This window comes from Epinephelus lanceolatus, chromosome 8 (genome assembly GCF_041903045.1).
Source record: "Epinephelus lanceolatus isolate andai-2023 chromosome 8, ASM4190304v1, whole genome shotgun sequence".
In the NCBI taxonomy this organism is placed as follows: Eukaryota; Metazoa; Chordata; class Actinopteri; order Perciformes; family Serranidae; genus Epinephelus; species Epinephelus lanceolatus.
In genome coordinates this window covers 43060616-43132704 of record NC_135741.1, presented here as the reverse complement: position 1 = coordinate 43132704, position 72089 = coordinate 43060616, and the positions used below count along the sequence as shown (strand labels likewise).

At 41.1% G+C, this 72089-nt stretch overlaps 1 protein-coding gene and 1 long non-coding RNA gene across 8 annotated transcripts; both read left to right on the top strand.

Annotated features, from left to right (window-relative positions):
- The first annotated feature begins 9301 nt into the window (after nucleotides 1-9301).
- On the top strand, nucleotides 9302-9753 carry LOC117257685 (uncharacterized). Its single transcript, XR_004501720.2, has 2 exons — nucleotides 9302-9419; nucleotides 9500-9753. It is a non-coding gene; the product is annotated as an uncharacterized LOC117257685 (long non-coding RNA).
- A 27868-nt stretch (nucleotides 9754-37621) lies between these two features.
- On the top strand, nucleotides 37622-70164 carry LOC117257669 (mitochondrial carrier homolog 1-like). Of its 7 annotated transcripts, none has more exons than XM_033627928.2 (12): nucleotides 37622-37854; nucleotides 47935-48019; nucleotides 48103-48209; nucleotides 57236-57298; nucleotides 58843-58900; nucleotides 61011-61062; nucleotides 63299-63358; nucleotides 63465-63558; nucleotides 66863-66910; nucleotides 66994-67061; nucleotides 67368-67443; nucleotides 69949-70164. In XM_033627928.2, exons 1-12 carry the CDS (start codon nucleotides 37702-37704, stop codon nucleotides 70021-70023), a joined length of 939 nt encoding a protein of 312 aa, XP_033483819.1. In that variant the 5' UTR covers nucleotides 37622-37701; the 3' UTR covers nucleotides 70024-70164. The 7 variants fall into 7 exon arrangements, with proteins under 7 accessions (XP_033483819.1, XP_033483816.1, XP_033483821.1 ...); XM_033627925.2 differs by having other exon boundaries at nucleotides 63447-63558; XM_033627930.2 differs by lacking the exon at nucleotides 57236-57298 and having other exon boundaries at nucleotides 63447-63558.
- The last annotated feature ends 1925 nt before the right edge of the window (nucleotides 70165-72089 follow it).

Genomic DNA, 72089 nt, shown 5'->3' with positions numbered 1-72089 from the left:
CTCATTTAAAACAAACCTCACGGACTGCATTTTTTCATCTGCATAATATTGCGAAAATTAGGCCTATCCTGACCCGAAAAGATGCAGAAAAATTGGTCCACGCCTTTGTTACCCCAAGGTTGGATTACTGTAACTCTCTGTTATCAGGTAGCTCTAGTAAGTCCTTAAAAACTCTCCAGCTAATTCAGAATGCAGCAGCACGTGTACTAACAGGAAATAAGAAACAAGATCATATTTCTCCTGTTTTAGCTTCTCTGCACTAGCTCCCTGTAAAATCCAGAATTGAATTTAAAATCCTACTGTTAACTTATAAAGCTCTAAATGGGCAAGCTCATAGTGCCTTATTATCCCACCAGAACACTGCGCTCTGAGAATGCAGGGTTACTCGCGGTCCCTAAAGTCTCCAAAAGTAGATTAGGAGCCAGAGCCTTCAGCTATCAGGCTCCTCTCCTGTGGAATCATCTTCCTGTTACGGTCCGGGAGGCAGACACCGTCTCCAAATTTAAGACTAGACTTAAGACTTTCCTCTTTGATAAAGCTTATAGTAAGGGCTGGCTCAGGCTTGCCCTGTACCAGCCCCTAGTTAGGCTGACTTAGGCCTAGTCTGCCAGAGGACCCCCTATAATACACCGGGCACCTTCTCTCCTTCTCTCTCTCTCTCTCTCTCTCTCTCTCTCTCGTATCCCATTACTGCATCTTGCTAACTCGGCCATTCTGGATGTCACTAACTCAGCTTCTTCTCCGGAGCCTTTGTGCTCCACTGTCTCTCAGGTTAACTCATTTCGCAGCGGTGCCTGGATAGTGTGATGTGTGTGGTTGTGCTGCTGCCGTGGTCCTGCCAGATGCCTCCTGCTGCTGCTGCCATCATTAGTTATTAGTCATACTTCTACTGTTATTATACACATATGATTATTGTCAAACATGTATACTGCCAGATATTAATATATACTTTCAACATATTGTACCACAGTAGCCAGAATTATAACTATAATATTATTACTTTCATTAATGTTGCTGTAAGCTACTGTCATTACCGTCTGTCCTGCATCTCTCTCTCTCTCTCTCTGTCTCTGTCTCTCTTTCTGTCTCATTGTGTCATTCGGATTACTGTTAATTTATTATGCTGATCTGCTCTGTACAACATCTATTGCACGTCTGTCCATCCTGGAAGAGGGATCCCTCCTCAGTTGCCCTTCCTGAGGTTTCTACCGTTTTTTTCGTCATTATATAGTAAGATATACAGCTCAGAGTTAGCCGTGTCACGCTAAGGAGTGCTGCTGTGAACTGTTTTGCTATAAGCTGTCTGCCGATTGTGGTAGAAATCTATTCCTCTGCCTGCTGTGGTTGAATTACTGGATGTTTTTATTTGTATGCCACCCAGTTGGGTTGCAATCAGATCTACTGCACAAATCTCCAGGCCTGGATTCGGCTTTTGGTCTACCGTCGGGTGACGAAGACTACTACAGCAATTTACTGGAGGACAGCAAAAGCAGCACTAAAAATACATGGAAGATAATTAATGAAATCATCAAAAATGGGGATGTGAAGGCAGGATACCCCAGCCACTTCCTGACCAAAAGTAATACATGGGTTAATGACATGGCCTTAGTAGCCCAGGAATTTAATATGTTTTTTTGTCAGTGTTGGTCCTGGTCTGGCCAGGGATACTGCAGAGACAGGCAATGGAAACTGTGTAGAAAGTAAATGTATACATGTTAAAGAATCACTGTACTTAAGGCAAACAGATGCAAAAGAAATCATTGACACGGTAAAAAAAAAAAGTAAGAAGTCCACAGACTGCAATGGAATTGACATGTTTACAGTTAAAAACAGCATTGAACCAGTGGCAGCTGCTGGTCTTTCAAGGAGGGGAAGCTCATTTTCGGCCTACATCATAAAATGTGTCCGTTCATACGTAAATTCTACCCTCTGGGACTGCTGCATGAGGCTAGTGCCCAGCTAGCAGGGAATGTTCCCACAACAATGGCTAACATTCCGTATAGGTTCTGTTAATGTTTTAAAGAAAATATTTTCATCTAATGTTCACAGAACATTGTACTTATGTTTCTTATTTCAAATAATGTTCCTGTATTGTTAAATGTTAACAAAGATAGAATGTTTTAGATGCAACATTCTAAGAATGTTTTTGGGATGTTAGAGAGGCAAGCGATTGTGACCGCCTGTGAGTGCTTTGGGACGGTGGAGGGGCTCACAGCAGCACCCGCTGCTCGTTGGGGACAGTAACTGCAGAGCGACAGAAAACAGAGTCTCCAAACATGAGTACAGTCTCCAATAACACCAGAAAAAGGTGCTAGATTTGTTGCTAGTCGTTTTTAACAAAGAAAAAGTCACTAAGAGGATTGGAAAAGTCTCCAGTTCAACTCGGAACAACAGAATGAAACTTGAAAAATTCTCCGGTGGTGGTTTATATTTCAAGATCGCTGATTCACTCATTTCGCTGTCAATCAAAAAGGGATTCAGCCTCAGACAGATCATCCAATCATCATGAAGAAGCCCAGCGTCCAGGCCGGCCGAGGCCAGCCCACTGCCCCATAGACCCCCAGAGACACTGAGCATCCAATGGGCGGGACAAAACCGAGCATTTATCCAATGACTGTCTAGTTTCGCTGCAGTGGAACAACCCACTCTATGCTTCCCCATTGAAGTCCTTGGACGCTGAGCTTCCACTGTTTAATGCACTGTGACGCTACGGGAATGAATGAGAAGAAAGTCGCGTCAGTGACCTGTGATAAGTAGCTGATTCTGAACAAAAGTTGAACGCATATTTAGTCAATGAAATGTAAACACAACAGTACATATTTGACCATTTATTTTTTGACATTTTAGGGGAAGCTGAGCTTCCCTTGCAGTCTTAGAGCAGTTGCCACTGCATTGAACATATCGCAAGCCCTTGATCCACATCTGTAACCAACCTTTAAAAACCGGTATATTTCCAACAAAAATGAAAATAGCCAAAGTAATACCAATATATAAAGCTGGAGAAAAAATACATTTTCAAACTATAGACCTGTTTCTCTACTTTTACAATTCTTAAAAATATTGGAAAAAATATTAAATAAAAGACCTGACTATAAAAGACCTGATGAATTCATCACGAAACACAAAATACTGTATGATCAACAATATGGATTTAGAAAAAATAGGACTACCTCACTTACATATTGGTTTAAACACAGCCTGAGAGAGATTAAAACAGGACATTCACATCTGACACCAGAAACCATCTGGCGTTCAACCATACAATCTCTTAAAATCACAACTATGTCAACTATTCAACCAGAAAAGATGAGCAAGCATGACTTATAACCCTGTATACAATTGCTTCAGAATTTGGCTTCGTCTAAACCTGTGTACAACCCCGTTTATCTCCCATTGGATGAAATCCATACAGCACCAATCCATCCAAACCCTGCATGACCACCAGCTAATAAAACTCACAGGCTGTGCATGTATATCAAAGAGCAGGAAAATGATGTCCAAGGGATCAATAAAAGATGGAAAGAGAAGAAGCTTTTAATTAAACTCCAGCCAGGGAAATTTTTACCTGACCCAGCTCTGCTGATATAAATGAGCAAAAGACACTCCATCATTTAAATTTATGATGAATTGATGGACACAGAGACTTAATTTAAACTTATATCAAACACGACAGAAGATAAATGCAAATTTACACATCTGTTTACTCACCCTCATAATGGGATTTACCAAGCCTATTAAATATGACTTACAATCCGGTCAAAGGTGATTCGCCTCATCAACAGCCTACTACAATCAACAACGATAAAAACAGACAGTCAACGTTTAACAGATGTCATAAGACAGATGCTTTTTTCTTTGTGTGACTGTAGACACTCAGAGTCCTATTTTAATAGGCCAAGCACAATAAGCAGTACAATGTGAAAGGTACATGGACTGTGTGGGTGTCTCTATGCACTCATGATATATTTAGCTCATGGAGGTGCAGCAGCACCATGTGTAAAAGAGCTGGGTGAAGTGAGATGTAGATGAGAGGATGTCAATCAATCAATTTTCTTTATAAAGCCCAATATCACAAATCACAATTTGCCTCACAGGGCTTTACAGCATACGACATCCCTCTGTCCTTTGGATCCTCACAGCGGATAAGGAAAAACTCCCCCAAAAAACCCCTTTAACAGGGAGAAAAAAATGGTAGAAACCTCAGGAAGAGCAACTGAGGAGGGATCCCTCTTCCAGGACGGACAGACGTGCTATAGATGTCGTACAGAACAGATCAACATGATAAATTAACAGTAATCCGTATGACACAATGAGACAGAAAGAGAGAGAGACAGAGACAGAGACAGAGAGAGATGCAGGACATGGGTGACAGCTACAGTGGCATGCAAAAGCTTGGGCACCCCTGGTCAAAATTGCTTTTACTGTGAATAGTTGAGTAAGTAGAAGATAAACTGATCACCAAAAGGCATGGAGTAAAAGATGAAACATGATTTTCAACATTTTAAGCAAGATCAGTGTATTAATTTTGTTTTGCTCAGTTGCTCTTCCTGAGGTTTCAACTATTTTTTCCCCCGTTAAAGGCTTTTTTGGGGGAGTTTTTCCTTATCTACTGTGAAGGTCCTAAGGACAGAGGGATGTCGTATGCTGTAAAGCCCTCTGAGGCAACTTGTGATTTGTGATATTGGGCTTTATAAATAAAATTGATTGATTGATTTTACACAACTTTAGAGTGAAACACAGAGAGGTGCACCATGCAAAATGTTTGGCACCCCAAGACATTGGAGCTCTCAGACAACCTTTAGCAGGGTCTCAGACCATAATTAGCTTGTTAGGGCTATGGCCAGGTGATGCAAATTTCAAAGCTTTATAAATATTCGGACTCCTGAAACCTTGTCCCAAAAATCAGCAGCCATTGGCTCCTCTAAATAGCTGCCTAGCACTCTGAAAACCAAAATAACCAATGCCCACAAAGAAGGAGGAGACTATAAGAAGACAGCAAAGTGTTTTCAGGTACCTGTTTCTTCAGTTCATAATGTAATTGAGAAATGGCAGTTAACAGGACTGTGGAGGTCAAGTTGAGGTCTGAAAGACCAAGAAACCTTTCCAAAAGAGTTACTCGTAGGATTGTTAACAGGCAAATCAAAACCCCATTTTGAATGCAAAAGACCTGCAGGAAGATTCTGCAGACTCTGGAGTGGTGGTGCACTGTTCTACTGTGCAGCGACACCTGCACAAATATGACCTTCATGGAAGAGTCATCAGAAGAAAATCTTCCCTGTGTCCACACCACATAATTCAGCATCAGACGTTTGCAAAGGAACATCTAAACAAGCCTGACGCTTTTTGAAAACAAGTCCTGTGACTGTGAAGGCACAGGGAACATTTCACGGGTAGAGGGAAGAATGGATTCACTTAAATTCCAGCAAATTCTGGAAGCAAAAATCACACCATCTGTAAAAAAAGCTGAAGATGAAGACAGCATGGTTTCTACAACAGGACAATGATTCTAAACACACCTCAAAATCCACAATGGACTACCTCAAGAGGCGCACGCTGAAGGTTTTGCCATGGCCCTCACAGTCCCCTGACCTAAACATCATTAAAAATCTGTGGATAGACCTCAAAAGAGCAGTGCATGTAAGATGGCCCAGGACTCTCACAGAGCTAGAAGCCTTCTGCAGGAAGAATGGGTGAAAATCCCCCAAACAAGAACTGAAAGACCCTTAGCTGGCTACAAAAAGTATTTAGAAACTATACTTATGGGGGCTACTAAGGGGGTGCTACTAAGTACTGAACATGCAGGGTGCCCAAACTTTTGCTTCAGGCCCTTTTACTTTTTTGTTATTTTGAAATCGTAAAAGATTGAAATTAAAAAGTCATCTGACTTAAAAAATCAAAATAAGAAATGTGTCATCCTTATCATTTTCCCTTTTGAAATCAGGTCATTTTTTACTTGCTTAGCTATTCACAGTAAACGAAATTTTGACCAGGGGTGCCCAAACTTCTGCATGCCACTGTATGCTTACGGTAACAGTCAGGTCAGTTGAAGGCCTAAAAGAGGCCTCAAGGTCAGGCTACTTGACCTTTGTTATGAATGCACTCCATCCTTGGTCTCCCAGTTCTAGTGGAGAGAATACAGCTGTCTAGATAATAGTGCCTAGCTGGTTCCATCGCCATAGCTCCCAAGGTTAAGAAGAAGGGTGATTGCCCTGTGCCCCAGGCTTACACAACAAGAGTCACTTTTTAGATATGTGCATTTTGTAAGAGACAGTCCAGGGATTTAGAGTGAGCTAGGTGAGCATGCTTGTTGTTCAAAGTCAGTAACCAGTAGAAACTTCACAAAGCCACAGATCGGTACAGAATAACCTTTTTTGGGAGCGTGGAGTGACTCGCAAGGAAATACTGTTTGGGTTAAATACACTGAGAAACACACTAAAAACACTGAGCAAGGACACCCTCAGAATCTCTAGATACACACACTGTGTTACAAGTGAAACAAGTCACTTTGTAGGGGTTGTGACTCTCATAAAATTTTGATAAAACTTGCTAGGGTGTTTGCCTGTGCATACAGTTTACAACATTGTCTATATAGGTAATCATCTTCCATTTGATCAGTTAGAGGATGACCAAGGTATTTAATTTTCCTACAGACCTCAAGATTATTATTGGAAAGCTTAAAAGCTGGAAATTTGAGCCATTTGTCCCACTTAGTTCTACAGATTAAGACAGCACTTTTGCTGGCATATATTTCATATCATATTGCACACCATAAAGTGAACATATGTAGCTGCTGCAAGCCAGCACTACTTGGGCTAAGGATCATCGGCATACATAAGATGGTTTACCACCATTTCACCAATCATACACCCAGTTTTACAGGCTCTGAATCATACAGACAGTTCATCAACATATAAACTGAACAAGACAGGGGACAGGATTCCTCCCTGTCTAACACCATTGGACACTCCAGAAGGGGCTGATATACTACCTCCCCATTTAATCTGCATTATCTTTTTGATTCAGTTGACAATTATTTTGGTTTTGTGAAGTGTACTGTGCTCCCCTCCAGAGGTTTATATCATCCTGTGCTGCTCTACAGGTGTCATGGCAAACTCGCACATGTGTTACAGAGCTGAACCAGATGAGTGACTGTACCCATAGTGACAGTGACAGACAGTTGTCAGGTGTATAGGTCTCATTTGAGCTTCAAAAAGCAGTTGAAAAGGGGTACCAAATAGTGCACATTGATGAAGTGTGGCATTTTCCCAACAAGACAGATGTTTGTGTAAGGATAATGTCAACACATTTCTCAAATGCAAGCAAGAGGTTTCCTGCTACCCCACTCATGTCAAAACACCTGAGGAGCAGAGGAAATACCTACAAGATTATTTCGAAAAGGAAGGTATTGCATTAGAATCTGATAAAATCTATGTCAACAAGGCTGTCAGTGGTATAAGCTCCTCCTAAACTCCTTGTGGGATAGATTCAGCAAGAGATGTAACATGCCATCATGTGAGTTGATAACAAAACCAGCCGGGTTCACACAGCTGATGTTCAGTGACCACTATGATGTGCAGCAGTTCTGTTTCATCACATTCACTTTGAAGCCAGGTGGGTGGAGCCCACCCTTGGGTCAGTACCTGGGTGATTTAACCTATGAGATTTATGATGGTAACATACAGTATTGGGAACGTTACTTTAAAAAAGTAATTATTTACAGTTACTCATTACTTTCCCCAAAAAGTAACTGAGTTAGTAACTGAGTTACTGCACTATAAAAGTAACTAATTAAGTGGAAAAGTAACTATAGCGTTATTTATTTGTGAAATGCTCAAATATGTCAAATTGCTTGGACATACCCCTTAAAGGAGTCATCACCTGGTGTTTTAACATATCCTGTCTCTCTTTAATTGTCCTAAAAAAATTTTTTTAAATTAATTTGCCAAAAAAATCAAACATTGAGCTTGTTTTGCCCCCCTGCCATATGCGACTTTCTCTCGCAAGAGTAGATGCGAGATTTTGACTGGTCCGGATGCTCATTGGATTAATGATAATGAGGCGTGCGCTGATTGGCTGCAGGAAGGACAGGGCCGGGATGGGGGCTGGCCCAATACATCCACAAGTTGGCCGACTCCAAAACAACAACAATCTCTTCGTCATGGCGCAGGCACCAAATGAACAACCTGACCGGGCAGCTGTTTATGGAATTCGCTCTTTTATGTTTGAACCGGAGTCGGAACCAGAACCAGAGAGTGACGATGCTGAGGTGGTGGAAGAAACGCGTGTACAACAAGATGTCTCTGAGTGGTAAAGTTATTTTCATTTTGAGTGAGAATGAGAAGTTAGATATGTACCTCAATCCGGTTTTCGCTAACGAGGCATGTAGTGTCCCAGTTTTACGTGTTGTGTCAAAACATAAAAAGTAATGCAAATGTACTTAGTTTTATATCCATGGTCATAGTGAAGTTATGAAAATGTCTAACTTGAACATATCTTGTTACATAACATGCAGTTTTCATAGCATGCAGTTTATAGCATCATCCCAGGTAATAATGCAGTAATAGTATTGTGATGATTTTGGTTCCTGTGGTATGTTTTTGTGTTTGTTCTCTCTCTCCCTCCCCCTTTCTTCTGTTCTGCAGTGCATGTGTGTGTCAGGGGGCGTGGCTGGCTTCTCCTGCAGCAGCAGATGAGGCACACCTGTCTTCAATCACCTCATCTTCCTGTCTACAAGAGCCTGGTCTTCACTCCACTACGCTGCCAGATAATTCCGTCATGTTCGGTAGAGCTCTGTGTTCTTACATTTTGTATCTTGTGCTCAACTTGCTGCATAGCCGTATTTTGCTGCCTATTCTTCTAGTGTTGCTAGAGGTTTTTGTACTTACCTGTGGTTTTTTCCCTGTTGTACTCAGGTCGTCCTTTGTGCCTCACCGTGTGCCTGAGTTTTTTTCAATCCATCCTTTGGTGAATATTCTACGAGCCAGCCAGCTCCCTGCCTCCACCGCCTGCTCTTGTTTTTTCTTATTGTTAATAAACCTTTTTTGTGACTGACCTGCATCAGTATCTGCTTTGGGGTCCAAACAAAACCTGTACCTAACAAGTATAGCTTGAATATAAGTTGGTATGTCCCATACCATGTACTATTTTGGCCAAATGCCTGGTGTAGTCGCCATGTTATTGCTAATAAGATAATAGGCAAAAAGTCAATACCTAATGTAAATATGGTGTCACTATATCGCTTAATACTCAAACACAGCATCTTCCAGTCATCTTTTATACACCTGCACCAGCATTACCTACCTTCTTTTTCCTAAAGTAGTTCTAATTCTCCTTTCTTTCCCCTGAAAAGGTGCACATGTGGGAATTGTGCCACAATGCCCACTGAAAGAGAAAACGTTTGTTGCAGGGAGACCCCAAAAGTAGGTATCATACACAATGAGTATTCCTCGTCCAGTGTGCTTATGAAAAAAACACACATTTGCCTCTTTTCATTGCACAGGTACTCAGAAGGATGAACCAGCTCCAAAATCCCCCCATGTGCATGACAGAACATCCTGGCTTGGAACCTGTCTGCTTAAATGTCTTCTCATTACAGAATGCAAGAAACATTTATATGCAGGATTATGCCCATTTACCAGTTCAAGGCAATGAGAAGTATGTTTCTGTTCTGCATCCAAACATTTAGAATTTTTAAAAAAATGAATTGCCAATGAGATAACTGCATGTCAATGTGATAATAAAAATTAAAATACATTTGTGTTCTAGTTATTGTGTAAAAGTATTAGAAATAGCAAGTTCACCACATTCAGTTTGGACAAATGCATATGAAAAAAACTGAGGTGTAGCTAGAGAATACACTATAATCCCACATACTGTACCATTTAAATGTTTCTACATTGTTACTTTCATATGTAAAATGTGAAGGAAACAACAAAGCTTCAATACAAAAGTGTCTTTATTAAGAATACAAAAAAGCACAACAACACTGCAAATCTACTATTTCTAAATCAAACAAGATAAATAAATCTAATTGCATTTTTGTGCACTCTCTCTCCAGTGAATACAGGCACCTTGCATACAGGTCCTTTGTGAGCTGGTGCTGGGGTCATCTTGGCCATAGAATACGCATAGTAATACCGGCATGTGTGGTGCTGCGGATCCGGCAAGATCTGATGAAACTCAACACTGAATATGTTAAATGAATGTAATTGACACTTAATAGAATAACTCATTATTATTAAACATCGTACACTTATCTACACTACACTGCATTGTTGTGTGGGACAACGTAACAGACAAATTCAGTAAGTGGAACACTAGAACACAATAGATGGCTTAGAACTTGTGACATTTATTACACAGGCCAAAACTGGCCAAAAAATGTCGAAAATAAAGCAATACTTCTCAAGCAATTTACAAATAATAATAATAATAATATTAATAATAATAATAATAATAATCTTTGTAGTGTAAATTAAAAATATCAAACTGTCGCTCAGCTTCACAAACGGTAGACATGCTGTAGCCTACTTCAAGTATTTTCTTTATCACAAAAGTAAACAGTTTAACCATATGATTTGCTCTCAATAAACCAATGAAAAATGTAATGAATAAATAAATAAATAGCCTGTTGAAAATATACACTCCTCCATTAATCGTGCAATTTAAATGTGAAAAGTCTCACTGACTGACCGTCACCTGTGTGTGTGCGGAGAAGGAGAGGGGCGGAGGGAGCGGAGCTGTGGAAACATCCTGCAGTCCGACATACTATCATGCGTTTAAATAACTTATTGGACAGATATATATAGAGAAAGGCAAGCCCAAATAAGCAACTCTATTTGTACTCTATTTCTATTTGTAAACGACTTTACCATAAAACAAGCCCACACAGCAACCCTGCTTGTGTGCTTGTGAATACCTGCCCTACTCTGCCTCTGACTGGTTTATGATGAAACATTCCTCTCCCTAAGCCAATCATCATCACTTACGTGGTTGTCTCTCCCTCCCTTCCCCCTCACCTGCCCTCACCAAAGGAAAAAAGACTCCGCTGAGAAGGAGCTTGCTTGGGTGAAAGCCGCTTCAGTGAACACAAGTAAAGCCGAGTAACGGCGCATTTTATTGTGAGTAACGGTAACGGCGTTATAACGGCGGAGACAGTAACTTTTTTGATTACTCCTTACTGAAAAAAGTAGCGCCGTTAGTAACGCCGTTTGTTTATAACGGCGTTATTCCCATCACTGGTAACATGTGAGGGCAGTGCCTATCACACTGCAGGTCAAATGCAAAGGAGTGACATTAAATTCTAAAAACTCTGCTGTGGTCTTCCACGAGTCAGTGGCAGATTTGGTTCACTCATCTGTGGTCAATCAGAATACAAATAACCACAGTGTGGCTGTATCAGAAACCATCAGAAGAGAAAAGAATCTCAAAAACCACACAGTTACAAAGAAAATACAGGTTGTGTATAACAAGGCAGAGTACTGACTGATTATACAACACTCCCCCTATGAATACTAGATCGGACTAGGGATTTGACAGACTTCAGCATCCTTTTAGTTTGCTGGTGAGTGGCCCTTCAAATTGTGGGAAGACCGATACCTCCTTACAGATCATAAATCCAAGACTCCTGATCATTTGAGACTCAGAGCAGCTTTGCTGTCAGATCATCCGGTTGTATACATCCCTAAAAAAAGCAGAGGGGGTGACAATGTCTTCATGCATGCAGAGGAACTTGGCCCTGTTGGAGATGTTATATAAATCAACACCATGTGTGCAAAGGGTTATTGTGGGTAATGCAAGTGCAGACTTTATTAACGCACTATGTGAAATAGCTCTTCATGTGTTGAGAGGTAACATACCATTGACCAACGAACAGTACCAACAGCTTCAGAAGAAGAAAGCAATCATCATGACTAATAAAAAACTAAAACTTTTAAAAAAGAAAGAATCCATAAATCAGACCAGCAATGGGTTTTTGCTACTGTAGTGTATTATCATTTGCTCTGAAGGTTTGGAACAGATGACCAGTAAGGGGCCTAGGGTCAAAAAACATATATGGTCAGGGTCAAACAGATATTTATGGCCCAGGGTTAAAGTTTGGTGAAGTCCATCTAGGGAGACCCTCTATTATCTGTTTGACTTTGTCTCACATTTCACAGAAACAGTGAGTCTATATAATGGGAGTTATTTGGGGCTGTTTTTCAGAGCAGTTCACATTGGCTTCGAACCTCTCCAAGCATCCTAGATGTTTGATAGATGCTGTACTTCTTGTAATAAACCTTTTCTTATGCAAGCAAGACGGTGTCATTCGGAGACTTCTTCATCACCTTCACATCATCGCTATTTAAGAAACAACACTACCCCTATTAGAGTAGCTATTCCTTTTATAACTAGTCTTTTAAACAGAGGGTGAAATGGAGTACACTCAAAAAATGTTCCTGGTTCCTTAACAGCAACTGGAATCATAAAGACGTCAGCAGCAAGAGCAAAACAGTGGATCCATATGGCAAAATGTGCAAAATGAACTGGATAGAGCCATGATTGATGTGCTGAATGAAACAGACATATGAGAAAGCTAAAAAATATGTAGGTATTTTACAGCATTACCTGCCATTGGTGAGGCAGGGCGAGCGTGAAAAAAATGTTGTCTCTATCATTGCCAGAAAGTGTGAGCAGTGATATAACTGACACGAGCCACAATGGGTGCGGTTACATGATAGCTTCTCATTCAGACTGAAATAAATCTGAATAAATCATTCGGAATTAAAGTTTTTCCAGGTAGTTTACATGGAAAATATTCATCCGAATGAGGGTTTACATTACCCTGGAAATCCAGAGTTCTCGCGAGAGCACAATTTGAATTTGCTCAGCAAGTCACTCTGGCAATCAGTAATGATGCTCATTACCTATGCCCATGAAACTGAGCTGCACCAATCACATTGGTGTATCTGATATAGGCGGGCCAGAGGTGAGCTAAACAGATGACGACAACACTGCGACAACGAAGTCCGGAATCAGTCAGTAAACATTGCAAGATGGCTACGGATGAACACCAGTTGTTTGAAATGGCTTTGGCCGCTACAGTGAACGAGTTAGACTTGGCTTTTTCTCTAAAAGAGGAACAGAAGACAGCGCTCGAGTCTTTCCTTTGCAAGAAGGACGTTTTTGCTGTTTTGCCGACCGGATATGGCAAGAGTCTAATCTACCAGTTAGCTCCGCTGGTAGCTCTCTGGATACGTCACCCCGTGTATTGTTCTGATTGGTCGTAGTGTTATCCAATTGCATGCAGTGATATTTACAAATGCATGCTTGGTGCCGCCCCTCGAGTTGGGCCATTTTCATTACTCATGGCCAGACCCTAAATCTTTCTAGATTTGGGTCTAAATTTCCAGGCTAGGTTTACATGGGAGATCAGTTTAATCGCCTTTTAATCACCTTTATTCGGGTCCACGCAAGGTTTCGGGCAGGGAAGGTTTCTGATTGGCTAGGGGGCGGGGCGGATGTTACGTGTTTACATTTACCGGAAGAAAACACTGTAGTCCTCGTTCCAGATAACAAGATGCTTGACAAAACCATTCTTAGTGCCTTTTTCTGGCTTGTTTTGCTTATATTCTTGAAGCAGCAGTACAACAACAACCTTGTTCTGCTAATGCTTCATCTGTTGAGGAGGAGAAGAGAGGTAGAAAGTCGAAGAAGGGAGATAGAAGACCACTCGGGACTAGCTGGCGTCTTGTTGCGCACCCGTTACATACATTATCACACCAGAAGGGCAAGGAAACGAGCATGGGCAGAAAGACCGGAATGAACTGAGTGGATACAAGTGTGAGAAATTCTTTCATTCGGAATTAGAAACGTAATATTCCAGCCCCTTACATCGGAATGAATTTTCAATGGCATTGGCCATTTAAAAAAGGCACGTAACTGCCATCCACTAGTGGATAATCGACAATGTCAATATAAACAAATGTGTTGTATATCTTCACGTTTACGTCTGCCTAATATGGTGCCTCATACATTACAGCCTCATCAATTTATGTGGTATCTTCATAAATATCAAAGGATTTTTAGCATTCTTTGACTTCTTAAAAATAGGGGTGCTGCTGATGCTCTCAGTTTGATAATCTAGAATGTGTTTTTTGGGAGTTTCAAAGTATACCCCTGATTTAAATCCCAACATCTGAGCAAATTTTCCATGAAATGTTCAAACAGTGTTTCTTATTGGTAAAATAGAAACACTTTGTTCTAAAATTGGTCTTGTGTTGTTAGGGTAAAATTTTGCAGAAGAGTTGCTTGGCATGTAACAACAAATCCTTCGTCGTCCATTTTGCCCCAACTGATATCCCTTCTTGGTATGAAATGCACCTGATAACGCTACGGTAGATGATTGAGTTGTTTTTCGGAAAGCCAGGAATTAAATTTCTCAGGCCAACCAAACCATTTTACAAGGACCATTTTTTTATGCCCTGATTTTTTTCTGGCCAATATTTTCTCTATTTTCAAAATTTTGTTTTTATCAGCGATTACTAATTGCAGCTCTGGCTCGTAAAATGTACCTTTCAGTGGCTCGCCCACACAGTCTGACAGTTTATATACAGGAGGATCTCTGGCAATGCACTTTGCTATTGTTAAAAACTTGTCTGTGTACGTCTGTTCGTAACCTTTTCTAAACACACCATGCACTTTTGATATTCTCACCTTATTACCCACATTAACTTTCAAAGTTACCTTTTCCCTGCAGATTCATTTTGTACAAGATGGTAAAGACAGTTTTCTCATTATCTTTATTTACTTTAGCAGGAGCCATCTTTATAGAGCTGTTTTATAGGCAGGCATATCCTGGACCACGTCAGCATATCTACATGAATTAACAGATGTTAAATACCTCCACATACGGGTCTTGAAAGTTCTGTTAAAACGCTCCACCACACTTGCCTTAAGGCCAGTTCACATTACACGATATTCACCCTGATTTTGCGTCGCGGAGACTATCGTAATCTTTTGAGTGTTCAAAGCTGGCGACGTGTGTTTCTGTCAGCGGGAGTCTCGCCAACTGCGTTACGACCTGTGTGTGCACACCACAAGATTTCTCCATTGAGCCCTCGCCGACAGAGCCCCAGATAATGTGGTGATGTCACCAAACTACGTTTTTTAACTTGGAGACGACACATCGTAAAGGTATGGATATTCTTCCCAGTGTTGAATCAGATCTGCCTCCAGGGCCTGGGTCCAAACACAACGCACTCCCCATGGTCCTGTGGACGCCGCCATTGTTGTTGTTGCTTGCCAGCTTGTCAGTGTTGCCAGGGCCCTATTTCAGAGAGCAGGATTAGTGAAAACTCTGAGTATATTGAGCCTGAGATGAGGGAAACTCTGAGTTTTCCGTTTCAGAAAGCCAGCTCAGTGAAACCCTGAGTCAGTTACTATGGCAACATACTCTGTGAAGCAAACCTGCTGACTCGTAGGTTTGCTTTATTTAAGCCTGAGGCTGATTGCTCGCTGAGTGTGTAGCAGGAAGGAGAAACATGGCGTGTCCTTTGGCGAATGAAGTCGTGGATGTTGAGGCACAGTTTATTCAGAGGCTGTTGTGTAAGGAGAAGGTGATTAGAGCCTGTTTGGATGTGTCCCTGGAGGAGTATCTCTATGAAAGATATAATTTCACCTCAAAGTCTATCATTTATCTAACAATCTGTTCCACACACATATATCAAATATTACACATTGTGGATTTACATTATCATAGGAGCAAATTTTATGCATTGCACTTTGATTCTTTTGCAGCGGCAGTTTTCTTCATAACATCAGACATCAGGGACACTGAAGACATCAGCAAGACAGCGGATTGTCGGGCCGTAAGAAAAGTGACTCTGGCTCTGAAAAGACACTGGAGCAATGGAGCATCGGTGGCTTAGTGGATGGAGCAGACGCCCAGTGATCAGATGCCTAGTGCCTGATGCAGTGGCTGTGGGTTCAAATCCAGCCTGCAGCCTCTCGCTGCGCGTCGTTCCCTCTCCCCCTCAACATTACGCTGTTTTGCCATTAGAGGCAACAAAAGCCCCGAAAATAGGCTAATTTTAAAAAGAAGAGGAATTCCACAGAGCTGCAGGTTTGTCAGTGTTAATCAGAGATTAATCTGCGTTACATGATGCAATGATTCATGAATACTTTTCATATATTCAAAGATTCCTCTGTGTAATTGGCTCATTTATGGGACTCAACACCCCATAATAGCTCCATCTACAAATAAAGGAGATTACGTGAATCAGAAGTCATTTCACAGCAATTCAATTAACCTCAGCCTAATATTGACAGAATGAAGTAAGTATAAGCAAAACTGCTCACCAGTCTGTTAAATATCTTTGTGTTTGGCATTGAGTTTGTGCCCAGTGTGTTTGGGCTCCATCAGATTACAGCTGAATAAGAGGATACAGCAGATTATATTTAAATATATGAACACTGTTAAGATATAAAAATGTTTCTATATTTTCTGTACATTAGATGCATTAACGCATCACATTACAAACGTCACTTCACATTATCTTTTAACATGCTCTGCAATCCTTTTTCACCACACCTCATGCTGTTTAGCTGCAGCTGACGTGTTAGTTTGGGTTTTTTTTTTTTTTCATTTCTTCATTCGCCGTTGTTAAAATCTCTGACTCAGCTGGGATGAAACAAGAGGCTTTCTGCTTTCGGCCACTGAATATCACGTTATCTGCACTCCACTGATGATGTCTTTTGGTGCTCGCCGTGAACGTGCCTCTCTCAGGCTGAACATAGTCAGAGGTGACTGAACTAATGCTAATCAGCTGTTCTGGAACCGAAAACTCAAGTTTCTCAGCTCAGGCTCAGTCAACCCAGAGATCGGGATTAGGCTCAGAGTTTGTTGAACCTGCTTCCTGAAATAGGGCCCAGATCTGGGAGAGAAACAAGCAACCAGGGCTATGGAAACAAGCCCAAAAGAAGCAACTATCATACGTTTAAATAACTTATTAGACAGATATATATAGAGAAAGGTGATGTTTAGAGAGCAAACCCAAATAAGGAGCTCCACTTTAGAAACAAGCCCAAAGTCACGGCTAATAAGTGGACCTTGCAAGTGGCAACCCTGCAGCTTGTCCTCCTCACATTTCTTCCGTCCTCCTGTGTGCTGACGTGGGAAGTATCATCTCATTGGCTGATGCTCTTTGTCAGTCGTGTTACACTCCTCCAGTTTTCTAGCATGCCAGGTATCCAGTCCCAGTCACAGATGAGGGGGCGACTTGCTCGTAGGCTTGTTCACACATGAGGACTCGTTGTGACAGACTATCTGCCGACTCACCTCCGACCCAAGGTGGCTCTCAAGATCCTCTGCGACGTCAAAATCACGGTGAAAATCGTGTAATGTGAACTAGGCTTTGATGTTGAAAAATGTTTGATTTTATACTGATCAATTAGTCATTGAAATTGTTTATCATAAACTGCAGTGCCTGTGTCCATCTGGAATTTTCTTGGGACACGGCCTTCCCACAGAATATCTTCAAAAGCTTTTGTGGCAGATGTACCACTTTTGTTTTTAAGACACTTTAGTGTATTTAGAAAATACATCAATACACATTAACAAGTATCTCACATTATTTTTTTCTGTAGAATATTCATTCATATCGACCAAATCCATCTGGAACTGCTTGGCAATACCACTTACAAAAACTGTCTCTCTTGGAAAATGTTTTGCCGCCTTGGCATGAAGAGTGTACACATCCTGACCCAGTAAAAAGTTTTCTACATCGGTTAGGGGAGGTGTGACACCTGTAGAATCCCTGACAGCACTGTAAACTTGTTAATGCTCCCAAACCCTTCAGGATGAACAGGGTCATAATAAATCCTTTGCTACGTACTTTCCATGATAGAAGAAGAAGACAAGACATAAATGACCAGATTTTTTGTCGCAGCTTTTTTATTTCATCAGCTTTACTCATGGTTGTAAAAAGACAATAGTTCAAGTTTTTAAAACATGTAACGTATCTACTAAAACAGGAAGTCTTGTGTTACTGTTAATGAAAATATGCATCATTTGCAACACTTGTAAGACTCCGGTGCATTGTCGTTTTTTAACATAACAACTCATGACATCCACAAACAATGTGTACTGGGTTAACATGTGATGCAGTTTCATCTCATTGAAATAATTTGTGGTATGCACAATAACCTCACAAAAGCCATCTAGCACAGGCTTTTCATGCATTGGCATCACCATCAACTCCACCATCTCGTCCCACTGCATTGTGAAAGACTGACCTCTTACTAAATCCATTAACTTGTCTATTCTACAGACTTCAGATGGACTGACAACACTTTTACTTTTGTACCTTGTAACATTGCTCAGTTGTTATCAATGGCTTGATCTAAAATACCACAAAAAATCACAAATGATGTATTTGTCCCAAACTACCCTAAAACACCTTCTCAAACAATGCCCCAAGACACTAGTAAGTAAACAAGTAATATTATTAAAGAGGGTATGGATGTTAACTCCATTCTTCAGGACCTCTGGCTGCTATCACCCTATCTTTACAAACACTAAGAAAAATAAATTAATCTGATGGTCTGATGAAATGATCTGCTTCAATACGATATATTTCAGGACCTATGGCACTGATACACTGGGACATATAAAGTGTCTCAGGAAAACCAGGCTGATCAAGGTCTGGGCAGACGACAGAGCAAAACAGTTTCCAGTCCTTTACAGACAAACACCCACTCCATGTATCATCATTCACATTGCCTACGTCAGCACAAGTACCTACACTCAATGTAACTCTCCCATCACAATATTTACCACTGTAAACACTGATCCCCTCAAATTCTTTTTTAAATTCAGGCAACATCGCTCTCATAACATTATCCTCTTCGCGTCTCTACGGGCACTACCCACCGCTGCACCATACAGCCTGGCAATGGAAGATGTACCTATTACAAAGGTGGCATCGTCCAGCCAGACGAAAGGCGATAAAAGGCGATGAAATGTGATGAAATGCTTTGAAATGTGTTGAATGACGAGCGATCACCCCAACGAAGCGTCAGAGACCAAATGGTTAAAACCACACACTTATATCCACCTTGCATACAACAAAAGGAGCCCAAAAAAGTCAGTGCATCAAGTGCATGAACCGGCCACAAATAGATGGCGCGATGGGCGGCAAAGTGGATGGAGAAAGGGGCGGGCGTATATATGGGGGCAGGACACATGTGCGACCACATGGACGCACACCCACGTGTATTTCACGTGCACATGCAATAAATACATTATATTTACGACTAGCCAGATATTTAACTCCAGTGGAGAGAGGCAAAGGAGGAAATGTGTCTTGTCATTTTGTTACATATTGTGAATCTTCGCAACGAACAGAACAATAAAAACGCATTGGAATCAGTGTTCAAGGTTTCTGTTCGTAAAGTTTTTTTTGGATGACAGATCAAAAAAACACATCAGAAAAAAAGGGGCTCAGTGTGCAAAGGCCTTAGTCAATAAGAAAATACCAATCAAGAAGAACCCTCGTTATTTGCCTTGAATGATATTTCTCTGATGTGAATTCATACCAGGCATTCCAGTAAAATACGTAGAGTCAGACTGGGGAAGACTACATAAGGACAGGGTGTTTTAATAGAGGAAAGAGTTGGCTTTCTCAAAGCCTTGGTTTTACTAGCACTGTATCACCGCTCAGACAGCAGCAGTATGAAATAACTGATGTGTCCACCTGCAGCCTTAGGGCTTGTGCCTGTCAGCGTGAATGGAAAGAGTCAGTGGGCTGAAACCAGTATCCACCATGATGACAGTAAATCAACTGATCCACAGCATCTGCAACTAAATCACACTTGTTTGTGAGGTGTGTGTGTGTGTGTGTGTGTGTGTGTGTCCTTCTACCAATGATATTGTTCATTCTAGACACTCGGACCTGGCTTTTTGGTGTGATGTCATATATGGAAAAGGGGGCTCTAAGTGTGTATATGACCGGTTACTCCATAGTTTGTCATGAATGGCATGGTGATGATACCGTGCACAAACAATGACACCAGATGATATGTTGATTAAAGTGTCTTGTTGACATTTCCATGATTCGAGCTTCGATTCTTTTTACTGTCAGTGAATAATTTATAGTTCATGAGTGAATCAGTGTTGTGTTTAGACTGTATTTTTATAATGATGTGTCTGTTGTTAGATAAGATAAACAGGATGAGTATGAGTCCATATCAGCTCAGGTCAATCTGAGCCTTATATACAGCATGAAGCAAGGCTTGGACCTCTGACACTTTACTCTGTATCTGTTTTAAGATCATTTTCAGGTATTTAATAACTGTTTAATGGATTGCAGTCAAACATTTTGACCACAGCAGATTATTATTTTTAATACTTTTTTATTGCTGAGGCCAGACAAAACACAACAGGAAATTACAGTACAAAGAGAGGCAGGAGACTGTGCTGAAATTCATTCTTGATACAGTGTTTGACAGAAGATATAGCTATAAAATATCTGTAAAAGAAAACTTCATGAATATAAAAGTCATACTTAAAATTAAGGATATAATACAAGAGGTGATAAGAAATTTAGATTGCTACATTGGTTCCTTTTTTAGACCCCTGAATACAGAGAAAATTTACTAAAAAGTCATTTAGCTGCTTGTCACACAGCACAGTCGTCAGAGGAAAATGTTGACATTATATGCTTCTAACCACAAATACACTACATTTGCATGTGTCTTATATATAATATTAATTTTTTTTAATGTTTCTAAGGTTTGGTGAGAAAATACTGTTACATTGATATTTTGAAATTATAGATCACAGGCTAAATAGACTATAGAATGAATTAGTAAAGGAAATGGGCTACCTGCAAATTGTCTTTTTTTTCTTAATAAAAAGTTGTATTGCAGTAGGCTAGGCATCTCTGTTTAGTCAAAATTAAGCTGTTTTCTATGATTTTGAGTCTCTAATGTAATTTGCATAAAAAGGGTTTGACTTGGTGCCTTGTGCAGAGAGAAGGTGCCACATCGCTCTGTCGTTTTCTTTTTTCCATATAGCCTACCTCTCTTCTGTATTTTCTCTTATCTCTTGAAACCAAATAAGCTTAAAAAAGAGAGAGAGAGTAGGAGAGGATATAGGCCTAAGGGTCTGAATGTTAAGTTTGGAAGTTACTTTTGTTTGTTGAGGTGTTTTCCTTTTTTTCCCCTTTTTTTTTCTTTCCCCTCTATATTTGTCAGACTGCACAGGTTAACAAAGCAGCTGTGAATTTCAATGATGAAAAAGATGTATTATTATTTACTTGTGTCCTGAAAAAATGCACCTGCTGGTCTGAGACCTGGCATTAGAAAAAGAATAATCTGGTTAAACAAACACATACTAAAGTTAGACTGTAAAATAATTAACAAAGGATGAATAAGTTGACATTTGTATCTTAAAATGTACATGGTCTAAATAATCCCATAAAAAGAAAGAAAGTAGCCTACTAAATCAGTTAAAGAAACTTAAGTGTTCAGTTGCATTATTACAAGAAACTCATTTGACAGAAGAAGAGAAGGAAAAATGAAAAAGGGAATGGATTAATCAAGTATACGCATCCTGTGGGGAAAAAAGAGGGGTTACTATAATGTTTCACAAATCGATTCCATTCATTCCTAAGAACATCATTAAAGATATAGAAGGAAGATACATACTGATTGTTGGCACTATAGGGGATATTCTTATGACAATTGTAAATATCTACACCCTGAACAAAGATGATGAAATGTTTTTTTAAGAGCATAGCAAATGAGATAATCAGTAAGGGGAAAGGAATGATGATAATAGGTGGCGACTTTAACGCTGTTCAAAATGGACGAATGGACAGGTTTCCCTCAGATTTTGGCCCAGGTCCAAAAAAACAGAAAATGCTTATTAATATGATCCAAGAAGTAGGACTAGTGGACCCATGGAGAGATAAAAAAAATCCTAAAGAAAGAGAATACACATTTTACTCTAATCCACACGAAAGCTATTCAATGATTGACTTCTTATGTCAAAGCAACATTTACATAAAGTTTTGGATTGCAAAAATGAAGCCATAACAATAAGTGACCATGCACCAGTTATTTTTACTATAGACATAGGAGAAGAAACATATTTAAATACTGAAGACTCAATACATCAATTTTAACAGACAAAGAAATATTAAATGAACTTAGAAAGACTTAGAAAGAAAAAAAGAATGAAAAAAACAAAAGGATTTGGAAGAAAAAATTAGACTTTGGAAAATAAACATAAAATGACATTTAATAAAGAAACTCTTCTGGAATTAAAAGAAACAAGGCAGAAACTCAATGAACTTTTGAAATATAAGGCAGAAGGAGCCATACTCTTCTCAAAACAGAAGTGTTATGAGATGGGTAACAGGGCAAGTTGGGTGTAAGCATTTCATTTACGTAAGGCGCAGTCTAGCAGATTAGTGCCAAAGATAACTCATCCAGAGATGCAGGAAATGGTTAAATCACTAATAGAAATAGCAAAAGCTTTTGAAGAAGATTTTAAAGCTCTGTATGCGGATCCAAATTGGACTTCACTGAAGAATGAATATATGAATCTTTTCAAAAATAAACCTACCATTATTGAAGGAGGAAGAAGCACCTGATATGACAAAAACCAATTACAGAACAGGAAGTTCCCATACAGATTCCCAACAGATTACACCCATAAAAGTTAAAGTTTTTAATTTTGCACTTTCTAAATATGATGCTCCACAAACATAGTCTGAAGCTATTATTTCTGTGCTATATAAAGAAGGTAAAGACCCTACTAAATGCGAGGGGTACAGACCAATAAGCTCACTGTGTAATGATTTGAAAATCCTAACCAATATTCTTGCAAAAAAAAAAAAAAAACGCTTCAAATGGGCAAATACTCAAATCATTTCAACAACTTATTCAAGAGTTTAATTTATTTCTACATGATCACTATAAATTTTTACAATTAAGACACTATCTTCAGAAATGTAAGGACTGGTAATATATCACAAGGGATCCTTCTCACATTGAGAAACTTTGTATGACTTGTGAACAACAAAAGGTGAAAAAGGAAATTATTTCAAGGTTCTGCAGAGCACTACAACATGATTTGAAATATAAAAATTTAGAGAGTGAAGAAAGATGGGAACTTGAACTGAATACCACAATTACGGAAAATGAATAGAAAGAAACTTGCTTCTCTGGTCATAGATTAACCAATAGTCAAAACTGGAGAGAGATACTTTAGAACTCCGGTCATAATGGCCAAATATGCCAAATCATGCTGGAGAGGTTGTGGCCAACAAGGTGACCTTTTTCACATATTATGGGCTCGTCCAAATATACAGGGGTTTTGGGAGGATGTTCGAATTGAAATTGAACGAATTCTGGGAATCAGATTAAATTCTGATCCAAAGTTATTTATTCAAGGTATTGCAGGAATCCAGCAGGGGGAAAAATACACTTACTACAAATCCTTCTTTTGGTAGCCAGAAAAAAACATCACTTCCCTATGGTTGCAGCCGCAACCTCCCAGTATTATTCAATGGCAACAAAAGTTGAGTGAAATGTTCATAATGGAGAATGTTACAACTAGAGTGTTTTTTACCAAAACATTGTGGCATTTCACAGTGAGCCACCAAACCTGAGCATTTTTACCGACACATTGTGACAATCCTAGCAGCATTTGAGCCAATGGACCTGAGTGGTTTTTACCAACATATTGCGGCATTTCCTAGCTGTTTGAACCACCAAACCTGAGAGTTTTTTAACCAAAATATTGCAGCATTTTTCAGCAGTGTTTGAGCAGCCAAACCTGGGTGTTTTTAACTGACATGACCCAACAATTCCAGAGGCATTTGAGTCAATGGACCTGAGTGTTTTTTACCAAAACATTTTGCATTTTCCAGCAGCGTTTGAGCCACCAAACTTGAGTGTTTTTTACTGACACATCACAGCATTTCCGAGCCATGTTTGAGCCAATTAACCTGGGTGTTTTCATGACCCTGTCCCTGCTATTCCAGCAGCTTTTATGCCACCAAATGTGGGTGTTTTAAAGCCCAAACATGATATTTTCCTTACCATAACCAAGTGGTTTTTGTGCCTAAACCTAACCACACCTTCACCACAGCATTGTTGAGAAGCATTAAGTTTAAATGTATTTGCTAGATGATAATGTATAAATGTAACATATTTGTGGTTTGCAGAAATTTATTATATGAACTTTTTTTCCCCTGGTGATTGGGAAGTGTCACAGGATACATAAGTCCATGAGCTGTGAGGAGTTCAACCAAAGAGTCTTCCTTCTCAGATTGTTTTACTCACAAGGCTGCTTGTGTTCAGGGTTGTCTGAGGTGGGGGCAAGTTGTTTTTCTTTGCTTCTTAAATTAACTTGATGAAGACTGAGACAGGGAAGCCACTGCTTTTGCTGCACCCACAGTCTTAGGAGGGGGTTGACCAGTTGGAGGTGACAGTGTTTACTAAGCTGAACAGCACCTACGTAGACCCTCAAGGAGCTTATTTGTTGTGGGCTTTGCAGCTTATTTCACAATCAGAATCATCAGCCTTGGTGTTTTGGTGCATACTAATAAATATAGTAAGAGAAATTAAGAATAAAAGCAAGTAAGGCAGAAGACAAGAAATCATAAATTTAGAATAGAAAAATGTACATTGAAAATATGAAAAGTACATTGTATGTTTGACATGTCTGTTTTAAAATGAACAGTTTTGGGCAGTATAATAATAATAATAATAATAACTAGTCCATACCCATTGAGTACAGCATATCATACCATGACTTAGTCATACCAAAAATTAGAAAAAAATAACAACATTCGGCCACAGGGGAGCCACAGTGATCGGTCGCATTTTAGCCATTTTTAAGCATTTTTCTGTTGTTATAGCGCCACCCAGTTGCCAATTAGAGTTAAATTTCTCGTCACCTTGAGGCGTCCTGTTCTACATATCTACCAAGTTTAGTAAAAATCGATATGGCGGATAGGCCTAGATAAGAAATTAGCTCTCTAGCGCCACCCTTTTTGTTTGATGGGGTCAATAATGGAGGGGTCCCCTCAGATTATGTGTGGTCATATGCCTACAAAGTTGCGTGGTGATCGGTGAAACCCTTGAGATGTTATACACCTTTATGTGATGAGCCACGCCCTGCGCAATATTCGTTGCCTTATAGAAGCTCAGTTTTAATAAGTTTTCCAACTTTTGCCAAGAGGGAACTTTAGATATTGGTCCCTAGATTATGTTCACTGAGTTTCATGGAGATCGGTCAAACTTCCTAGGAAGAGATCGATTTTAAGTGTTTTTCAAAAAATTCAAAATCGCGGAAAATCTATATAACCAGAAGTATGGGTCCCTGAGGCAAATTTGCTCCTCATGAGGAGAGGCATCTCTGTGCAAAATTTCATGTCTCTACGACCTACAAGGCATGAGATATGCACATTCAAATTTTGCAATTTCAATCGGTTGCTATAGCACCCCCCTTTGGCCAATTGATGTAATATTGCTTCATTCGCATCCTCCCATGACCCTCTACCACTGTGCCAAATTTCACATGGGTTGACCAAGTCAGTGAGGAGAAAAATGTGGAACAGACACACACACATACAGACAGTGTTTTCGTCATTATATAGTAAGAAAGATAGTGAGATAATAATACATTGAATTTATATAGCGCTTTTCAGGATACTCAAAGACGCTTTACAAAGAGCAACAATAGCAATCAAAAATTACTGAACTGCAAAAATACCCTCCTCAGTTTCAATCCAAAATTGTAAGAATCATGTCACAATTAAATCTTTGAATCTGAATGCAATTCACACTGAGCATGGTGTTCAAGAACTGCTGCCGATGGTCTCCTGACCTGAAGCGAAGACATTCAGGACAATTGTAAGGCTAATGGCACCATCTGCTGGTATTACTTTGTTCAAATTCATCTGCTGAAAAACAGATGTCATCAGACATAAAATGCAAATTAACAAGTGTTGAATCTGTGAATCAGTTTTTCTGATTCTTGTTGGTAGATATTATAAGGAAAAAACTCCACTGTTGAGCGTAGAGAGGTGCGTTTGTGACCTCAGAAACTCTTAAATCATATTAATGGTATTATTATTCACCTCTTTTTCTTTGCATTTACCAAATATGTTGGAATATGAAGGGCACTTTATAAGAAATGCCTAAAAGATACAAAGGAAAATATCTTCCCTACTTTGCAGATACAGAAATGGAAAAAAGAACTTGATTGCCTTTGAAAGACTATAGCATTTTATTGACACCATTAGGAAAAAGGTCCAGCTGAGGATGTACTTCCTGCATGTACTTCCTGCACCTGCTCAGGAAGTTCTATACTGCAGACCATTATTGCAGTGCAATTCTCTACTGTAAATTCTAGTCTATTCTCTGTGCATTCATGTCTGTATGGTTTGAATCATCCACCAAACTGGACAGGAACAGACTAGAGACAGTCAGGACTGCAGAAAGAATCATTGCTGTCAGTCTGCCCTCTATCCAGACTACATCTCCAGATTGAGAAAACAGGCAGGTAACATCACTGTAGACATTTCAAACCCTGGACACTACCTGTTCAAACGTCCCTCCTCTAGGAGATGCTACCGAACACTGTGCACCAAAATATACAAACATAAGAACAGCTTCTATCCACCAGTCACATAGTGTCAGTAAAAATTCTGTGTAATGACCCTGTGACACCAAGCATCCACTTTACCTGTAAATTCTATATTCTGTAGTTTAAATACACACTGTTGTGGTGGTATTCAATACATTACAGCATGCTCTTATTTTGAAAGGTTGGTAACAGGAAGTTTAAGTTAAGTTTATTCACTTTATTAATCCCCCTGAGGGGAAATTCAATGTTTTCACTCTTGCTTGTCAATTACACACAAGTCTGAAAGACACACACATGCACAAACAGGACCTATACATGCACAAAGTGGAGAGATCTCAGAGTGAGGGGGCTGCCCTTTGGTCAGGCGCCCCGAGCGGTTGGGGGGTTCGGTGCCTTGCTCAAGGGCACCTCTCCAGCCACCAGTCCACGCTCCATATTTTGTTCCGGACGGGGACTCGAACAGGCGACCCTCCGGTTCCCAACCCAAGTCCCTATGGACTGAGCTACTGCCGCGTACTTCGGCGGAAGCTCTGTATCTTGTGTTGTGGGATGCAGAGATGAGACACTGGATTCCTTTTACTGACTCGAGTTTGTATGAGTCACTCACTAAAGTGAACTGGGTTTTCGAGTCACTTGAGTCAGTGGGTGGGTTATTGTGGGTATTTGTGGTGTAGTGGGTATTTGCATTCAAATCAAATCAAATCAAATCAAATCAACTTTATTGATCTTTTCCAGGAAATCGATTTGTTGCTGCAGCAACGACACAGCAGCCACAACAACATGCAACCAAAAAGACAACACAATACTTGTTCAATGCACCACAGAAAAAATCACTAAGAAAATATTAAAATACTAAAATACCAGGCATGGTAGTTAAAAGTTATTGATGATCAAATATCTTAAAGCCACAGACATACCAGGTGATAAATAAATAAATAACTAAATTACAGTGCATTAAAAAGTCTGATGGCAGCCAGAATGAAGGACCGCCTGTATATTTTGCATGATTAGTTCATTATGTGTGAGTTAGAGAGAGAGAAAAATAAATGTTTTGCCTTTGAGAATTCTTGGTCTTTCATTCTTTTGTCACAATGAAATGGGACTGGGAGCACTGGTGTCTTGGACGGTCAGTTGGTACAATGATCTGCACAGCCAGCCTTATTAGTTGTCAGATATTTGTGCCAAAACAAATCTCCGACAGTCTCCGGCCAGCCTGCTCCAGCACCTCAAAACACAGCAAGGAGGTCAAGTGGGCTGTGAGTGGCCTGCAGTGAGGCCTATCTGACTGCCTGTCAGTCAAAATGGCCACTCCCTTAATTATGCAGAACTTTAAGCCTTAATACAATTTAAACGAGATCATTATTAAAAAAATTAATCCCCCTACAGTTGTCATAAATGATGAAAAGCTATAGAGATCAAAACCATTTTTTGCTCCAGGCTGTAACCATGTTTATTTTAGCTGTAAAGCTGGGCATTTTTAACATTGAGTCTATTGGGATTTGCTCTGTTTTGAAATCAGCCAAAAGTGGCCAGTTGATGAATTGCAGTTTTTGGGTCTTCCTTATTAGCTTCACCTATCAGCCCAGGAAGTTGCGGCTTGGTAACAACACGAGAATAGATCCACCCAGGGCTGAAATTGAGCAATACTGGAAGAGAATATGGGAGAAGGAGGCATCATAGCAATCATCATCAATCAATTTTATTTATAAAGCCCAATATCACAAATCACAATATGCCTCAGAGGGCTTTACAGCATACGACATCCCTCTGTCCTAAGGACCCTTGCAGCGGATAAGGAAAAAGTCCCCCCACCTTTAACGGAGTAAAAAAATGGTAGAAACCTCAGGAAGAGCAACTGAGCAGGGATCCCTCTTCCAGGACAGACAGACGTGCAATAGATGTCGTACAGAACAGATCAACATAATAAATTAACAGTAATCCGTATGACACAATGAGACAGAAAGAGAGAGAGACAGAGACAGAGACAAATGCAGGACATACGGTAATGACAGCAGCTTACAACAACATTAATGAAAGTAATTCTGATTACGGCTGTTGTAGTACAATATGTTGAAAGTATATATTAATATCTGATAGTGTACATATGTGACAATAATCATATGTGTATAATAACAGTTTAAGTATGACTAATGATAACAGCAGCAGGAGGTATCTGGCAGGACCACGGCAGCAGCACAACCACACACGTCACACTATCCAGGCACCGCTGCAATATGAGTTAACCTGCGAGACAGTGGAGCACAAAGGCTCTGGAGAAGAAGCCGAGTTAGTGACATGCAGCACAACTAAGTTAGCGAGATGCAGTAACAGGACATGAGTGTTAGTAAAGGAGAGAGAGAGAGAGAGAGAGAGAGAGAGAGAGAGAGAAGGAGAGAAGGTGCTCGGTGTATCATAGGAGGTCCCCCGGCAGACTAGGCCTACGTCAGCCTAACTAGGGGCTGGTCCAAAACAAGCCTGAGACAGCCCTAACTATAAGCTTTATCAAAGAGGAAAGTCTTAAGTCTAGTCTTAAATTTGGAGACGGTGTCTGCCTCCCGGACCGTAACAGGAAGATGATTCCACAGGAGAGGAACCTGATAGCTGAAGGCTCTGGCTCCTGATCTACTTTTGGAGACTTTAGGGACCACGAGTAACCCTGCGTTCTCAGAGTGCAGTGTTCTGGTGGGATAATAGGGCGCTATGAGCTCTCTACGATATGACGGAGCCTGACCATTTAAAGCTTTGTAAGTTAGGAGTAGGATTTTAAATTCACTTCTGGATTTTACAGGGAGCCAGTGCAGAGAAGCTAAAACAGGAGAAATATGATCTCGTTTCTTAGTTCCTGTTAGTACACGTGCCACTGCATTCTGAATTAGCTGGAGAGTTTTCAAAGACTTATTAGGGAGTTACAGTAATCCAGCCTAGAGGTAACAAAAGCGTGGACCAATTTTTCTGGTCAGGATAGGCCTAATTTTCGCAATATTATGCAGATGAAAAAACGCAGTCCGTGAGGTTTGTTTTAAATGGGAATTAAAAGACAAATCTTGGTCAAATATTACTCTGAGGTTTCTTATGGTAGTGGTAGAGGCCAGAGCAATGCCATCCAGAGAAACTATATCATCAGATAAAGAGTCTCTGATACCCCTTTTCCACCAAAGCAGTTCCAGTGCTGGTTCGGGGCCTGCTGCTGCTTAATTTGGAACCGGTTTTCCTGCTTCGACAGACAAAAGAACTGGCTCTGGGCCAGAAAAAACGGTTCCAGAGTGGCACCAGTTCTTTGCTGGGCTAGAAGAATGAACCACATACGTCACGGGGGAGGGGGCGGGGTTATTGAGACCAACAACAATAAACGAGACCGCGTGAAGCGCCATTTTTAAAAAACCAGCGAAGAGTGAAGCCATGGACGCATCGAAGCAACAGTGATCCGTCGAGGAAACAAGCTGTCTCCTTGCCTTATGATCGTCGGCAGAGGTTCAAAACAAACTCGAGGGAGCTTCGCGGACTAAGCCAGTAATTATCCAAATACAGCATGAGATGGCTGCTGCGGGGTACGAGAGGACCATCGACCAGATAAGCAACAAGCTTAAAAAGATAAAAAGAAAAAAGATTACCGGGACCAAAACAAGTGGCCGAAGTGGCAACGGGCAGTCAAGGAGAAATTTCGCATTTCAATGTCCTGGACTCGGTCCTTGGCGACAGACCAGCATGCCAAGTGACCGGAGCTCTAAACTCAGCCACTGCAATGCTGGAGGCAATGGTGGACAAAAGCCTAACGCTGCCGCAAACGGAACCTGTTAAGTTTCTTTTCGAACATTTTCGCCTTGCATACAGTTGTTTAGTGTTACCAGTTTCAGATAACAGCTGTGTCCCAATTTAGGGCCTGCGTCCCTCGGAGGATATGGCCCCTGAATTGGGACACTATTGTTTGTGATGTCTGCTTGGGTTAATGTTAACTGAACAACAGGTTAGCCGTGGTAACATTAGCTAACGTTAGCAAGTTACTTAGCCATGGGCTCACCTACCAGCCCCACTGTCAGTTAGCTAAACATTGTATAATGTGTAGTGGACAAGTCACTGTTTAAAGTGCTGTTTTTCATGTGGTCTACAGAGTTATCTGCCATTGAACAAGACGATGCTAACTTGGAGCTAACGTCGCCACTCCACTGCAGCTCGCCAACACCATCCAGCAGCTCAGGTCAAAGCCAACAGACCAGACCAGGTAAGAGTTGTTGTGCTGTTTATCCAGTAGTTTGTCTCAATATGCAAACATGGAGATATACCTAAAAGTATGACTTGATAATATAAATGTGTGCTGTGATAAATGAAGTATCATTCATACACAATCCCCTACCACCCATGACTGCTGCCATTGAACCAGGGCAGCTACATACTCCAATCAGCAATACTATGCACAGTTGTCACTGTTACTTTTATACCCACATCCTCATTTCCATATGGTGTGAGGTCTGTATACTGTGTTGTAAGACTAGTGCTGATTGTTGAGCTGACATGTTTGTTACATTGTACTGCTGAACCTGTGTTTATCTACTTATGACTCAATAAAAAAACTTTTAAACTGATTCTTCTATTCTTGTACACAGGGAAGAGGAAGAGAGACAGCAACACAGGGCTGCTGGAATACCTGGAGAGGGCAGATGAGAGGTTCTTGCAGCACAGCAAGGACCTGAATGATGCCCTGCTGCAGAAGCTGGAGACTGACACCAGTGCGTTTCTTGAACTGATGCAGCGCATGGTATCTGTGATGGAGGCCCAAGCCCAGAAATGAGCAGTTCTGTTTCATGGGATGTTTTAGTTTTGCACATTCAATGCACACTTGTCACTTTTATCATTAGCTTGTTTTTTGTATTTAAATAAATTTGTTTTCTAAAGAGAAATGTCTGCTGTTTTCACTTAATGATGTACAATTTGACTGTGTAATAAGTTCAAGTAAAGCTAGTAAAAACAAGTCAAGAACTCAACAGGTTACCCATTTATGAAGATGCTTTTCATAGATGTCTTCAGTCACTGTGTTTATAAAGAAATCAGAACATGACAGCCATAATCATTTCTATGAATTTATTGAACTGAAGGATGAAACAATATTGGTGACATGAAGTAGTCCAGCAAACACAGGTAAAAAGAGTCAGGTAAGCAGCAGCAAAGCAGCAAAAACAATGGAGAGTAGCAGCCAAAACATGTGCAGCATACAGAACTAGTGTGGGTTAAGACGTGAAGTAAATGTTAAGCAACTGAAGTGAGGAAAAACACCGGAAATGACACAACATGCTTACCGCAGTATGTTAGCACGTTCATCCATGAATGTGTACATTTCTCTTCCATTACTGAGTTTGGATCCACAAGCCACTTAGCATATAACACAGATGCTAAGTGGCTTGTGGATCCAAGAGCAGACCACAGTAATCTCCCAGAACAAGAGCCAGTTACCATTACAACGGCAGACATCCAAAAATAAGTATCGGGTATGAAGAAGAGCTATACAGCACCGGGCCCTGACATGATCCACACCAACTGGCTAAAGAAACTAACTGCGCTCCATGAACACCTGGCAGCACAAATGAACCAGCTGCTGATTGATGGGACCCATCCAGAGTTAGCCTGGTTCCAGACCATAGACCCCGCCCTCTCAACTGTGTAGGCTTGCATCTCTGGTCTGGCATACTGCAATGAATTTGCGATTTATCTCGTCCAAACGATGGACGGACCAATGAACGCCGGGGGTCTAGCGATTAGCCAATCAGCGCCACGCTAATGTCAAGCTCTACGTCGGTGGGTAACTGGTAAGGATAGCAACAATGGTGACCACTACAGATCCTACAGACCACATTAACGATGCTATCGAGGTATTTCGCCACTACTCGCGTTAATGGAGGACCAAATTATGGCTGCTAAACTGGATTTAACAGCGATGCAGCTGGGCGTGCACGACGACGGAGACATTTTAAACGGGCAATGCTCGCTTGTTTTCGGCACCCCCGAAGCATGGATACTAATGACGTCAGATTCTGGGTGAGTCGTTGATCTCTACTGATTGATTAGGGAAAAAATCAAATTCCCTCCCCCTTGTAAACCGCCTTCAATGGAAGCCATGTCAGACTGAAGGTTCTGGGAGCTTCAGTCTGACACTCAGGCTAATCCAGAGCGGTTGACCCAAAGACGGACAGTCTTGATCATGAAGGTTCCCTAGGAGGACGTGGTCCCAGTCAACTACCAGCCGATAACCTGCCTCTGTGCAACACAGAGGTGGCTGAGATGAGTAGGCATTTGGCCCAATACATGAGCAAAGCCCAAAAAGGTATGGTCAATAGAGCACTCACCAAGACTGACTACATGAAAGCCTATGACTCAAGGCCACACCCATGGATACTGGCATGCTTGGAAATATAAAACATCAACAGGATGCTAAGAGCCTTCATCAAGAACTCAATGAGGCTGAGGGAAACAACTCTGGAGGCCAACTCAAAGCTAACTGCAGAAGTAACCATCAATTACAGCATATACCAAGGTGATGCACTGTCCCCGCTACTGTTCTGCATAGGCCTGAGCATACATCAGCGTGATGACGTGCAAAGTGCTGTCCCTTAACAAAAAAACAACAAAAATAATAAAATTGAGTATTCAGACATAGATATTTACAAAGATTATGTTATGACCTATTTAAACCCAGGACATTAAATGAAAAAGTGATACGCTAAATATATACAAAATCACCATTTATAGGGTACTTTCTATTGGGAAGTAGCTGTCCCCAACCCTGACCTCTAAAATTCAATTGATGTAAATAACACTTAAAACATTTTTCATATTTTTTTCAAAAGTCTAATTTAAAACATCTTTGTCATTAAGTTTAAACATTAGTTGAAAGATTCATACTATATGTATTGTGTGTGTTTAAAAAATAGTGTCCCTTGTTTTCATGTCACTACCGAAATGCAAGAGTTTTAATGCACTGGTTTGGTCTGGATTTTAGCCACACCCCTGAATTTCTGAGAAGGGGGGTAGTACTGCACCCCTGTCCCAGATGGCTGCATGGTAAGTCGCTGACTCCCATAATTTTTTAAATAAATGTCTTCCAAAGTCTGAAAATCAGTGTGTAACTTTTAAAGTTGTCACTACCGAACACATTTTCTCTTCAATTATGTAAAAATTTGGGGGGGTTTATGCAGAATATTATGTTTTTCTGTGTGAACAACTCTTCAAACATGTGCTTGTTAGCCATGTGACTGCTAGCATTCTTTAGTTATCCTGAAAAATAGCTAGGAATGTCACTTCCGAAACAGTCACTACCGAAACTTATGGTAAAGTTTTGGTAGTGACATGATCATTTTGGTAGTGACAAAATGGAATGGTCAGTAGTCACACCCCATAATTTTGTGGTCCAAAGTCTTGCTCTTCTCTGCTCTGCTTTGCACTACTCTGCTCTACTATACTCTACTCTGCTCTGCTATACTCTACTCTACTCTGCTCTACTCTACCATGCTCTGCCCTACCCTACTCTATTCTGTTCTGCTCTACTCTACTATACTCTGCTCTACTCTATAATCTGCTTGACTCTGCTCTACTCTACTCTGCTCTACTTTGCTCTACTCTACTATACTCTGCTCTACTCTACTATGCTCTGCTATACTCTATACTCTGCTTTACTCTGCTCTACTCTACTCTGGTCTACTCTATAATCTACTCTACTCTTCTCTACGCTGCTCTACTCTATACTCTACTCTATTCTGCTCTACTCTGCTCTGTTCTTCTCTACTCTGCTCTACTCTACTCTGCTCTACTCTATTCTGTTCTACTCTGCTCTACTTTGCTCTACTCTGCTCTACTCTGATATACTTCGTTCTGCTTTACTCTGCTCTACTTTGCTCTACTCTACTATACTCTGCTCTACTATACTCTTTTCTACTCTGCTCTACTACGCTCTGCTCTACTCTACTATACTCTGCTCTACTCTACTACGCTCTGCTCTACTCTACTATACTCTTTTCTACTCTGCTCTACTCTACTACGCTCTGCTCTGCTCTGCTCTGCTCTACTCTACTATACTCTACTCTGCTCTACTCTACTATACTCTGCTCTACTATACTCTTTTCTACTCTGCTCTACTCTACTACGCTCTGCTCTACTCTGCTCTACTCTACTATGCTCTGCTCTGCTCTACTCTACTATACTCTGCTCTACTTTGCTCTATTCTACTACACTCTGTTCCACTATATTCTTCTCCACTCTACTCTACTCTACTCTGCTCTGCTCTCTCAAAAATTAAATTGTTTTACTGACCACAAAACATTTGTCTTTGAATTTGTAATTCCCACCATAAAGCATACATTTGAGGAAATATGATGCAACCTTAAAAACAGAATAATGGTCACTACCGAAACAGGACAGTCACTACCAAAACAGTGCAGTCACTACCGAAACACTGGGTGTTTTGTAAAAAATAAAGTATATTGAGTTATCAACTAAAGTATTATGATGCTAATCGGTTACATTTATGTTCTGTTTCATAAATTATTAACTCTGAAATAAATCCGATAAGTGTTATGCATTTTACAAAGAAAGATTGCATTTAGATTTTGAAGAATTCTATCATTTGAACTTCGAAATTTGTTAAAATATTAATTTTTATAGATTTAATTGTGAAAACCTTCATTCAAAATTTGTTAAAATGTAAATCTTTAGACAAGGGAAGGAACAAGCATAACAGGTTGATATATATTTTTTTGTATAATATAATACTACAGTACAGGCCAAAAGTTTGGACACACCTTCTCATTCAATGCGTTTTCTTTATTTTCATGACTATTTACATTGTAGATTCTCACTGAAGGCATCAGAACTATGAATGAACACATGTGGAGTTATGTACTTAACAAAAAAAGGTGAAATAACTGAAAACATGTTTTATATTCTAGTTTCTTCAAAATAGCCACCCTTTGCTCTGATTACTGCTTTGCACACTCTTGGCATTCTCTCGATGAGCTTCAAGAGGTAGTCACCTGAAATGGTTTTCCAACAGTCTTGAAGAAGTTCCCAGAGGTGCTTAGCACTTGTTGGCCCCTTTGCCTTCACTCTGCAGTCCAGCTCACCCCAAACCATCTGGATTGGGTTCAGGTCCGGTGACTGTGGAGGCCAGGTCATCTGCCGCAGCACTCCATCACTCTCCTTCTTGGTCAAATAGCCCTTACACAGCCTGGAGGTGTGTTTGGGGTCATTGTCCTGTTGAAAAATAAATGATCGTCCAACTAAACGCAAACCGGATAGGATGGCATGTCGCTGCAGGATGCTGTGGTAGCCATGCTGGTTCAGTGTGCCTTCAATTTTGAATAAATCCCCAACAGTGTCACCAGCAAAACACCCCCACACCATCACACCTCCTCCTCCATGCTTCACAGTGGGAACCAGGCATGTGGAATCCATCCGTTCACCTTTTCTGCGTCTCACAAAGACACGGCGGTTGGAACCAAAGATCTCAGATTTGGACTCATCAGACCAAAGCACAGATTTCCACTGGTCTAATGTCCATTCCTTGTGTTTCTTGGCCCAAACAAATCTCTTCTGCTTGTTGCCTCTCCTTAGCAGTGGTTTCCTAGCAGCTATTTGACCATGAAGGCCTGATTGGCGCAGTCTCCTCTTAACAGTTGTTCTAGAGATGGGTCAGCTGCTAGAACTCTGTGTGGCATTCATCTGGTCTCTGATCTGAGCTGCTGTTAACTTGCCATTTCTGAGGCTGGTGACTCGGATGAACTTATCCTCAGAAGCAGAGGTGACTCTTGGTCTTCCTTTCCTGGGTCGGTCCTCATGTGTGCCAGTTTGGTTGTAGCGCTTGATGGTTTTTGCGACTCCACTTGGGGACACATTTAAAGTTTTTGCAATTTTCCGGACTGACTGACCTTCATTTCTTAAAGTAATGATGGCCACTCGTTTTTATTTAGTTAGCTGATTGGTTCTTGCCATAATATGAATTTTAACAGTTGTCCCATAGGGCTGTCGGCTGTGTATTAACCTGACTTCTGCACAACACAACTGATGGTCCCAACCCCATTGATAAAGCAAGAAATTCCACTAATTGACCCTGATAAGGCACGCCTGTGAAGTGGAAACCATTTCAGGTGACTACCTCTTGAAGCTCATCGAGAGAATGCCAAGAGTGTGCAAAGCAGTAATCAGAGCAAAGGGTGGCTATTTTGAAGAAACTAGAATATAAAACATGTTTTCAGTTATTTCACCTTTTGTTAAGTACATAACTCCACATGTGTTCATTCATAGTTTTGATGCCTTCAGTGAGAATCTACAATGTAAATAGTCATGAAAATAAAGAAAACACATTGAATGAGAAGGTGTGTCCAAACTTTTGGCCTGTTCTGTATATGTTTCGGTAGTGACAAATTTTCGGAGAGGAAAAACATTCCAAATCTGAAAACAATCTGAAAATACAATATAAAAATTTACAGTCATTTTACTAGATATGTGACCTTTACATATGGTACAATATATATAGGGACAAAGTTTTGGAAATAAAACATACAAAATTTCAAAATATTTCCAGCCTAACCCTCTGTATATCATTAAATAAAGGAGACCAAAATCAGGAAGAAGCCACAGTAACATAACTTGTTGTGTTGCTAATATTTTTGTTTTTCTAACATTTATGTATTATATCAGGCCAGTTTGATACGGCATAAGTGTGACTGTACGAAATTAAAAAACAGCTTGTGTGCACGTGTGTTCATGTGATGGCACGAGCTCCGCCCAAGTGTTTTGGTTCCGCTGTCATGTAACAGGCTGCTATTTTATTTTATTTTTTGTTGTTGCCAGAATGAGTTCTAATAATCATAATAATACCGACCTGTGCTCCTGCTCTGTCTCATAAATTAGTACAATTTATTAAAAGTGTATTTTATTCGCTACTAGTCCCTGCTTAAATTATCTGTGCCGCAGATAATATTATTTTGAAAGTTCGAAGCGGAAATCGTGTTAGTAGTGGTCCTTCTTGACAACGACTGGGGATGACCCGTCTCCCTCCTTATCGGTAGATAAAGATGGATTCGCCAGAAAACCCGTCCGGTCAGGTAGTCGGTGTGGAGCAGGATGCTACACCGACCCCCATGGATGTGGACACCGCGGTTTTGCTGCTGGGAGCGGGAGTAACGGCCATCACACACCCGCTGCTATATGTGAAGCTGCTAATACAGGTAGCGGATGTAGCTAGCTAACTAACCATTCTGACTGTATTAAAACGTCGCGGCTGTATTGTTTATGGAGTCTTTCAAATGTCACCTCACGGTATAATGTACTCATTCAGCCCAGCGACGATAAACAACCGGCTTGCTGGTCGTTATCCAGGTAGAAAGGTCCCACTGCTATGTGTTGTTCTTCCGGGTAACAGGAGAACCTCTTCTCCGTAAAGGGGTCTAGTGCAGTGGGGGTCAAAAGCACGACAATCGCCTTATTTATCAAACATTCATGCAAAATTCGGTGTTTCCTTTGATTAGGCTACATGATTGTTCGCATCCAAATATGTCAAGATTCAAGATTAACTTTACTTTCCCACAAATTTGGTAGTTTGTCTTGGGCTCTTCACTCATGCTGCAGCCATTAAATACATACATTAAATACATTATACAACATGCAACATAGCACATAAACACATAACAATGAAAAGAAAAAATGAAAAAATAAGTGCTAAAAATACCTGTTCAAAAACGCAAATCATCATAATCCAGTGTCTGTTCTGGCTTTAGCTGCCATCATGTAAAAGCTTTACAGACTCAGGGATGAATTAATTTTTATATCTTTTCAATCAGTAGCAAGGCACTCTAAATCTTCTACCAGAGGGTAGCAGCTCGTACTCTGTATGCAGGCCATAAGATGAGTCATTGATGGTCTTACTGGCTTGACTTAGAGTAGCCTGTTCATAAATAATCTGCAGGGATGTGTGCTCTTTAACACCAGTGATTTTCCATGCAGTATGGATGAACCAGAACAGTTGGGTTTTTAACTGCACAGAGAGGTTACAGAACCAAGCTGTGATACTGTACCTGATTAGACTCTCTAGAACAGCCTGAAAAATAAAAATATAAAATCTACATTTTTGATCAACACCATGAACTCTCAGATGATGTAAAATATCAGAATCAAAAGAATCAGAATCAGAATCTCTTTATTGTCATTGTACGATTACAACGAAATTGAGGTAGCAGCTCTCAGATAAATAATAAAGATATACGTTAAAAACGAGGCAGCAAAACAACAGCTATAGAAATATAAAAAGAAACTATAAATTAAAGCTGCAAGCAGCGTTTGGCGGGACCTCGCACTCGCGCCCATTTCGGCCCCCAGCTTATATCGTCATTGTGAATTATTTAGAAATATCAAACATATTGCCACAAACATCAGAAAATCCTTACAGAGCTTAACGTTTTGATGTTTGAATGCTTTCTGTAGCTGTAGGTATGTAGAAATGATGTCACAATATGCAAATTAGATGAGTTAATTCATTCCCATCAGATTCCTCTTACTTTATTTTGAGGACGAGATGACAAAAACAACACAAAACAAACGAAATGTACTGCGTAAATATGTTCAAAATGGTGTTTACTGAGATTCATGAAATCGAATATGGCTGCCATGTAGTGACACCACAATATGCAAATTAGATTAGGTAATTTACTCCCATAAGATTCCTGTTCCCTTATTTCGAGGCTGAGATGACAAAAAATGGCACAAAATAAAAGAAATATACTGTGTAAATATGTTCAAAAGGCTTTTTTACTGATATTTATGAAATCCAATATGGCCGCCGCCTAGTGACCCCACAATATGCAAATTAGATGAGTTAATTTACTCCCATGACAAACTTTGGGTCATGATGAATAGTTTTGTCATTTACAGTATGCCTTTATGTCTCACCACTTTCAAGCCACAGCCTTTTGAAATGTTGAAATGAAAATGGAATTTTTTTTTGCTCAATAAACTCTGGCACCTAAAGGGTCAAAATGGAGATTCTGCCCCTGTCATATCTGCATGTAAGATTTAGACACATACACATCATGTTTCTGTGAGTTTGTGTGTGACAGCGGTTGCCATGGTGATGAAGTAGGTGCACCTGGGAGAAGAGCAGAGAGAGACAGACAGAACACAGAGAGAGACCTGTTGTAGTGGAGATTTAACTCCTCGAACAAGTTCTTCCCATTCCCAAACCGTTGGGCCAATCATGAAAAAAATGTGATGTTGAGAGAGATAAAGTTATACAGAAGATCTGTTTAGCAGCAGTTGAGCTGTCATGTGTGCGTCTTTAAAGCCGATAAAATAAACGGTGTAGGAGGAGATGTGTTTTTTTAAGAGCACGTTTGAGGTGAAATCTTACTTTGAAAGGTCAAGTAGCTCACTTCCTGTTGGAATTAGGTCATGGGTGTCATGATTTGTAAGTCAAACACACCAGTTTTGGTTTGATCTTGATACGACATTCCTACGGGCTGCAGTGGCCAGTTTAGTGCACCTATGTGGCACTAGAGAGCCCATTTTGGCACTTTAGGGGTTAATAATGTGTGTGTTCTGTTTCAAATGAAGTTTCTGCTGCTGTAATCTGTCCTTTAAAGATTGTGAGACACACAGACCAGAGAACCCTGTGGCTGTGTCTGTGTGTGCAGCCGTTGTCATGGCGATTAATGACTTGCCCGTACCTGTGGCAGACACAGACACGTCAGGAGAGCAGATCACCAAAGGCTGTTTATAAAGGGATTTAACTCCTCGAACAAATGCTTCGCATACCCAAACCGTTGGTCCAAGCAAGAAAATAAAGTGATTTTGAGAGACAGCCACGTCTCGTGAACGCGCGTGTCGCGTTTTATATTTCTCGAGTCAAAAATGTGGTCAGGGGAGTGAGTTTAAAATGTGTTGCACCCCAGCTGTTTCCAGAAATTTCTCCTCTGAGTTTACATGGGAGTGAATGAGAAAAAAATCAGCGCTCCCTTCGCTTTGGAGCCACTCAGCAAAAATGTGTACGTGTGAGAGATTCCATGTCAACATATCTGTGAGCTGGACAAATTTTCCTACGTTTTGTGGTATAAATTGTGTGTGTACAGTGAAAATTGTGGCCATGGCAGCGAGTTAAAGACAAAAGTTTTAGACGATTTTTAGAGCCCTCTCCACTCTAGCTCACAGCATTCCGTGCAATACACACCCATTGTAAACTGAGAAGTTCTCCACTTTTGCTCATAGTACTTTGAGAGGCACAGATGAAAAACGGTAAAAGATATGAAAAAGATGAAAACATGAGTGAATAGATGAGACCTGTGGCAACATTTGAGAGTTGGAATGGAGTCTGTAACACAAAGTATGGAGACGCTGTAAATGCTAGAAAAAGCCCTAAGATTGGTCTCTTTCTCCCCCCTGCTGCCATTCATTTCCTATGGGACAGCTTTCGAAGATCGCCAAGACGTTTTTCTGACATCTCACCTTATGGAGGCCATAAAATCCAAACTAAGCGAGTAATGAAAAAGTTACGAATACGAATAACGAATAACTACCTACAGGCCGTAGCGGCCATTTTTGTGTGCCTAGGTGGCGCTAGAGAGCCCATTTTGGCACTTTAGGGGTTAATTTCATGATTTTCTAAAATTTTTCACCAGTTCTGATGTGCGTGCCAATTTTGGTGAGTTTTTGAGCATGTTTAGGGGGTCAAATTCCAGAGGCGGCGGGAGAAAGAATAATAATAATAAACGGAGCAAAAACAATAGGGTGCTCGCCTTCGGCGAGGACTGCTCTGTGAGCAGTCCTCTGCCTTAGGGCTCGGTCCCTAATAAGAAATAAGAAATGTCACTTAACTGTACAAAACAAATTACACTAGTATACAGATTTACACTTTTACACTAGTATCGTTGCAAGCTGCATCCATGAGTCCCAGTAGAAGGGAAGGATAAAACCAGTAGAACCCAACCCAGTATATTATATGCAACAGTGAAAAAAGACAGGAATATTGCACAGACAGCATAATATTGCACAGGTGGCTGTATATTGCACAGTAGAGTATTTAGTGAATATTCAAGTGTTTTCAGGATTGCGCAGAGTTCAGTGTAATGACAGCTCTGGGGTAGAAGCTGTTTTTCAGTCTGTTTGTTTTTGCTGTGATGGTCCTAAAGCACCTCCCTGAGGGCAACAACTCAAATAGGTGGTGACCAGGTTGGGATGGGTCTCTGAGGATGCTGTGGGCTCTCGTGTATTGCATGTATTGTAAATGTCCTCAAGAGATGGAAGAGGGCAGCCAATGAGCTTTTGGGCAGTGTTAATGACTCTCTGCAGTGCCTTTCTGTCTGCTGCCATGCAGCTGGCAAACCACAGCGAGATACCGTGGCTCAGCACTTTCTCCACAGTGCAACAGTAGAAGGACACTAACAGTTTCTGTGTTAAGGTATTCTTCCTCAGTATCCTTAGGAAATAAAGTCTCTGTTGTGCCTTCTTCAGCTGTGCCGTGGCGTTTGTTGTCCATGACAGGTCCTCCTTGATCTAAGTGCCCAGGAACTTGAAATCTGAGACTATCTCCACTCTGTCCCCATTGATGACAATAGGCTGAATGTCAGATTTCCTATCAGCTCTTTCATCTTGGAGGTGTTCAGGATGACATTGTTCATGGAACACCATGCTAACAGCCTTTTCACCTCCTCCTTGTATGCAGTCTCATCTCCTCCTGAGCCACGCTACGGTGGTATCATCCGCGATCACCCGATGACATCACTCACGTCATGAAAGACGACCGGGGATAGTTGGTGTTCACCATCGTGTAGTGTGTCATGTCTGTCGGCCAAGTCACGGCACGATTTTATGACTTCACAATCGTGTAATGTGACATAGTGACTTTCAGAATGGGCAGAAAAGTCGTGTAGTGTGTACCAGGCATAAATCCTCCTTTACCGTTTCTCCCTCTTGCATGTCGCTCATTTTCAGTGTGTGACAGCAGTGTGTGCATGAGAGGGGGAAGGGCTGCTGAGTGCTCAGAGAGGCGAGTGGAGCAAAGAGCTCTCTTCAGAGCTGCTTTTCTGATGTAAAACAAAAGTTTATATGCTCTAAAAAAAGAGAAAACACCGCATGTCTTGCAATGTGACTATCGCACATGTGCACATTGCGATGGTGATGTTCAAACGATATATCATGCAGCCATAGTGTCAACACAGTGTTTGATGTAGCACAGCACAGTTGAGGTGTACACTTCCAGAGGGGTATTCCACATAGGAGGTTCAACAAACTCCGAGTCTAATCCTGAACTCTGAGATGACTTACCCTGAGATGGGAAACTCTTGAGTATCCAGTTCCAGAACAGCTGATTTGAATTAGTTCAATCAACTCTGAGCAGGTACACCTTGAGTTAAGCGCGTTCACAACAACAACAATAAAAAGCCATCATCAGTGGAGCCCCGATACCTCAATTCACCATGGCAACCGGAGAGAAAAAGCGATCAACTTATTTTACACCTGTGGAATTGGAGGCGCTCATGAAAGCCCTACAGCGAATATGAACATGTATTTCGTGAAAAAAGTAACACCGCTAAAGCTGCCAAGGAGAGAGAGGCGGCATGTGAAATTTAGCAAGCAGAATTCTCTTTGACGGGATGTTGGTGGCTTAGTGGATAGAGCAGGCGTCCCATATATATGGCTTTTGCCACAGCGGCCTGGATTCGACTCCGGCCTGTGGCACCTTGCTGCGTGTCACTCCCTTTGTCTCTCTCTCTCCAAAAAATATTAAAAAAGAATCCTTGCTAATTTCAGCAGCTATTTTCAGCACATATAGATGGTTGATGACTTATTTGAAATTTGAATCCTCTATAAACTATCATACCCATTTATTAAACAAAGTAGCTTAAATAACCGGTCATTCAGTGGCTATGTCATTATGTACTATGTCATTATGTACTGTAGGCCACCAGTATCATATAATAAGCTACCGTTAACAAAAAAATGTAGGTGGTTAAAGTCGCCTGCTGTGACGTGATCTGCCTCTGGATAGGTGTTCTGTTGAAGGCTGATGGCATTGTACAAGTGGCTGAGAGCTGTGGAATGTACACAGCAGTCACCATGACAACAGTGAACTCTCGTGGAAAATACGTGGGTCTGCATTTGACAGTCATATACTCCAGGTCTGGAGAGCAGTGGCTATCGATGGTCGTAGCGTTTGTGCACCAGTTGTTATTCACGTAAATGCATAACCCCCCTCCCTTGCTCTTACTGGAGTTACTGTCTCTGTCATGGCGGTGGGCTGTGCGGTCTGCTAACTCAGCCAGGTCTCCGTTATCAGCAGAATACAACAGTCCTGGACGAGCCTGTTTGCTGCAATCTGTAGCTTCAGCTCATCCATTTTATTTGCGATGGATCTGGCATTTGAGAGGAAGATGCTGGGAAGTGGTAGTTTGTGTGGCTGTTTTCTCAGCCACGCAAGGACGCCAGCCTGGCAGCTGCGTTTTTGTTTCCTCTCCTTCCGCTGCTTCCTCCTCCTGCCCGCAGGGATGATGATCCACGGAGAGCCCGGTGTTCTGGCTATATCCTGCAGTATGCTGTGCAATTGGATAAAGTCATTGTTTACAGATTGCTCACTCCATAATCCAGTGTTTAGGAGATCCGGGCGACTGTAGACAGGATTTGCATGACAAACCGCATTAATAATAAAAAACAACATGTACAAAAACACTGGAAAAGAGAGGAGCTACGAGCCGCTGCGTCTGTGCGTGCCGCCATCTTGTGGTATGCAGCCATTGTTATCTACTACAGAGACTTTCAACGTGTGTGATCCAGGTCAGTTCCAGGTTGTCAACAAAGTAGAGGTGAGTCTGCATACACGTTTACACGTGTACACGTGTTTGAGATCATAAACAGTTATGAAAAATTAGTACACGAAAAATGTTTTTTTTTTAGGCGGGAGGGGGGTGATACTAATTGTTGACTAACTGTGATAGACCAACTCTGCTTGAAGAATGAAGATGCAGAACTGACGTCCGTGTAGAAGCACATTTATTTCTCCTTTACAGCAGGAAAACATAACATAACAAAATGCAGGGCCTTCTCACAGAGACTATGCTGTAACTGGAGCCTATCTAAACACTGTAAACAGACTGTAAACAGACTGCAACCACCCGTAGCATGAACAGTACTATTTTCACGGTGCATTCCCGTCCGTACACTCTATACGCCGCTTTACTTCCCACAACATCTACTACGTCACACCCACATGGCCACCGTCTTAAAGCGAAGGACTGGCCGGTAACAACTATGAATATTACAAGAAGTGGTGTGAGACCGGGTTTGGCAGCAGGTCAGTAGCCTACGTGCTCCGTTCTATTAAAACGGCGCGTTGGTGAAATGGTCCGTTCGGTTGGTATTCTGATAACTGGGGCTTTACTGGTATAATGCAATAGCACCACCCAGCAGTGAAACCTGTGTACACGTTTACACGAAAAAAATTACCCACTCTAAACGTTTAGAGATTTTTGTACACTCACCCCTACAACAAAGACACTGAGATATTTATGTGATCAAACCTTCTCTCAAGTTTGTCTAATAGTTCAAATGTGTCCACTGTTTGCTCTGACCTGCACTGGCTGCTGTTGAATCTGTTAACTGTGGGAACAGAGAATGCACATTCCAGCATTATTTTAAACATCTCAGTGTGTGTATTAACGGCTTTGTATTGTCCCGTTTAAATGTGTTCAAAGGGTTGAAATCCATTTTTTTTTAGATGGAAAGCCACGTCTTTGACTCCAAATAGGCCATGAAGAACTTTGATGCGCCCTTGTCCTGTTGGAGAAGATGCTGCATAATTAAACCAGTTTTGATCCAGAACATTCCTACAGGGGAACAGTGCCTGAGATATATGGACTAGGGCTGGGGGGAAAAGTTGATAGAGCACAGTGTCACAGTATTTTGTGTTGCGATATTGTATCAATACAAGGACGCCAGGTATCAATCTTTTATTATATACATTATTCATTTTTGTAAATACACATTTTAATACAACTTGTTGTACTACAATAATAAAATCAATTGCTTTTTCAGTCCACTAGATGGTGTGCGTGTTTTTTTTTTCCTGGTGAGGTCAGCAGAGTTCTCAGTCAGCAGCATTTGGCAGGAAGTTCATCAAAACAAAGATGGAGGCAATGGAGAAAGAAATCAGAAATGCACCACTGGGGTTTAAATTAAGCGTCTGGATTAATTTTGGATTTCTTAATATGGACAGAAAGGAAGACTTGCATATGAGTGCAGCCTGGAAATGGTTTGGAGTTAATTAAATGTTTCAGAAAATTTAAATATATATTGTTTTGGCTGTTGTTTAAAATATGTTCATGAAAATCCCAAAACATGTCTAACATTACTTAAAGTAAGATGTAAGTTGTCACGTAAATAACAAATTCCAGCACTTGAGTAGGCCATAGCACAATAGCACAGCACTGCTGCTGCCGCTGCACGCTGCCATTTTTTTTGTTTGAACCGACGCTAATAATTTGTGTCGACGTATTTACGTAGTCGATGATGTTGATGGTCGCCCCAGCCCTTCTGTGCAACAACTATAACCAATGGAAAAACAAATTCATTGCACATCCAATGATCACTTGTTTTAAACTACTTGAATAATGTCATGAAAATGGGGCAAAATATTATGGAAAAGTTTTGAAAATTGATTGGTAAAAATGTTTGGCAATCCTGGTTTGAGAGTGCCCTTGGCGATGTCAGTTGGAGTTGGTCCCTGCCACCTCACCGATCCCCTCTGTATATCACACACAATTTGTGAAAGACAGCAAGCTGTGATTGGTCAGTATCCACTGTGTAGTAGTCTGCAATGTCTCACAGCCATGTGACAGCAAGACTTATTACTGTATGATCATTTAATCTGACAAAATGACCATTTTGAAAGACAAAAACAAAGCGCTGCGATTCCATCATAAATCTCTTTTTCTTCTGCCTCTTTTTAGTGGGCAAAAATTGCCAACATCTGATAAGAGGTGAGGCAACTCCTGATCAGTCCCCTCCTGCCGTCTGAGATCACCTTTACTGCATAATAATACAGGCATTCAGAAAATAAATTCAGAAAATGCACTCCTGAATGTAAATACATTCACTCCTTAATGCTGCATGTCAACCAGCACTCATTCCTAAGCTGCTGCACTGTCCTGATAAAATCATGACTTTACGATCACAGCATCATCTGACAAAACCATTCAGGTGTGACATCTGAAATGATCATTCACAGAGAAAGTTAGAGGTGCCACATGGACCACAGCTGGGAACGGTTATATCACTAAAGCACCAAGCTGGCATTTAAGCATTATCCCCTCTGGATACCATTTTCCAGGAACTTTTATTACCAGGAATTTGTTTACCTGGATAAAATAATTCCTGGTAATCTGTGTGTTTTGCATTTCCTCTGCACCTCAAAGTTCCGGATAATTTATTCAAATTAGCGTGATGACGTAGATGATTCGGCGTGTGCCCTGTATTTGGCTCCGTCAGCTTGGCTGGTTACATGCTGGTGTAGAGAGTAGGGGCTGTTTGTCTCTTAAGACTTAAGTCTTTTAAGATAAGTGTTAAACTAAGTTAGTCTACATACAGACAGCTGTCATTTGAGCTTATTAGTAACAATTCACTATCAGCTGAACTAGCGTGCTGTCCTCGTGTAAGACATAACGTTAGTGACGGTGGATGAGAGAGTGTGGACGGAGCATATTGAATATCGCTGTCTACGTGTTAATATGTTCATGCTTGCTGAACACATGTATTGGTAAAGTATTGGCTTCCAACTCGCTAAGGTTTAATGTCACAGTAACAAGTGTAGCTGCCGTCAACTCGAGTAGCGCTTATCAATACTATGGTCTTTGATAATTTAGCTCCGAGGCTAATTTAGTACCGGGTTTTGGTACCCATCCTTAATCAAAACACAAACGAAGTGAAGCCTGTAGAAATGACATCAAGTTTTCAGCGGCTGCCCGTACCAGGAAGTGCGGAACGCTGCAAGTGTGTGTTCCACCAATCAGTGTTCTTTAGCAAACAGCCCCGCCCCTCAAGAATTCTGCGTAATCTGAAAAGTCCTACCCCCCTACTACGTACTTTTTCCAGGGTAAATTTGGGGGTGAGGGAAAGTTTTTTTACCCGGATAATTTTGGTGGAAACGCATGGAGGTTTTTCAGAATTCCGGGTAACTGATAAAAGTTCTTGCGATGGAAAAGGGGCTAATGTCATCATCATTCTCATGAAGCAGAGGGGTTGTGTTTAATCTCTGTCGCTGTTGTTTCCAGGTGGGACATGAACCTCTTCCCCCAACTGTGGGAACAACCATGTTCGGACGAAGAGTCTTATACCTGCCTGGCTTCTTCTCCTATGGTGAGTGAGGTGTGATTTACCAATGTCATATTGTTTCACTAGACAAGTTAACAGCAATTGACAGGACATTAATTTGTTTTCAGCACAGCACATTGTGAAAGTGGATGGAAGAAGAGGGCTCTTCCGCGGCCTCTCACCTCGAATCGTGTCCAGTACCATCTCCACTGTTGTCAGGAGCAAAGTTAAACAGGTAAGCAAGGATTGAGACGAAGGCTGTACAGATATCAATACAGTACAACAGGGTATTTTCTAATATGAAGGCTGATGCCAACATGTCTTCGAAACATATTAGCGCTTTGGGGTTGCATTTTTGATGTATGAAAGGCGCTATATAAATAAAGTTTGATTGATTGATTGATTATATTTATATATCACTGGAGGAAAACTTGATTATTGTTGGGTTTAAATCCCTGACTGAATCCATTGTGTTCCTGTAGATAAATGTTTAACTCAGTCAGTTATGCAGCTGTTTGAGACTTAAATGAATTAAGAAGTCCACACTTATCTGCTTTATAGGATACAGCTTCTTAAAATGGTTGCCCTCTCTCTCTAACAAAGAGATTTGGTGGAACAACAGAAGCACAATCCAAACCTCTGTAAAGTTTCTGAAACTCCACTGGTCTTTGCACAGGGTAATCTAAATCATGTCCACTCAAAGCTCTCTCACTGGCTGTCCTTTCCACGGCTCTAACTTTTACCAGAATTGTTCCACAACTGAACAGGCAGAATCACGCTGGCTCTGGTATGGTCCGGGGTAGGCCTGAAGGATAGGAGAATATCATCTAACTGCCTTTTTTTGGACCAATATTGAGATTCAGTATGCAATTTTTTTTAAGTTTCATATCTTCTGTATTATATACAAGCAATAATTTGTTCAATAATGAGGAATGAGACTCAGTAATTAACTGTCTTTTTCCAGAGTTACATGCAGCACCTTAAAACCAAACAACTGTTTGTGTGGAGAAAGCCTGGTATATACTGTGCAATTTTGGGCTGTCCCAGACGAAATATGACCATCATTAAAGAAAGTGTGCAATATCTTCGGTCGTGGCTCTAAAACAGTGGTCCTATGTCGCACAGTGAGAGAGGTTCAAGGATGGCCCTTGTCATGGTCTAGTGATCAAAGACAGCCTGGGATAAAATTCTGACAGTGTCAGAAATTTAGGATGACCATCTCACAGTGTGACTGCTGTGAGGACCTACGTCTACAAACCAACCAATAGAAATGCAGCATGAAATGACGCACTGGCGCTAAACCCAAACAAACAAATGGATAGCAGCTCGTCATGGAGGCAAAACACGCTAAAAGAAATGTGTGGAGCACAGCAAAGAGGAAAACCTTGTGGAGTTGTGGCAGCAGAAGCCTTGCCTGTATGATGTGTCCTCCAGTTCTTACCATGATCGCGTAAAGAAGGACGAAGCATGAAAGGAAACAGTAGCGAAGTTGCAGCTGCCAGGTGAGCAACCTAGCAGTTAGCAAACACAGACACACCGCAGTATATAGTACCCACAAAACTTTAGGTTGTTTAATAATGTGACCCTCTGTGTTGTGCTTCACAGTTGGAGAAGTAATAACCCGTGCAGCCTCCTTGCACGTATGGGAAGCTATTGCATCGTACGTCATAGCCTGCGATTCAGTAGGTGCTGTCATCATACAGTCTGCATACATCAAACTTGATGTCCTACCCAAGTTTATTAGATCCAAGTTGCACAGTGTAGCTGCACTAAACTTATAAGATTACTAAAATCTCACAGTCTGTGGTAGGCTTTATTGCATCCAAGTTTCCCTCACTTGAGTCTATTTCTTGCGTCTTAAGTGCAACACACACCGGCGCGGCGCTATGGCCGTCAAGTGCCGCCCCCCAACACACACTGGCAGCGGCGCGCAGCGGCACCGTCGACGTGTATTTCCCACCCCAGCCCGCTAGGTAGCTGTACCTACACTAGTTGCCAATGGTTAACTGCTAGTAACAGAAGAAGAAGAGGAAAAACTTTGAGGCAACAACAACTTGAATTTCACGGGTGAGTTTCTCATCAAAGTCGTCTTATTAAAAATTTGAAACAACCGGAGTTGATCCTACGAGACGAGATGTACATAAAAGGCTTTTCTCGCAGCGCCGCCATGAGCGCTGGCCGCGCTGGAAATAGAGCAGTGGGCTGAAGCAGAGCGGCGCAGCGCGTCGGCTGGCGCCAGTGTGGGTTGGTTCACAGAATATAATGGAGGCGGGCGTTTTGACGCATGGCGTACAGCGGCGGTGTGTGTTGCACTTTAGTCCCTCCCCCCAGGAATGCATAGAGAGACATAGGGAAGCCATGGGAGGAGAGAGGAAACAAAGAAATATGTTTTAAGAGAAATGTGAATGTGGAATGTGAATTCATTATGTCATTACCGAGAATATGTTTATGGTGTCTTTTGAACACAGGAAATGATTTATTATGGTAAATGTTTTAGGGTAAGTTAAAATGATGTAACTCATCAAACCTAATGCTCGGGAATGATCAGCCTCATGTGTGACTAAATAGAAATAAGGATCAATGATATAAAAGTGTTTCTTGCTGACAGACTCTCCATCCATCCATCCATCCATCCATTTTCATGCACTTATCTGGGGCTGGGTTGTGGGGGCAGCAGGCCAAGCAAAGCACCCCCGACATCCCTCTTCACAGCTACTCTTTCCAGCTCCTCCTGGGGGACCCCAAGGTGTTCCCAGGTCAGATGAGATATGTAATCCCTCTAGCGTGTTCTGGGTCTGCTCTGGGGCCTCCTACCAGTGGGACGTGCCCAGAACACCTCTGACGGGAGGCACCCAAGGCCATCTTAATCAGATGCCCAACCACCTCAACTGGCCCCTTTAGACATGAAGAGGCAGCGGGTCTACTCTGAGCTCCTTCCGGATGTCTGGGGTGCGGTGCTGACACCACACCAAGCCACCCATCCATCTCGCCCTCCATTCTACCCTAACTTGTGAATAAGACCCTGAGATACTTGAACTCCCTCACTTGAGGCAATAATTCATCCCCAACACCGAGGGGCCAATCCTCCATTTTCTGGCAGAGAACCATGGCCTCAGATTTGGAGGTGCTGACTCTCATCTGATTGCTTCACATTCGGCTGCAAACTGCCCCATTGCTTGCTGGAGGTCAGTGTGATGAAGCCAACAGAACCACATCATCTGCAAAAAGCAGAGACACAATTTTGAGATCCCCAAACCGGAGCCCTTCCTTCCCTTGGCCGCATCTCGAGAGCCTGTCCATGAATATCACAAGTAGAATCGGTGACAAGAGTCAACGCTGGGACAACATCCAGTGTGAACGTGTTTGACTTTACGCCAAGTATGCAGACACAGCTCTCACTTTGGTCATACAGGGACCAAGTGGCTTGTAAAACGACCCCGGTGCCCTGTAATCTGTCTTTGACTCTGACTTTGACTCTCTCTGACTTTAATCGTTTCCATAATAAAAGTTAATGGGGGGAAATGACAGATCATGGAAAGAAAAATCTTTCTAATAAAGAAAGTTGTCTGTGGTCCTTTTGTTGTTCTGAGCAACAAAAACACAGCTGATTTTTAACTAGATGGTGAATCAGAAAACAAATAAAATATAAAACTTGGGAGTGATACACTTAACTTTAATCCGTTATCTTATGTGTCCATGTGTTCATGGTTCCTGTAGCAGTCTCTTCACAGCCATAGGGAAAAAGCTGTGTTTTAGTCTGTTGGTGCGGGCTCGTATCACTCTGAGCCTGCCAGAGGGGAGGCTGGTGAACAGAGAGTGTCCTGGGTGGGCGGGGTCATTCTGGATCTTTGTGGCCTGTCAGAGGAGACGGCTCGAGTAGATCTCATCTAGGCGTGGGAGTGGGGAGCTGATGATCCACCTCAGCAGAGGTGGAGGGAGCTTGTTCCTCCTCAGCGTTCTCAGAAAAAAGAGACGCTGCTGGGCCTTTTTGATAATGTGGGTGGTGTTCACAGTCCAGCCCAGGTCCTCTGAGATGTGCAGTCCGAGGAACTTGAAGTTCGCGACACGCTCCACCTCTTCCCCATTTATGCTCAGGCCTGAGCTAAGTGTGGTCCTCGACTTCCGGAAATCAGTGATGATTTCTTTTGTCTTCCTGGTGTTGAGGTTGAGGTGGTTGTCACTGCACCAGGCCGCCAGCGCCTGGACCTCTTCCCTGTATGGAGCCTCGACGTTGTTGCTGATCAGTCCCACAATGGTTGTATCATCTGCAAATTTGATGAGGGTTTTCGAGCCATGGATGGCGACGCAGTCATGGGTGTACAGCGCGAACAAGACTAGACTCAGGACACAGCCCTGAGGGACACCAGTATTGAGGACGATGTGGAGGTGTCCATCCTGACACGCTGGGGTCTGTTAGTCAGGAAGTCTTTGATCCACAGACAGAGGGAGGTTCCGAGTTGCAGTGCCTGCAGTTTGTTAATCAGTCATCTGGGACTGATGGAGTTAAATGCCGAGCTGAAGTCAACAAACAGCATCCTGATGTATGTTTTGGGGTTTTCCAGGTGGCTGAGAGCGGTGTGGAGGGCGATGGAGATGGCGTCGTCTGTGGATCTGTTGGACCTGTAGGCGAACTGATGTTGATCAAGGCCAGGTGGGATATGGGCCTTGATATGCTGTAACACCAGTCTCTCCATACATTTCATGATCACTGGCATCAGGGCCACAGGCCGGTAATCATTCAACCCTGTGATGGCGGAGAACTTGGGCACGGGGATTATGGTGACAGTTTTCAGGCAGATGGGGACTGTGGCTTGCTGCAGCGAGTGATTGAAGATGTTGGTGAATACTGCAGCAAGCTGATGAGCACATGATTTCAGCACCCTCCCCGGTACTCCATCTGGTCCTGGTGCTTTGCTGATGTCAGTGCCACGCAGGACACACAGTACCTGGTGTTGTTGGATGGTGAGGGGCTGGTCATACTCTGATGGTGTCTGCTGTGTGTCCTCTGCCTGTCTGCTGTCCTCTTCAAAGCGGGAGAAAAAGGTGTTATGCTGGTCCAGGAGAGAGGTGCCGGTGGGGGAGGGGGTGTTGTGACATTGTTTGTAGTCCGTAATGTACTGGATGCCTTTCCACATGGAGCAGGGGTTGTTTTCCGTGAAGTTGGCCTCTATCTGCTTTCTGTACTTTGTTTTAGCAGCCTTGATGCCTCTGTTCAGGTCCGCTCTAGCCTTCCTGTAGGCCTCCCTGTCTCCTGATCTCAGTGCTGTGTCCCTGGCCTGGAGTAGTGCTCTGATGTTGGTGTTAAACCAGGGGTTTTGGTTGGGGAATGTTTTCCTTGTCGTTACATTGTCCATAGCAGAAACTAATGTACGACAGCACAGAGGAGGTGTAGTGCTCAATGTCTGGATCCTCAAAGAGCTCCCACATGGTGTCCTCAAAACAGTCCTGCAAGGATAGTGTGGCCTCTTCAGTCCAGCACTGCACTGGCTTGTACTGTGGCTTAGACCTGCAGATGAGGGGCCTATAAGCTGGTGTCAGGAACAGGGAAAAATGGTCTAAGTGTCCGAGGTGAGGGGAAGGGCAGGCTTTGTAGGCTCCAGGAATGCTGGTATAGACCTGATCAAGTGTTTTGCCCTACCTTGTTTTAATGTCCACGTTCTTATAAAATCTGGGGAGCACAGTCTTTAAATTAGTGTGACTAAAATCACCTTTCACGATAAAGAAGCCCTCTGGGTGTGTGTTCTGCTGCCTGCTGATGCTGTCGTGCAGCCTGCTCATAGCTACGTTAGCATTAGCTCGCGAGTGGATATACACATCAGCTACAAACACTTATGTGATTTCTCTAGGAAGGTAAAAAGCTCTGTACTTCAACAGTAAAAACTCCAGATCTGAACAGCAGTGTCTCTCAACAACGGTAGTGTCCGTGCACCAACTGTTGTTAATATAGACGCACACACCCCCTCCTCTCATCTTACCGGAGTCTGATGTGCAGTCTGCCCGGAAGATTGTGCAACCTGCTAGTTCCACAGCTAGGTCCGGGATGTTTTCGTACAGCCAGGTCTCCGTTATCACCGTGATACAGCTGTTCATGCGGTTATGTTCCGTTAATGTTAATGTCCCGTAATTTAATTTCGTCCATCTTGTTAACCAGGGAGCGGACATTGGCAAGAAAAACGCTAGCCTAGCTCTGATGCCGGCCTGCTTGCCCTGCTTCTGGCATCTTTCACAGCGCCGTCGTCGCCTCCTCTTGGTCCGTTCTCACCGGCGTATCCTCTCCGGCAACGAGTCGAACCCTTCTGGTATGGGGTGCCATTTGTAAAGTGGCTCACACTGAAAATAACATCAACATTTTGCCACATTTAGCTTCAAACAATGTTTAAAAAAGTGTTGTGAATTTTTTAACAACACCTTTTACCACATTTACAGCAATATTTGTTAACTTAGAAATATATTAAATAGTTAAATCTAAATATTAAATGTGGCACCTAAATGTTAAATGTTAAATCTAAATATTAAATCTAAATCTAAATCTAAATGTTAAATCTAAATGCTAAATCTAAATCTAAATATTAATTCTAAATCTAAATGCTAAATCTAAATGTTAAATCTAAATGTTAAATCTAAATGCTAAATCTAAATCTAAATTAAATCTAAATATTAAATATAAATGTTAAATCTAAATATTAAATCTAAATCTAAATGTTAAATCTAAATGTTAAATGTTAAATCTAAATGTTCTGGGTGAAACTAAATATTTAGCTAATATGCAAATTCACACTGCCGATCACCGGAAGTACCAAAATAAAAGCTCGAGATGGTCAGACTGTGTTTATAGAATCAAATAACGAATTAAAACCAACATATCGGGGGAAATGAACACTTGAACATACATTAGCGTGATAATAACTACCTAAAATAACAAGAAACATGTTTTGAGAAATTTTATTTGATGTGTACTTTGAGTTGTTAATGTCCTTTCGGAGGGAATCACCTTGTTGTTTACAAATACTTCCGGGTAGAAAACCAGCGGAGTTTAGCTACATATATATATGAATATCTCACATTTTTCACGTCACTTTATCACCGTTTAGACTAATCTGCTGTTTGTAAAGTCTATAAACACAATGATTGAACAAACATTACTATCACGTTCTGAAATAAATAACATGATTATCGTAGCGGTGTCTGTAATGACTCATTAACTCTAAATGGTCTGGATGTCTTAGTTACAACATGATTGAGCTAACTGGAGTAGTTTCATTTCGTATCCAACAACGGGAGGCTTTTAACAGATGACGTCCTGATGTTAGCTTTGCTGCTGCTGCTGCGGCCACTGATGCTTTCTAGACATCGTGATTTCCCAAAACTGAATAAATACCACACATCGCAACACAAAACTGCTTTGCTAGCTCAATCATGTTGTAACTAAGACATCCGCTGGAAAAAAAATATTTTTTTCACGGACCGTTTAAGAGTTAATAAGTAATTACAGACACCGCTAACGGGGCTAACAGCTAACGATTGTTAGCTTAGCTTAGGTTGTTAGTCCCTCCGAAGGGACACTAACAACTCAAAATACACATCAAATAAAATTTCTCCAAACATGTTTCTTGTTATTTTAGGTAGTTATTATCACGCTAATGTATGTTCAAGTGTTCATTTCCCCCGATAAGTTGGTTTTAATTCGTTATTTGATTCTATAAACACAGTCTGACCATCTTGAGCTTTTAGTTTGGTACTTCCGGTGATCGGCAGTGTGAATTTGCATATTAGCTAAATATTTAGTTTCACCCAGAACATTTAGATTTAACATTTAACATTTAGATTTAGCATTTAGATTTAGATTTAGATTTAGATTTAGATTTAATATTTAAATTTAGATTTAATATTTAGATTTAACATTCAGATTTAGATTTAGATTTAATATTTAGATTTAACATTTAACATTTAGGTGCCACATTTAATATTTAGATTTAACTATTTAATATATTTCTAAGTTAACAAATATTGCTGTAAATGTGGTAAAAGGTGTCGTTAAAAAATTCACAACACTTTTTTAAACATTGTTTGAAGCTAAATGTGGCAAAATGTTGATGTTATTTTCAGTGTGAGCCACTTTACAAACGGCACCCCATACCGGAAGGGTTCGACTCGTTGCCGGAGAGGATACGCCGGTGAGAACGGACCAAGAGGAGGCGACGACGGCGCTGTGAAAGATGCCAGAAGCGGGGCAAGCGGGCCAGCATCAGAGCAACTAACAACTCAAAGTACACATCATATAAAATTTCTCAAAACATGTTTCTTGTTATTTTAGGTAGTTATTATCACGCTAATGTATGTTCAAATGTTCATTTCCCCCGATAAGTTGGTTTTAATTCGTTATTTGATTCTATAAACACAGTCTGACCATCTCAAGCTTTTATTTTGGTACTTCCGGTGATCAGCAGTGTGAATTTGCATATTAGCTAAATATTTAGTTTCACCCAGAACATTTAGATTTAACATTTAACATTTAGATTTAACATTTAGATTTAGATTTAATATTTAGATTTAACATTTATATTTATAGTTATATTTAATATTTAGATTTAACATTTAGATTTAGCATTTAGATTTAGCATTTAGATTTAGATTTAATATTTAACATTTAGGTGCCACATTTAATATTTAGATTTAACTATTTAATATATTTCTAAGTTAACAAATGTTGCTGTAAATGTGGTAAAAGGTGACGTCAAAAAATTCACAACACTTTTTTAAACATTGTTTGAAGCTAAATGTGGCAAAATGTTGATGTTATTTTCAGCGTGAGCCACTTTACAAACGGCACCTCATATTCCGGGGTCCAGCCGGTCCAGTGTTGTTTCAGGCTGATAAGTTCGGTTCGGGTGTAAGTCCCTCTCGGTAAGTAGCTGCTAACTAAGGAAGAGCGCCGGGTCCCTGCGTCTACATGCGCTGTCATCACGTTAGACTTGGGATGCACCCTATCTGTGCATGACTCTGGCTTTTATCGCTTGTGAATTTTGTTTCTTGTCTAAAATAGATTCTAAATACTAGAAAATTGTTGAGTGTGACAAATTGTCTTAAATCACTCTTACGTGTCTCATAAGAATGAATGGCTTCAAATGAGTGGCTCTTGATGAAACGCATCACATTTGGCATATATGGTCAATGGGGGGGTGTGATTAAAGGGTTGTTTTAAGCATTTAAAGGTATAGGTGTTGTGAAGGACTGTCGAAGTATTTTCAGTTCTTTATTCAGCAGGTGGAGGTTTTCTCCAAGAGAGATGACCTGCAGACTTCACTCAGGAAAGTCGTCAGAGAGGTGAGACATCAGCTCCTCCTGGATGACAAGAAAACAGGGGATTCTTTGGCAACAACCCTGACTTCTTTCATTCAGTCTAACTGAAGTGATATTGTTAAAGTCTCTTATAACACACTTTGTCTACTCTCTGTTGTATGTTTCATTATGAAATGTAAAGGTTCAAGACAAGGGCACAGAGTATGGAAAACTGCCAAGTGCCCTATTTACTTTGCCCCATGTTGTTAAATGAAAAAAAAGAACTTGTTAACAAAGTATGATTATAATCCTGTAGTGTAAGTGTAAGGTATAAACAAGTATATTATCAGAGGCCTGTACAACAAAGCATGACTTGGAGTTAGTGAGGTAACTTCAGTACTACGAAGCTGGTTCTCTTTTTACTGGGAAAATCACTGTGGTAACTTATGCTGAACAGCTAACCTGCTCAGACGCATGTTATGTACAGAGTCTGACCAATCAGATCACTGACGAAAAAAGTATCCATGGGCAAAAGTCCAAAAGTCCAAAAGTGTAGTCTATATATTGTTATAGGTCAGTAGAAGCATTGCATTGTTCCAAGGCTCTATTTCCGCTGGTGTCAGATTCAGATTAAGATTGTTTATTCAAGTGTCATACACCAAAAGATGCCCAGCCCACATGGGCTTACATGATACTACAAAACATTATAAAACGAGCAATAACATGGTACAAACCATATCTTTGAAATGTCAAACATGAAGTGCCCACATACACAGCTGCAAAGCATCTGACACAAACTGAGCTAACTGATATACTTTGTCTGTAAACAATAACTCAGGTCTACATTCATCAGACATGGAAAACAAATTAGGACATTCTGCAGATAATTTAACATAGTGCTCCGAGTGGAACATGCCTAATAAGACTACGGTCTCAGTTTTGGTTTACACAAAATTTCTTCTGACCATTTCTGTTTAAAATTTTCTAGCAATATTGTTTTAATTTAAGTAACTTTTTAAACTGATGCAAAGTTTATTTTATTCTGCAGTGATAGTGTTTCTGTTTTTACACTTTGATTCCATCACTGCAGCTCAGAATAACATTAGACACCAGTGTGATGAAAACTAGGAGAAAGATAATGTTTTAATATTTTAAGGTTTTCTTATATTCAGACAGAACAGGATGTAAGGAGATGTGTTTTACCTGCTTGACAGTTTCGACTGAGACTCCAGTCTTCCTCAGAAGCATCATCCGACGTGCTGCTGATGTGTCATATATCAGCTGGTAGGCCTGACAGACCAATCAGAGTCTGTCAGGCCAACCCCGCCTCCTGCGTCGTTGTTCGTTTTGTGGAGTAGGGAATCCCAGGTATGCGAGAGGGTGTACGCCCCCTCGTCCCGGTTGATGGTGCCGCTTGCCCGCTTCCTGATCTCAATGGCCTCTTTTATCTACCGTTTGAAGACTGGAGTCTCAGTGTTCACTGGACATCATTTAGCTGATACTGTATATTCATTTTTATGGCTTTATTTTACAATAAATCTGTACAACTTCATACCAGGTTGTCCCTTCAAATTGTTTTCTCTCTCCAGACCTCACATGAGATGATCATCCAGTGCCTGTCCAGAGTAGCCACTCATCCTTTTCATGGTAGGTCCTCCTCAAGACTGGCAAAGTTTATTCAACCATAAGAAAAAGTAACTGATTACATGGATATATTCTGGAAGCTTCCTCCTGATCTACAAAAGTAGTGCCACAGCCAAAACAAGTGTTACAAAAAATATTTTCATTACTGATTTGTTGTGAAGTTATTTTTTTAATCAATAAAATGTCCAAGGTGATGTCTTCACATGTCTTGTTTTGTCCATCCAGCTAAAACCTAAAGATATTAAATTTAACAATGACAACAAAGGCAAAAGCAGAAAATCCTCACATTGGAGAAACTGAAATAAGTGAAGGTTTGACATTTTTTTATCATTCTTAAAGCCACAGTGTGTAGGAATTTCTCCCATCTAACGTTGAAATCATATGTTGCATTCAAATGGAGAGCGCACTCTAGCACCTCACTGTTTCAAAGGCGTATTGCAACAACGGTAGCCGCTGTGTACCAAAAAGCTATGATGAAACCATCCTAATCTCGCAAGCTCATATTCTAGAATAGAAGGGACAAGGAGCGGAGTGAATGCATTTCATAAACGTCGGTAGCCTAGTGGATAGTGCTGGTGCCCCATATACAGAGGTGATGTCCTGCTGCAGCAGTCGCGGGTTCGACTGCGGCTTGTGACCATTTGCTGCATGTCATCCCCCCCACTCTCTCTCACTCCCCCATTTCAGTCTTTTCTGTCAATTAAAGGCAAAAAGCCCGAAAAAATAATCTTAAAAAAAAAAGCAGAACAAACCGCTGCACTGAAAGCTTTTATTGAAAAAAGGATGTGTTTGCCATCCTTCCTACGGGGTTTGGTAAAAGTTTAATTTACCAACTGCCTCCGTTGATGGGGAAAAAGAAAAAGATGGGACTCAGTGAAAACCCAGTGGCTATTGTTGTTTCTCCGCTAGTTGCTCTCATGGAGGAGCAGGTCAGGGAAGCGACCAAGCTGGGAATCACAGCCATGCAACTGGGAGTCCACAGGAGGAAATCCGCAAAGATGGCAACAGACATCATCACAACTCATCTCCGCTGCGCGCTGCACTTGCATGCTGGTCTGTTTACAGTGGCGTTGTGCTAGCCTACGTCATATGTTTCATTTACTCTCATTGGTTTTTCGTCTTTCCAATTGCATGAAGGGGCACTTTGAGTGACAGCTGTTGAAACCGCCCCTCGGGAATAGAGGAAATGTACAGTCCGTGTCCAGACCCATTCGCATTTTGCAAATTGGGTCTGGCAACGCCAGGCTACCACTGAACACTGATACTGATAGGGGTGTAAATCGAAACAAACCAGTCACGTCTTGTCATTTGACAACTGATAAGTGGCTCAACCTCACACACCTCATCCCTCTCCTCGCATCACTGTGCCGCTGACAGTGGCTAACAGCTGTTAGCGGCTAGCAGCGCTGGCCAGTGATTGCATTACCTTTCTCCTTCAGCAGCTCTTTCCACCTGGGAAAGGCTATCCTGATGTTGACCCTCGTTTTTTGAATTTGCTGGTCATGTTGCCTTTTTGATTCCTTTTTGCGCTTTCTTGGCCACGAGGATTCCGTCTCCCGTGATGCTTCATATGCATGATCCTGCATTATGCTCAAAGAGTGGGACTTTGTTATGCTGCAGTAGTGCCGGGGTAGTAGCGAAGTGCCTGTTGCTCCTCTCCTTCGGCTTCTGAGTCACGCAGCGCTGGCCTGGCTCTCAACGAAAACGCCAAAGGCGAGGCTGTATGTCCCTTGCTGGCGGATGTATTCTCAAGATGGCGAAATGTTATGGAACCCCTCAGACGACTTCCCCGCACAATGTACTAACAAATCTGAAATTCTCCTTTTACGAGAATAAGTCAGATTATTGGTGGAGGTAATAATACACCAATGATGACATATTTATGAATGCAGACATTGATTTTTGCCAGTAAACAACTGAAAATGTTACACAATGTCCCTTTAAACAAGGAGACCTTCCATTCATTTTGGGTTGCTTGTTTTATGTGCCATGTTGTCAGTCCGCTTTAAGCTGATTTTACAAGTGTCATTCTGGCTAAATAGAATTTGATGTCAGAGAACCAAGTAGTACACTGGTTGTTTAGCTAACTACCTGATTTGTTTTCCTTTGGCAGTGATGTCAGTGCGGTGTATGGCCCAGTTTGTTGGCAGGGAGCTCAAGTATGGGTAAGACTTTGCATAATGCTGCAGATATGCCACAAGGTTTCCTTCCTTTCCTTTGAAAAGTTCAAATCTTAACAGTGTCTGTAACATTTAAAGATAATTATGGTATTTTTCAACCTGGACCCTTTTTTCCTCTGTTTTTGTGATTAATGGAAATGGCAATTTTTGAAATTGGTCCAGAATTGTGAGAGAGTGCTGCTGTGGCAAAACAGACTGCAATATATCCACACATGCAATTGAGCAAATCAATTTACGTCCATCAAGGGGCCATACACATGCCGGGTCTTTAACCACCGGGAAAATGAGAGGTTGGGTGCTGGGTACCACCTTTGTCTTGTGTCTTGTGTTAGCTTTCAAGAGCACAGTGGCAGGTTGTGGCTGAGGTTGCTAAGCAACCTTAACAAGCACCATATCATAACCTATGTACCTGAAATCCTGAGTGCAGAACTGATTTTCTTCCAGGCGCTGTTTATGTGTAGGCCTATTGTCAGTGGGACAGATGTAAAGTTCTGGCAGCCCTGCACTAAAATGATCAACAACTTCTTTATTTTTACCACAGACTGATATTCACAGAAGAAGGTACAGATGTCTGTTGGCTGTGATGGGTTGGTCCTTGTCACAGAAGCTGAACTCTGTTTATCTCAGGGTGCAGCTGTAGCGCCCAGAAAAATAGGCACTGTGGAACATGTGTGCATCGCAATGCCGTCTCTCTGGTGTTTTAGTGTGCCTGCTGCGCATCTACATTGGAAAAAAAACGCGGCATGTGCAGGGCCCCTAAAAGTGCTTGTTTTTGCCACTGACAGGCTCAGATTGGTATTTAAATCGTCTAAAAACATTCAACCTTTGTACAGATGCATCTCAAAAAGTCCGAATATCATTGAGAAGTTGTCTTTTTTTTGCCAGTAATTTAATTCAAAAAGTGAAACTTTTATACATTCTAGATAGGGCTGGGGTGATGGGTTGACGTCGTCGACGTCAAAGACTACGTAAATACTAGACTTGCACCGATTAATTGGCAGTGCTCGGAATCAGGCCGGTGTTCACGTGATCGGCCATGACCTGCGACTGGCCGGTCAGTCTAAAATATGCTGATTTAAAACGCCGGTAAAATTCCAGGCGCGCCGCATGATTGACATCGTGTAACCTCAGCAGCGCACACACACGCACATGTGCAACTCACAGCTTGGGCGATGTGAGGAAGGGGACTTCAGGGACACACTGGTTTGGATAGGACAACTATGGAGCAAATGATTCCAGCCAGAGAATCAGGTTTGAGAGGATACTTTAATTTTCAATGCAGGAGGTTCACAACAAGTGTGTATGTGTGTGGTTCTGTAATAAACAAAAGGAAAAATAGCTTTACACTCAATTCTTACAAATATGGCTTCTCACCTTAAAGCCGCTACAAGGAACTTTTAACTGGATATGCAAAAGTCTCTCGTTTCTGCTGATGTCTGTGCGTGACCTACAACAGCAAGACCAGAGACCATTGGTGTGAAGATAAGCTATTTCTATATAGTGTATATCCATACCTTTAGGAAACTGTGTCCTGGTCCGTCCCAGGACGAAGCGATTTACGGCACTCAGACGGCACACGTCATCTTACCTAGCTGCTTACATTAACATGACCGAGATGAGTCAGGAGAGGCTTTAGAAATAGCCGAAAAACCACAGAGGTATCTCCTAATCTGAGGCCAGCAGTCCCATTGACAAAAACCAGTGTAAAACACAGAAAAATTAGATTTTTGTTTAAAAGCGGTGTTTCGCTGGTGTGGTTTGGTGTGTGGCTGCAAGGAACAGTCACAGCTCAACTTTTCCTCCAAGGTCTTCAGAAGTACAAGCCCGATGACTGAGATTCCTCATCCAGTTAAAGGACACGTTTTAATAGAGCAAGTTTCTTGTACAAGGTGTATAAAAAAGAGGCCAAAAAGGTTCTAAAAACTGGACAAATACTTAACTTGCGGGAGCTGCACACGGAAGTATGAGAGGATTCCACAGTATTGTCATCATATTATTGCCAATCATGAGAGGGCATAAGGAGCACAGAGCAAAACAAATCTATACATCTGTCACCTGAGACACAAAAATAGTTTAAAGTTTGGCAACTAGCAGTTTATTCATGTAGGATGGCATCACTAAAAATAAAAAGCTGTTTAAAAACACAGCTTGTTGGCTAAGCGTAAGCTTTTTCAGATTTCACACTGCAGACATTTTTTACATGTTTGTGTCACTTTTGCAGGGGGATTTTCAGCTGCATTGTCAAGATTTTTAAGGAGGAGGGACTTGCTGGATTCTATGTGTGAGTCACACTTATAATTTTTACTCTTCATTGGTAGATTTTTTAGTACATAATGACCTTGATGTCTGACCTCCATCAGTCTATGCAGTGTTTTGTGTGTTTGCAGTGGTCTCGTACCTCATGTGGTGGGAGAGGTCCTCTTTCTGTGGTGTTGTAACCTCCTGGCCCACTTTATTAACACCTACGCTGTGGACGAAAATGTGAGTCCATCACCTTTTTAAATGCTACAGGAGAGAGTATAAGAAAGACAACAAGCTATGGCAATCAATACCATTTCATAGTCACACAGTAATTTACTTACTCATAATACTATTGTATTTACAAGGATATTGAGCACATTAAAACACATAATGTCATACATAAAGTGCCAAAGGTCTTGCATTTATGAGTGGAGTAGCTGCTTTTGAAGCAGTCACATCTAAAATAGAACAGCCTCTACTGTGCCTTCACCTCAAAAAGACAGATACTGGCTCATATCATCATGAACAGTATTCAGTAGAAAACTGAACAAAGGCTTGAATAAAGTAGGCTTTGGAATCTCCAGGCACATCACAATGTGATCAGAATTGAGTTATTACACGATTATCAATGCATCTTGATACGTCAAATTTTTTTATTTCTATACATGATTTATTTTCTCACTGTGTGACTACTGGCTTTAATACATAGTGTACTGTATTTGTAATCTTACTATATAATGATGAAAACTCTGTCTGTGTGTCCGTGGGTGTGTCTGTGTGTGTCTGTTCCACGTTTTTCTCCTCACTGACTTGGTCAATCCATGTTAAATTTGGCACAGTGGTAGAGGGTCATGGGAGGATGCGAATGAAGCAATAGTACATCAATTGGCCAAAAGGGGCACTATAGCAACCGATTGAAATGGCAAACTTTGAATGGGCATATCTCATGTCCCATATGTCGTGGAGACATGAAACTTTGCACAGAGATGCCTCTCCTCATGAGGAACAAATTTGCCTTAAGAACCCATAACTTCCGGTTATGTAGATTTTCCGCCATTTTGAATTTTTTTGAAAAACACTTCAAATCAATCTCTTCCTAGGAAGTTTGACCGATCTGCATGAAACTCGGTGAACATAATCTAGGGACCAATATCTAAAGTTCCCTCTTGGCAAAAGTTGGAAAACTTACTAAAACTGAGCTTCTATAAGGCAATGACTTTAACTATCTGCCTTTCAACGTGCTACCTCAACTACTAATGTACAGTTTTAGCCCACTAACTATCCCACTATTGGCAATGGTACTACTGTACTTTCAATAAAGCAGTCGTACTATCAAATTCATAAAAACTCTGTCTGAATACATTGCTCTTCTTAATGGGTTCAGTTGACTATTTAATCTGCAATTTCCTATGACCTGTATCCCAAACACACACCATGTCAAACTGTACGTGGGCAACTGTGCACTCAATGGGTATGGACTAGTGATCCATAATTGAATAAACCGATGAACTAACTTGCGTACAGCATGGCTCATGTCCAGGTCTCTTTTCCATTCAACTTCATAGAAGCCAAAGTGCTTCTATACCTGAGCTTTTAAACCAGTAGGACTGTACGCATCTGTGGTTGCTCAGCTACCCCACTGTAGAATACTTATGGTGGAGTAGTGTCCAGTGTTTGCATACTGTAATGTTTCAGCAGAAATAGTATGCCATTCAGGTACTGTTGAATAATAAATGGTACACGACTTTTTTTATTTTAAAAAAAAATAATTGCAATAATTAGAAAGCACTGTAGGGCCTGTATCCACTTAGCTTTTTTTTTTTTTTTTTTCGTTTCAGCAGAAAAGTGGTGGCAGGGTGCTGGGGAGCGGTTCATTCCAGCACTTCATAAAAAAGCGCTGCAGGTGCTGTTTTTATGAAGTGCTGCACATGGATTTTGTTTCTATGACAACAATATCTTGACACTAACATTAAAGCTATAGTGCGTAACTTTTGTCGCCTCCCAGCGAATAATGCGTTATTACAACTAATAAGCCGGCGGCACTTCCATGTACACAGAGTAACACTCGCCACACACCATACACAGAGTAACACTTGCCTTTGTGGTAGGATCCACTTCTGAACCGTGTCTCGGCCGCTTCTCCGCCATGTTGCTTTCTCTTTCTACCTGCGCTCTACCTCTTGCTATGACACTCTCCGCTCTTCCTCCCCCTCCCTTCTTGTTGTGAGGAAGCATTTCCTGTGCGCCAGCGCGGGAATGTCGCCGGTCGACACACATACTAAAAATTATATATATTGAAAAATACAGCGAGATGTTAGAGGAGCCGATCGGCTTAATCAGCATTGTGTCATCTCCTCTAGTAGTGGCTTGGGTGAAACAGACATTTACGGACCTGTAGAAGTTATGCACTATAGCTTTAACCAGGTAGCTAACACAACACTACATTAATAGACGGTCGACACAGTTAACTTAAAGCTTACAAAGCGAACAGTGATAAAAGCATAACACTTACCAGCGACATCCAGTGTCCGCTGGTCGATCTGCTCCCAAAAAATGAGCTTTTCTGTCTTTGTTGTGGCAGTAGACAGTAGCCTAGCTAAAGAAGCGGTAGTGACGTCACCGGCACCTTTCTGAAATGTTTAGAGATTTTAAACTCATAGCACACAGAGTGGCTGTGCAAAAAGGCTGTGGTGCTTTTCTCTCTCACTTGCTCCTTAAAGAGAATAAGTGAAAAAAGACACAAGTGCTGAGGAAAAAATGCTGTGTGGACACAGGCCCTTACAGACTCCTGTAAGTAATAGCAAAATGGGGGGACGCTGTTTATTGTTTATTGGATGGATCCTCATTAGCTGCCGCCTTGGCGACCGCTAATCTTCCTGGGGTCCATAAAATACATAAAATATAACATAAATGATAACATCCAAGACACTTACAACAATAACAACAACAATAATACACATACATACACACACACGCACACACACACACACACACACACACACACCAATTATATATGCATAATATAATATATTAATAACACTATAATTATACTAATACACTATAATAGCACTAATAATACCATACATTAGTAATATATTTTCAGTCACTACCATCATAATAATAATTCTACCAATTTCAATATCAATAATAAATTCCCAGTCATATAGTCTGCTGCATTAGGTGAGCCTTAAGTCATTTTTTAAAACGGCTTTGTTGTTGATTCTCAAGCAGTGGAGAGCAGCCTCTCTGCTGCACCGTTAGCTCTGGGCTTTTATTTATTTGCACAGGCCACCAGTTGTTATTTGAAACTTTGCCATTGTTTTACTTTTGGCATTTGTTTGAGCAGTAGTCAATTTCAAAAGTTAGAGCAGATAAACAAGCACGAAAAATGCTACCAAGTCTTTTTAGTTGTAGGAAGATGAGATTGAGCTAACTTAGTTTGAATAAATCTGATGGTCTTGAATCTTAAATTGAATTGAATTTCCTGTTGCATGTCTTGCAAATGAAGAAACCTTCCACCTCTGTGCTTGTGTTTGCGTTGCAGTTCAGTCAGGCCTCAGCAGTAAGAAGCTACACTAAGTTTGTGATGGGTGTAAGTTCAACATTCAAACTGTTATTTGAGATGTTTCTCATATGCAGCATTTCTTCATATTGATGGAGTGTGTTTTTCTCTAGATTGCAGTGAGTGTTTTGACATATCCATTCATGCTTGTGGCTGATCTCATGGCAGTCAACAACTGTGGGTGAGTCACTCCTTCAAACAGTACTACATTCACCTTTTAATATTCAGGGACATTTTCATATAGATGTTCATATACATGACTGATGTAACATGGAGTCAGTTCTTTCAGTCTTTTAGCTTGCACCTAAGATGCATAAGGAATCACTATTTACTATTCACAATAGAGTTTTATTGCACTAAGAGCTTAAATAAATAAAATGTGATCAATCCAAATGACTGAGAAATGTCATTTTACTCACACTGTATTTGTAAAATTCTGGCTTCCGTCCTGTGCTTGTGTCTGATTGGCTGTGATTTGTGTTGTCAGCTTGGCTGCAGGTCTTCCTCCTCACTCTCCCATCTTCAAGTCATGGCTGCACTGCTGGAATCACCTGAGCCACAAAGTAAAGTCAAGCAAATGCAGTGACACCACATGACACAAAAGTCAGGGCTTGAAATCCATTTTTTTCTGTGTACAGGCACTGGTGTGTGTAGCTTTCAAAATGACATCCATAAAAATATTTTACAGGCAACAAACAATCTTTTTACTGCACCATTTGGTGTTTATGTTCTCTTTCTCATCACCAAAATTTCAACAAACCTCTGAAGAAAAACATTTATTCACTTAGAGATTCTTAAATTAGGGACATATTTAATGTGTTCCAATATTATTTGAGCTGACTTTCCCAGTGCAGTAATGTGCAGTGAAACTACGTCAACTTTGATATGGTCATAGGGACATTTCGAGCAGTGCTGCTGAAACGTATTGTACTTTTTGGCTGCTCCATGTACCGGTACATAACAGCATGAAGAGACATGCATCCAAGCAGCAGTGTTTTTCAGTGCTGCTGTTGCTCTGTGCTGCTCTGTCACGTCTGTCCGTGCACTGTCAGTGTCGTCTTCTCACGATCAATGTGTGAGAGTTGGCAGCACTGCTTAATATATGTTCTGTACTGTGTTCTGTGGACCATTGCATGTGAGCCAAGAATTACATGGACAGCTCAAATATTACGTGCACTACTGTACACGTGCATACACGTGGCTTTTTAAGCCCTGAAAGTATTTTTCAGCCTGAATCTTTGGCTTGTAGATTTGCCTGTTCTGACCACGCACCAGTCAGCTGCCTGCACGCTGCTGTGTTTATATGTGTGGCTGTGGGTCTCTGTCTGTTTACTGAGTGTGCAAACTAGACAAGTAGTGCTAAAGAAGAGAAGGTGGTCTTCACCTGCAACATTCAAATTAGTTTTGATCATTTCATGGCCTTTGTAAAAAAAAAAAGTAGAACTTTATCTCGAGGTAAATCTTTGTGCAGCAATTGCAGTACAAAGTAGAAAAGAGTGTTAAGATAGAATATAAATTAAAGCTGCATGCAGAGATGAGCGGGACTTCGCACCTTCCTGTATGTTATGGGTACTGGCGGGAAGCCTGTCGATGCAGCCATGCATTCTGCGAGCATCTGACCCACATGGAAATGACGTATTGCAAATTTTTATTACTTCTGTTTATGTAATGTGGTGTTAGAATATGCACTAAACATGCATTATGTTGCTGCATGTTAAGTGTGGGACCACACAATGTAAAATTCATGTCAATCGAAAGGTTGTTTGTCACACAAGACCTACTTCCAGTTGCCATTAGGTGATGCAGTTACTTTGCCTCAGTATTGGTGTGTTGATGTCTAAAGGCCAGGACTCTTATCAAGCATGTCAAATATGGAGTAGATTGGACAATTCAAGTCACAACAGCTTCCTGCTTTATGGCCACCACGCCATGGCAAAGTTGTTCCACAAAAAAATCAAGATTTTAGCAACTTTTCGTCATTAAGGTCTCACAGTTGTCTAGTGTTTGGAGCCACTTCAGTTTCACTGTGAATTATGAGGACATTAGAGAGAGAGAGTGGTGAATAAAAACACACTAAGCCAAAGAGCCACCACACAGCTACAAACTCTCCTTAGCAGCTAACCCAGTAGTACAGTCACATGCACGACCCCCGAGCAGAAGAATGACCTGCTGCACGGTGAAAGACTCTCTGGCAGCTAAGCCAATAGCACACACAGTCACGGAACACACAAAATTTAATTCAAAGTCGATTTGATTAAATCTCCAGAAGTTTGTTTGAGTGCAGCACCTGTAAATTGCAAAAAAATACACTAAAATTGCACATTAAATTCAAAATGGCTGACTTCCTGTTGGGTTTGGGATATACCTCCAAGACGCTTATTTTTAAGTTTTGGGATGTTATATGTGCCTACCAAATTTCACATATCTAGGCCAGTGGTTCCCAACTGGTCCAGCCACGGGGTCCGGACTGCTCCTTCGTCATTAGTTCAAGGTTCACACAGTTTAATACACTCAGCATCATTTTGGCGTTTAGCCATGTCTTTGAGCTAGTCTGCTGTCTCTGTCTGTGTTAGCTACTCACTCTACAGCAGGAGACAGCACTTGAAAATAAAAGCTCTGTGTTGGAAATTCACTGCACTTAAAAATAAAGTGTGTTTGTTTTTTTACCCAGGCCCTAAATATCAATAAGGTGCAAATCCAAAATTTACACAAAGCCAAAATAATATAAAATATGACCAATCTAAAGACAATAGCTGTTATTTAAATTAAGTATTGAAATTTAACTATTTATTTTCAGTTGGGGTACTCATGGGGGTCCATCTTTAAATCTTTACTCTCTGTTATATTGTTATGAGTATTGGAGGGGCGATGTTTTTTCTAAGTCAAGAGGAGTGTCTTGCTTTGTTTGAACAAGTGAAACAAGGTTCAGAACACCCCCATCCCCCAGTTGCTTTCAGAGAGTCCCTCAGTTTGACCAGTTTTTAAAGGCTGATTCTCATGTGTTGGATTGAAGTTTAATTAATTAGTATTCCAAAGGATTTACAGTTAATATGTGTCCCATCCTTCAGGGTTACCTCTTCAGAGGATCCAGCTTCTTTTTCCGTCGGGTGCCTGTGACCTCCCAGCCCTGCATTGAGGACTGACATCATTTTCATCATCCTCCTCATCCTGCTCCCAAACATTTTCCAAAGACACCCTCCTGCCTGTCAGCCTCTGCTGCTGTCCGCTACACAGAGACTCAGCTGACAGAGTGCCAATGAACTTTTCCCTCCAGGAGCTTTAGTGGAGTTCACCACAGAGGTGTCTCTCTCACAATGGATTCATTCAGCTGTTTGAATCAATTCAGCAACTACAGCATGGTTTTGTTCTTGACTGCAGTGACCAGATGTTGGGAATGTGCTCCAACTCTGATTCATGGCTACTTCTCTGTAGCAACAGCTGCTGAGGCTCATGGGTACTGCAGTCATTAATGCTGTCACACAAACCAAACATTTACAGCTGATGGCCATGACTCATATATTGCTGTATTCTGTGTCTGCGTTGAAGGGCATTAAGTTTAACCCTTAAAGGACCAATTCACCAATTCACTTCTAATCCCTTAAAGTTAACATGACAGCTAACCATGAGGCAAAACATGTTCTGTGTTTTGCAAGCATTAATGTTTTTTTATTGAGCAAGCCAGGCAGCCATAGATAGCAGGGCAGAGTTTTTAAATCAGTCAGCACTGAAGCTGCATGACTATGCAAAAATAATGTCCCATTGACAAAAGTTAATACAGGCTTGATGTCCACTGGGTTGGATCACACATGTGAAGAGTGTTTCACAAGAAGTCATACATGAAGTACACGTCATTTGTAATTAGGAGCTACAATTTGCGTACAGTGTAAGTACACACTGGTATTGTTCTTTTGAAGTGAGATGATGTAACTTTTGCTAAGTCATGGCCACAAATGTTGTTGTTGTTCTTAATTTTTCAAGGTAGTTGTTTGAAAGACATCATTATGAGGAGACGTGTCAAACTAGGGACATCAGAGGTCCTTTTTATCAAGCTAACTTTGGCCCCACAAGGAAACTCCCAGCTGGGAGCGCTTTGGAGGCACAGCGATTTTTCAGCTGAGATGTTTTGGTTGCATCTGGTTGCTAGGTTTTTGAAAATCTGTGGAAGTAAAAATGTCAGCACAAGGTAGAGTACTTACTCTGGATGAAGGGAAGGCTACATCTACAGGGAGAGAGGACAGAGATGCTGGTCTTTGAGAAGAAACATATATGAATATGTATACAGTATGTATATATATATATATATATATATATATATATATATATACACATATATATATATATATATATATATATATATATATATATATATATACACATATATATGTATATGTATATATGTATGTACAGTACAGGCCAAAAGTTTGGACACACCTGTACTGTATGTATATATACAGTACAGGCCAAAAGTTTGGACACACCTTCTCATTCAATGCGTTTTCTTTATTTTCCTGACTATTTACATTGTAGATTCTCACTGAAGGCATCAAAACTATGAATGAACACATGTGGAGTTATGTACTTAACAAAAAAAGGTGAAATAACTGAAAACATGTTTTATATTCTAGTTTCTTCAAAATAGCCACCCTTTGCTCTGATTACTGCTTTGCACACTCTTGGCATTCTCTTGATGAGCTTCAAGAGGTAGTCACCTGAAATGGTTTCCACTTCACAGGTGTGCCTTATCAGGGTTAATTAGTGGAATTTCTTGCTTTATCAATGGGGTTGGGACCATCAGTTGTGTTGTGCAGAAGTCAGGTTAATACACAGCCGACAGCCCTATTGAACAACTGTTAAAATTCATATTATGGCAAGAACCAATCAGCTAACTAAAGAAAAACGAGTGGCCATCTTTACTTTAAGAAATGAAGGTCAGTCAGTCCGGAAAATTGCAAAAACTTTAAATGTGTCCCCAAGTGGAGTCGCAAAAACCATCAGGCGCTACAACGAAACTGGCACACATGAGGACCGACCCAGGAAAGGAAGACCAAGAGTCACCTCTGCTTCTGAGGATAAGTTCATCCGAGTCACCAGCCTCAGAAATCGCAAGTTAACAGCAGCTCAGATCAGAGACCAGATGAATGCCACACAGAGTTCTAGCAGCTGACCCATCTCTAGAACAACTGTTAAGAGGAGACTGCGCGAATCAGAC

Bases quoted from the DNA above. Each gene is read 5' to 3' on its own strand.
- LOC117257669 (XM_033627925.2), top strand. From the start codon at position 37,702: ATGGATTCGCCAGAAAACCCGTCCGGTCAGGTAGTCGGTGTGGAGCAG. The intron at 58,901-61,010 runs GTAGGTCCTCCT...TTCCTTTGGCAG, and splicing joins AGCCACTCATCCTTTTCATG to TGATGTCAGTGCGGTGTATG. The intron at 61,063-63,298 runs GTAAGACTTTGC...TCACTTTTGCAG, and splicing joins GGCAGGGAGCTCAAGTATGG to GGGGATTTTCAGCTGCATTG.